The sequence below is a fragment of the Myotis daubentonii genome, chromosome 2 (assembly GCF_963259705.1).
Source record: "Myotis daubentonii chromosome 2, mMyoDau2.1, whole genome shotgun sequence".
Classification (NCBI taxonomy): Eukaryota; Metazoa; Chordata; class Mammalia; order Chiroptera; family Vespertilionidae; genus Myotis; species Myotis daubentonii.
Window position 1 is genome coordinate 22,202,797 of NC_081841.1, and position 60,965 is coordinate 22,263,761.

The following is a 60,965-nucleotide window of genomic DNA, read 5'->3' on the forward strand; positions in this document are numbered from 1 at the left end:
TTGCACCAGTCTCCGTTCCCATCAGCAGTGTACTAGGGTTCCCTTTTCTTCACATCCTCGCCAGCATTTGTCATTTGTTGATGTTAGCCATTCTGACAGATCTGAGATGATACCTCATTGTCACTTTAATTTGCATCTCTCGGATGATCAGTGACTATAACCACCATTTGGCTTTTATATGAGCCCATGTCCTCTATTTTGACCTTTATTGCTATTTAAAAGGATACTTTGAGCTCTATTTGCTGCTTTTGTATTATTTTTCAGTTTCTCTAGAACTTGGAGTGGGAAGAGGGATGCTGTTATTCAGCCCCCTGAATGACCCTAACATTGTGAATATGATAATCATGACTCTATAGAACACTAATGATTATTTTCTAAAGTGTCCAATCATACCATTGTAAATGTGTTAGTTACATTTAATTTTAACACATAAGGTTCTACTTTTTGCTTTGTATGTCAGCATTATCACATCAGCTGGGGTTCAGATGACCCTGAGGGTGACAACAAGCACCACTGTTTTTATGAATCCCCATAATACTGAGCAGATTATATAACATGGCCCCTGTTCTTTCAAGACTGTCATTTAAAGTTGGACTTAAAGTCGGCTAGATATTCCTCCAACAAAAAGGGTTCACTTGGGAAAAAGAGAACTGCAATTGGGAACAGGCAGCCATGGCAAGTCATGTGCATCTTCACTAAAACAAAGAAGAGTACATTTTTTTATAGAGGGGAAGAGCAGTTAGGAGGACTGTTATAAAGAGGTCTCCCTGTAGGGCGTGAGAGCTCCCCCTACAGGCCTTCCAACTTCCAATCTTGGTTGAGGTCTCAATGAATTCTTTTACACACACACTGTTAGAGGTTTTGGCTTGAATTCTTGGTGATCTGGGAAAGGAAGTGGGACTCAGAGATGCCATTACATCTGTGATTTGTTGTCTCCTTCAGCTTTAGAGAGAAAAATAAAATATTTTACTTGGATGGCAAAATGGAAGGAAAGGAGACAAAACACACATGAGGGTGAGAGAGTCAAACTTTTCTCACAGTGTTGAATTCAGAAGTAAAAGGAGGAGGAGTCCTGGACAATTTGCTAAGACGCTCTCTTCTTTTCTTGCTGTACACGGGAGCTCTTGAGTAGAGTGATGCTGCTATTGCTACTGTTGGTATTTGGAGATGAACTTGTTGTTTATTTATTTAGGGCTTACTGAGTACCAGCTATACATTCAATGCTTAGCATGCATCCTCTTACTTTTTTAAAATAATATTTATTTTTTTATTGCTTAAAATATTACAAAGAGTAGTACATTTGTCTCCCCCCCCCCCCCCCGCTTGAGCTTCCCCCAGCCTCCCCTATCCCCCAGTGTCTTGTGTCCATTGGTTATGCTTATATCATGCATCCTCTTACTTAATCATGGCTACAGTGGGCCCTGACAATGATAGCTGGGTCTGAGGGAGGTGATATTATTGCCATTTTACACACGATGAAGCTGGAGCTCAGAGGGGTTGAGTAACTTCATAGGCCACACAGCCAAAAACAGGTAGGAAGTGATCTGAACTCACCGAGGCTCATTGAATCAACTATTTCTCAGGTACTCAGCCTTGTTTTTAGTTGTAAGCAACCGAAACCAACTATGGTAGATTTCAGCAGACGAGGAATTTGTTAGAGGGGCCCTGGATTGCTCGCAGAAATGCCAAGGGCTGGAGCGCCCAGCGTGGAAGCTTCTCAGCAGGAACAACAGTCAGAACATGGCTGCTCGGCTGCCATTGCCTTTGCTGTGTTCTAGACGCTTCAGCTTGCGATGCTTATTCGCTGGGGCTGGATTCTGGCTGCTGCTAGCAAGCACAACCTCCTCCTCCGTCTTGCTGCAGCCGCCACAGTCCCCAGAGGTTCCAGAGTCCCTGCTTCTTGGCGTGACTTCTTCTGGATTCAAAGCCTCGGCAGATGTCTCCGATGACGGAGGCGTGAGTGCCCGGCTGCGCCAGGGCTGCGAGAGTGGTGAGGGACACACTTCCTCACTTACGTCTTCTCCCCTGGGTGGTGGGCTTTGGTCCCCAGACTCATGATGAGGAAGTCCCCAATGTGGTGAAGACAGTCAAATGCTAGGCAGCCACAGGAACGACAAATGATCACCTGTCCAGCACTCATTTGGCAGCAAAACCTGACTGAACTGATGTGAAGTACCTAGTTTACAATGATAAGTAATTGCTAAATATAACATATGATTATAACTAAACTATAATTTTAGTTATCCCACTTACTGTGAGGATCAATCTGTTTATCTGCAAAATATTAATGTTTGATAACGGTGTGTTTTCGCAGGCCCTCAAGGGGAGGGAGAGGAAGAGGTGTTACCTAATATTGGGTCCATGTACTGCACTCTTTTTCTAAAAATTGTAAAATTCTGAATTTCGAAACATGTCTGTTCTCAAGGGTACTGGATAAGGGACTCTGGATTGCGTCTGAACTGGGGCTTGATTGGTGAATAGAATTTAGATGTTTGGAGATGTGGAGGGGGTTTTAGGAAGAGGAAAAAGCATCATCCCACACCCGCTTGGGTCTAGGTATGTCATTATCCAACCATTAAATATGCTTTAAAGGCAGAGAAGACCTGCATTACGGATAACTGTTTCCCCTTAATTCATGATTCATACACAACTGGAGGGTTGGGCTTTCTGGGTTTGGCTCCCTGCCCGCCCCCCCCCCCCCCCCCCAAGTATTAATCCCCTCCTTCTCCCACAAATCACCTGACTTCCCAGAAAACTCTGTAACACACCCTTTGGCTGAAAAAGAGCATTAGGCAATCGGTGAAATCCCCCATTCCTCCTTGCTCCCTCTGCAGCCCTGGATAGAGGAATCGTAGGCCTGAGAGAAGTATGCAGTTCTTGTTTCAAAAGCAGAGGGAGCTCTAAGATCAAGGCTGAGTTACCCTTTCCCTATGTCATGGTCTCCCAGCCCCCTCTTGTTTAGGTCAGGGAATTTCAGACATGCACTCTGGGGTAGAGAATCATATCACCAGAACCAGGACAGGGAGGCCGGCAGAGGTTCCTGCGGAGGGAGCGTCCAGGCCCCGTACTTCTCTCCTTGGGAGCCGGCAGGGCCGCCCAGCATGCCCACTGGCAAGAGAGGGGACTGACCCACTTGCTTCCCTCAGCTTCTAAAGGTAAAAACCTTAAAAACGAAGAGCAGAGCTTTGATGGAGGCAAAAAGAAAGCAGAAAACTTTACATACAAAGGTTTTGGGAAAAGATGGAGGGTTGGAAAGAGCAGAATCAAAAGAAGGCAAAAATATAGATACTGTAACCTATTTCTCTTAGGTACCTCATCCACCCTCACGTCACCCCACCTCATGTGCCTAGTACTGTTTTCAGGATTTACACCTGGCCTGCCCCCACCCCTTTGGCAAAACTTTTCTAGAAACGGTGGAAAGATGATAGCTTGTCTTTTTTAGTGAAGGGGGAAACCTTGCCTCCTGGAAAATTAATGTAGAAAATTGAGGAAATACCTTTCTTTTCCTTTTATGTTTATTGTCATCCAGCTACCCCTTTTCTCCTTCCCCACCCAACCCTGTCTCAGGCCAGTTCTCCCAAGGTCATTGCCTACTCTAGTGAAAGAAGCTCTTGCTCCATCAATGTTCATTGGGAGTATCAATAGAAATGCATGCAATAATAAATATAGCAAAGACAGCTGATTTGAAGTGATAGGGGGATCACTGTCAAGAGAGAACACGCCTTAGATGAATGGGCACAATGAGGAAAGACTCCTGAAAACCTGAGTGGAAATAGTGATCTTGTTCTGTGAGGGCAGGAGAGAGACTGATGAAGTTGGGGCTGGGATGGGGGGTGGGCTGGGGTGAGGGTGAGGAGGAGAACAGAGGAGGGAGAAAACTGGGATCAAGTACTCATTCTTTTGTGTGTTTTTAAAAATATATATTTTTATTGATTTCAGAAAGGAAGAGAGAGAGAGAGAGAGAGAGAGAGAGAGAGAGAGAGAGAGAGACATCAATGATGAGAGAGAATCATTGATCAGCTATCTCCTGCATGCCCAACATTGGGGACTTAGTTCGCAACCTGGGCATGTGCCCTTGACTGGAATCGAACCTGGGACCCTTTGGTTCGCAAGCCGATGCCCTACCCACTGAGCCAAACCATCTAGGGCTATACTCATTCTTTTGGAGAAAAACTTGGATAAGGTCCAGAGAGCAATGGGAGAAGGATATGATTTAGTTTTAGTTTAGAAAGTTAATTGAAGTAGAACCAGGGAGGGTGTGAGGAGATAGGGGTCACATGGTGATGATATAACTGTTTAACTGTGTTATTCTTATGAAGGTGACACTGACCACAGGTGACTCTCCAAAGCAGTTGCCTGTGTTTGTTAGACAAATACAGCTAGACCTGCCCCCATCCCCTTTAGCTCCAAAGTCCAGAGGTGCTGAGAGCCAGGTCCAAGACACGTGCTGCTCACCAGGATGGACAAATTGCCAACAATGTGGTAAGTGACCATGAGTCTGCAGAGATCTGCATAGACTCCATTCTCTTCATCTTCTTAAGAAAACAGCTCAGTTCTGAAGTCTGGGTTTTGGTTTGATCTATGCCTTTTTACTTTATTCCAACCTAAGATTCTCCTCCCCATATTGTGGTTCTTGTCTCTGTGACAAATGCTGGAGCTCTGCACTAGTCTTCTGTACCGGTGTCACCCCCTGCTTCATATGCCTTTTTTTTTTTTCCAGGTGCATTGTTCTGTTTTCTGTTTTGCCATGGGTTTATGCTGAGCCTACTATGTATGGGGAGATACTGTCCCCTAACTATCCTCAGGCATACCCCAATGAGGTAGAGAAAACTTGGGATATAGAAGTTCCTGAAGGGTACGGGATCCATCTCTACTTCACCCATGTGGACATAGAGCTGTCAGAGAACTGCGACTATGACTTTGTGCAGGTATATTATAATAAGCACCTACTGGATAGGACTGGGGGATCAAATGAGATGGAGGAGGGAGTGCCACAGGCATATGGTGAACTACAGCTAAATAGTCGTAAGGTGGTATGTGTTCTACTCTCCCTGTCCCCTTTTCTCTCACCTCTGTATCAAAATATTACCCTTTTCTAGCTTCTTTTTGACTCTTCTCTTAGATAATATCAGGAGGCATTGAAGAAGGGAAAATCTGCGGACAGAAGACCAGCAAGAATCCCAACTCCCCAATCGTGGAAGAGTTCCAAGTCCCATCTAATCAACTCCAAGTGATCTTTAGGTCAGACTTCTCCAATGAAGAGCGTTTCACTGGGTTTGCTGCATACTATGTTGCAGTAGGTAAGGCTCACCCTTCTCTATTGACTCATTGATCCAGTTAAAGGATTAGAAGCAGGATAGACATTGAGCAATGCAGTGAATAAAGAGTGTTTATAACTCTTACAAAGTGTTGACTTGCCTTGGATCCCTTTATGAGTTGCCTTTCTGAAATTCAAACACATGATCATAAGTTAGGAGTGATGATGATAATGTTAACAATAAATAATACACATCAATTTATTGAGAGCCATTATGAAGTGGGCACTGTATAAGGAAAGTTACTTATATTAATTTAATCTTCACTTCAACTTTCCAGGTAGGTATTATTATCTCCATTTAAAGATAAGGAAAGTGAGGACAAGAAAAGTTAAATAACTTGCCAAGACTCACACAAGGAATGTGTGATATTCAAACCCATTCAATATATGGCAAACAAACCTTCAAATTCTGTGTGCTGCTACACCTAAAATAAAGTTAGAACATCTCATAAAGCCAAACTATTAGATTAGACAGAAGTGCCATCATCATACAAAGTAATAAATGTACTAATTGTTTATCCCTGCAGAAGACATATCATCATGTTTAGCTTGTGGAGTATTTTCTTTGGAGCTGAAATGCTTGTTTGTGAGAAGGGCCAAGGGTCTCTGGCAGTGAGAGGTCCCTTATAGCTGTACAATCTTTAGGCACAACTTTGGAGTCACCTTTCAGGAGAGCAATATAGAATAATCCCCTGATGAAATGTGATTTACTGAAGGTCTTTAAACAACAGTTCTTTTTTTTTAACTTTTCTTGCCCTTGCAGTTTTGGGTTTAACCTCACTCTTCTTTCTAGGTCTATTGCCCTTGACCTCAATCTTTCTCTACTTTTGTAGATATTAATGAATGCACAGACTTTGCAGATGCCCCTTGTAGCCACTTCTGCAACAACTTCATTGGTGGTTACTTCTGCTCCTGCCCCCCAGAATACTTCCTCCATGATGATATGAAAAATTGTGGAGGTCAGTTTGGCATTGAACGGGTGCATAGTCCCTGAGATTTGGGTTGGCTTGAGGCTTCAGTTAAGGGCTTTAGCTATCCTTCAGCCTTGATTTGGCATCTATTCTTAGTTAGCTTAGAGTGAGGGCTGGGGGGCACAAGAGTGGAAGATGACAAGGTTACAGAGTCAAGTTAGTTAATTGGAGAAGAGAGATAGATGCCTTTGAAGAGTCTATCTGTGACTGTTCATAACTATGAAAGGCTCTATCACAAGCAATGTGATGGAAACCCAATAGGCACTGGGCATCTTTACTAATATTTATTGGGTGTATAATTGCTGCATATGGGCTCCAGTCAGGGACTGTCAGTTTATAAGAGGAATCATAGAAAGGGCAGGAACTTCTTTGCTTAACCTATATTTGATTTCCCCTTTTTCTTTTTCTCTCTTAGTCAATTGCAGTGGGGATGTGTTCACTGAACTGATTGGGCAGATCACAAGTCCCAATTATCCTAATCCATACCCAGAGAATTCAAGGTGTGAATATAAGATCCTGTTGGAGCAGGGTTTCCAAGTGGTGGTGACTGTGCGGAGAGAAGATTTTGATGTGGAACCAGCTGATTCAGAGGGCAACTGCGTTGACAGTTTAGTTGTGCGTGATAGATAATTAATTTTCCTCTCAACTCACACAGAGAGATTTCTTCTTGAAGATAAATTGTTTTTCCTCCTTTCCTTTCTCCCCCCCCCACCCTTTGTTTTATTTTATACTATTTTTATTTATCTCCCTTATTTTACCTCTTTCTTTTAGTTCGCTCTTTCTTCTGATTTCATTATGTTGTGTCCTTTCAGTTTGTAGCAAAAGACCAGCAGTTTGGTCCTTACTGTGGAAATGGATTCCCTGGGCCACTAAATATTGAAACCCATAGTAATGTTCTTGATATCATCTTTCAAACTGACCAAACAGGGCAGCAAAAGGGCTGGAAACTTCGTTATCATGGAGATCGTGAGTAATCTAAAAGTTGTGCTTTGGTTGGTTGTAAAAAGTCCCTGGACAATGTAAAATCAAAACAGGTAGATTGTTGTAGAGAGGAGTATCCTGATTACTCCCCATTACTCGGCAAGATCTAGACCTGTCAGTGGTTGCTAGAAATGCCTCAACGTCTAGGAATACTTCAACTGGACCCGTGAATGCAGGCAACTTGGGAGCGGCTAGTTAGTAATGCCTTATTATTTTAGATATCTCCATATTGGAATATTAGCAATCAGGATTGAGGATGACTGGATGATTTTACAAAGTGTGAGGGTGATGTAAATTGAACAGAGATTATCCACCTATTTGGTGAATTATTTTTCCTGTCCTTTCCAAGCAATCCCCTGTGCTAAAGAATTCACTGCCAATTCTGTTTGGGAGCCTCAGAAGGAAAAATATGTGTACAAAGATGTGGTGACGATAACCTGTCTGGAGGGGTTCGAAGTTGTACAGGTAAAGTACTGTTAGGGGTTTTTCCCTGGTCCCTAGGTGAGGGTGAGCATACTGGAATTGCCTTATTGTTACTGAATATTCTTGTTTGAGCAAGGTATAACACCTTTTCCCTACGCAGGACAGCTCAGGGTCTTCAGTTCTTCCTTGTGAGTCATAGAGCTCCTTGGCCAGCCTGGCATTCCTTCTGTGCCCACAGTCCTCCTGGGGCAGGGGAGCTGATATGCTGGGGCAAACTTGTCGTTTAGCCCCGACTCCTGGGTGCTTTGGGCTATTCTGCTAAGATGTCCCCGAGGTTTTTGTGGTGAGGATTCCTCTTTGATTTGAGGCCAGAGATTGATTCAATTTTTTTCATTTTAATTCCCCAAATCCCTCCTTATAAATTAATGGTGATGTCTATCTTTCTCTAGGGAAGTGGTAGCTTGACACATTTCTATTCTACTTGTCAAAACAATGGAAAGTGGAGTAATTCCAAACTGAAGTGTGAACGTATGTATCTCTTTAAAATGGGACTTTTTTTTTCCCCCCTCCCAAAAGGCATTGAAAGATCAGCACATCAAAATTCACATGTATGGTTTCCTTTCAGGCTTGTGAGAGTGGGTTGGGTTTTTAAAGGGAAGCCATCATAAAGTCCCAACTCTGATGTGGTCCCAGGACAAACTGGCAGGTTTCTTTAAAAAAAGAAAAAAAGAAAAAAAGAGGCTTGGTAGAGTTAATAGCACCCGATGGGTCCATTCCTGGTTCTGCGGGGGCTTCTACCAACCACTGAGAACCAGGTTCTTCCTTGTAGCTTTCAAGGGTCTAGAATGAATTGGAAGGAGTGAGTGATACCAGTTGGACAGCATGGCTACAGAGAAGCTGGCGTGGAGAATCATTCCAGGTGTACTTATGGATGTAGGAGTGGGGCAGAATGAGGACATGGCTGTGAGGATGGAACTGGTCTAATGACCAACGACTTCCTGGGAAGGGTGTCTATCCTGACCATCACTCTCCTGCCTTCCTCTTGTAGCTGTGGACTGTGGCTCTCCTGATCCCATTCCGAATGGTAAAGTCGAAGAACCAGAAGATACTTTATTTGGTTCTGTTGCTCGCTACACTTGTGAGGAGCCATATTACTACATGCAGAATGAAGAAAGTGGTAGGTTTTTTTTTGACTAGAGAAAAGAGAGAGAAAGGGTGAGAGTGTTGGACGGTGAATAGCACAATCTTGCTGTGCTGGAGAGAGTTTGGAAAGAAATGAAGGCGATGAGATGGATCTGTCCATACTCTTGGCTTATTCTAAAGATATAGTTGTGATACAGGGCAGGGTAGGTTCCATAGGATTATTCATAGTGAATCATAGAGATCACTTGGCTCAGCTTGTCAACTAGGCAGGAGTTCCCCTACAATACCCATCTTTATGTGAGGATCCAGTGTTTGACCAGTTATTTAATGTAGAACCACAGGAGTAATGCCTCCAGCTTCAAGTCACCATGGTATGATGACTGGCTTTCTTGATGGAGAGGCCATGGTAGTGATAGAGGAAGGACTGGATGAGACATTGTATGTTCCACTTCATTGCTTTAAATTAAATTAATTGATTAAAATTTTGTTCCCTCTTGAAGCACCTTCCCAATCACTGCCATAACCCTCTTCCTTCCACTTTGGAGACTATTCTTTTCCCTCCCTAGGCAGGATAGAGGTCAGAGAAATTGTTTGGAAGATGTTATCAAGATTTTTTTCTAATTTATATGACCCAATCTCCTCCTCAAATCCCAGAGAAGTTGAGGTTCTGAATGAAAGGGGGGAATCGAAGATAGAAGATACGGTGGTGAGAGTGTCCTGTGTCTCTTGTGCTATTCCAGGCGAGTATCACTGTGCCGGAAACGGGAGCTGGGTGAATGATGTGCTGGGCACAGAGCTGCCACAATGTGTTCCAGGTAATCAGGGCTCAGGCTTGGGTAGAAACCATAGCCACTGGTACAGGTGAGTGGGGTCAACCTCTGAAAGTAGCTGTAATCCTTCTGTGTTAACAATCTGGGCCTACCAGAGTGTAGCTCAGTGAGGTAAAGACAATAAAAAAAATGAGGGGTTGCAGACAGATCGGAGTGGAGTAGGAGAAGGCTCTCAGGCAAAGCCAAGATAATAATGATTCTGGTAGTAACAACAGTGTTACTATGGCCTGAGCTAGTTAATTGAATTTATTACCTCATTCAAGTCCTTGCAACAGCCCTATGAGGTAGGTATTATTAGTCCCATTTTACAGATGAATGAATTAAGTGCAAGCTCACAAAGTTAGTAAGGGGTAGGGGTAGGCTTCGAACCCAGGTCTGAGGCCTAAGCCTGTTATGCTCAACTCAGAGTCCATCAGGCTGACTAGTGAGGGATTTAGGTAAGACAACTTTACCTGAAATAAATTAATTTTTAGTAATACTGGGCAATGGCAAGTGATCAAACCTAGAACCAATCAATGGGGAATGAAATGAAAGAAGAGAACCCTCCCTTTGCCCTATTTCCATGGATCTCTAGGAGGGACGCAGCTATAATTAGGACTTCAGTAAAGAAGGTGATAGCTTTTGATTTGAGCATAAGACGAAGGTAGAATGTTTGCCTCTCCTACTGTCTGTATGAGGAAAGAGTTTCCCAGCCTGGCTCCCAGGGATGAGGCCTACGGGGCCATGAGTCAAGTTGTCCACAGCGTGAAGCAGTAGTAGTTCACACACTGCCTCAGTTTACCCAGTCTTTCCCATAGCCTGTTTGTAGAATTGGCAACATGGGATGTTTAGTGCTTAGGTATGTTCAGAATGAGTCAAGTACGAAGATGGTTGACCAAACACAGGGTTGGCTATATTGTGCTAGAGAACTCTGAAACCTGGCAGGTTTTTAAATGGTTGGAGGACTTGTAGGAGGCTAGCAATCTATTTCCTGCTCCCTCCTAACCTTGTTCTTGTTCCTTCCTAGTCTGTGGAATTCCCAGTAAGCCCTTTGAAGGAACACAGAGGATATTTGGAGGGTCTTTTGCAGATATTGAAAATTTCCCCTGGCAAGTCTTCTTTGCACACCCACGGGCTGGTGGGGCTCTCATTGATGAGTACTGGGTGCTGACAGCTGCGCATGTTGTGGAGAAAAACCGGAACCCAGAAATGTATGTTGGGTCTACCTTAGTGAATCGTGAAAGACTGACAAATTCCCAGATGCTCATTCCTGAACGTGTGATTATTCATCCGGGTTGGACCTTCCTAGACGACCCGGACACACGGAAGAATTTTGACAATGACATTGCCCTGATACGGCTTAAAGACCCAGTGAAAATGGGACCCACTGTGTCCCTTATCTGCCTGCCAGGCAACTCCTCAGAGTACCACCCCTCAGAGGGAGCCATGGGACTGATTTCAGGCTGGGGCAGAACAGAAAATAAAAATATTGTTTTAAAGCTCAGAGGGGCAAGGCTACCCATTGCTCCTTTACAAAAGTGCAAGGAGGTGAAGGCAAAAAAATCGGGAGTGGATGTAAAAACCTACGTTTTTACTGATAACATGATCTGTGCTGGAGATCAGAAAGGTGTTGATAGCTGTGAAGGGGACAGTGGTGGGGCCCTTGTTCTACAGGACCCCGATAAAAGTAATCCCAAATTCTATGTAGCTGGCTTGGTGTCCTGGGGCCCCCAATGTGGGACCTATGGGATCTACACAAAAGTGAAGAACTACATTGACTGGATAAAGAAGACTATGCAGGAAAATAGTACCCCCAGTACAGACTAATCCACACATATTCCACCAGCCTTTCCAAGGGCTAGGACCAATCTGTTGCTTTCTGTCCTTCACACCTATGATTTAAATAAAACTTGGGTGTAGGTATACATGGCTGGAGGTAGTGTTTGATCATGACATAGTATTGATCGTTCAGTGTGATCTAAATCTGTGGATAACAACATGAGAAGGGCACTGCTATCTTGCACTATTCCATAGGGAGTCCCCTTTCTTGATAATTACCTGGTGTTACAGTTCTGACTCTGAAATTTATTGTTGGGCATACCCTTGATTTATTTGTTTCCCTTTCATCTGTCCAAAGTTCTACTTACTCTATCATTCTCAATGTCTACTATCTACTTGTAATAAAGCAGGTTTATAACCCAGTTCTGGCTGACTTGTCTTATTCCACATCAGGACCTCAGCACCATAGAAGGAGAGTGTGATGAGAAGGCTGTTGTGTCATGGAAATCCAGACATCTAGCAGCATATATATATATATATATATATATATATATATATATATATATATACTGGAGGCCCAGTGCACGAATTTGTGCAATGGTGGTGCCTGTTTGGAGGAGGAGACAGCTGGAGGTTGGCTGGCCTGCCACCCCGATCAGGGCTATCAGGGCTATCAGGGCTGGGCTGGCTGTGAGGAGGAGCCGTGGGAGGTTGGCCGGCTGGCCCCACCCCCTGATCTGACGGTTTGCTGGCCACAGTGGGCATGATAGCAACTGGTCATTCTGGTCTTTATAGTATTCTGGTCGCTTGCTTTATATATATATATAAATATACATATCTACATATATTTCTAGCAGCTAATATTGAATTGCCATGAAAATGGGGAATTCAGTTTTTCTCCTCTCATTTAATTAAAATATACTGAATATTATGGACTAGCATGAACATCGTCAACACTAGATATCATATTTGAACTCATTAAGCATACTTGAACCTCATTGAGAAGTCCACATAGCAACAGTTAGAATTGGCTGTTTAAGTATAAAAATTTGAGGTATAAATTGTTTCAATATGTCTCCGGATTAATTTTCCTTTAGTACTCATTTGTATAATACAATATTATGACCGAATGAAAAAGAAAAAAAATTCAGCATGCTCTTATTTGCTTTCCTGTGGTTTTGGTCAATTGGTCAGTCAAGCAACAATGTCATCACTGGATGGAACTCTGTACCAAGAAGTTATAGCAAAGCCCCCATGAGGATAAACCTAAAGACTCTCTCTTCTGCCGAAACCGGTTTGGCTCAGTGGATAGAGCGTCCGCCTGCGTACTGAAAGGTCCCAGGTTCGATTCCTGTCAAGGGCATGTACCTGGGTTGCGGGCATATCCCCAGTAGGAGATGTGCAGGAGGCAGCTGATCGATGTTTCTCTCTCATCGATGTTTCTAACTATCTCTCTCCCTTCCTCTCTGTAAAAAATCAATAAAATATATTTTAAAAAAAAGACTCTCTTCTATTTCTTTTCCAAGGGAATGGAAAAAAAACAACCCCATAAAACTCCTCCTGCCCCCTAAATGATTACTGATGAAAAATAACCACACAATAGAGACTAGTAGTTTTTAAACAGAGGTCGGAGAGCTATCTTAGGTGGCAGTTGCTCTAACAGGGTGTCTTATGAAAGCTGTAGACTAAGAGTAAGAATTTTGGAGGACTCTGGTCTGTTTAATGTGACGCATAGCTTTCAGGAGAACAGTTTTTTTGTGTTTTGTTTTTGTCAGAAGCTAAAAGGGGTGTATTTAGAGCCCATTAAAAAAAAAAAAAGGGACTTTGATCTCCCATAGACCAAAAGGGCTAAATTCCACAACTGACCTTAGATTGGAGGTTAACACATGATGAAGTAATCAGAACTCGATCGAAGGGTCTGAAGAATCAAAGGGGAATTATAATAGGGAACCTCTGGAAAGAGTGTGTCAAGCCATTTACATTATTTCTTAACTGTAGAAGTTGAACCCCCACATGTCTGTCATTACATGTGCAATGGAATTGACATTGTACCCTGGACTACAGTGTTTGGGGTGGGAAGAGGGGGATTCCTCTAGAGAAAAAAAGAATTGGAAAAATATTAAGGTTAAGAAACATGCTCATGATGTAGAAATTTTCCTTCTTTTTTATAATTGGCTACTAGAATCTGACAAGTATCAGAAAAAAGAAGTCTTCCCCCACCAGAGAGAACCTTCAGTCTAGTTGGGTTCTGGTGAAAGAATTTCCTCTTCACAGCTGCGCTGTACAGTGGAATGGCTGTGGTTTTTGCAATTCCCTGGGTGAATGGCAGGGAGGGTTTCTAAATGAATCATCATCAGAGACTTCAGAGCTGGGAAGGGCTCATCACCAAGGCCTCGAAAATCATTCATTGTGGCTTGAAGGGTATCAATGATACTGCTTGGCAAGTCACTTGGGAATAATATGTGTCTGTTTCACCTGAAATTCAGGAAAGGACTTATTTTCTAAAGCAGGTGATTTGTCACATTTCTTTGGTCAGAAGAAAATTGACTGGTGGGTCAGCCCCTCATGCCAGGGAGAAAAGAAGATGCCCAGAGGCCAAGAGGACTTGATAGGAAGGAACCCAGTTAACACTGGACTAGTCCAGCATTTTGTGACTCTAAAGTTGCTTTTATTGTGATTTCCTAAAATCAGAAATATATTCTGTGGTAATGTGACTTTATGCTTTCTGCATATCTATTCTTTTGTTTAAATTAAAAATATGAGAAAGCCATATTTTCAGCTTTATTGAGATGTGATTGAAATAAAATTGTTAAGATATTTAAAATTTACAATGTGATGATTCGATATGCATACATATTGTGAAAGAATTCCTTTCATCAAGTTAGTTTACACATCTGTAACCTCACATATTAACCCTTAAAAATTCTTTTTTGTGGTGAGAACATTTAAGTTCTACTTTCTTAGCAAATTTCAATTATATAATACTAGTGGCCAGGTGCATGAAATTCGTGCATGGGGAGGGTGTCCCTCAGTCTGGCCTGCACCCTCTCTAATCTGGGACCCCTCGGGGATGTCTGACTGCCAGTTTAGGCCTGATCCCACAGGGATCACCTGCCTGCCAGCCTGATTGCCCCCTAACCATGAACCTGCCGGCCTAATTGATGCCTAACTGCTCCCCTGTCAGCCCGATCACCCCCAACTGCCCTCCTCTGCCGGCCTGATCTCCCTCAACTGCCCTCCCCTCCTGGCCTGAATACCCACAACTATCCTCCCCTGTTGCAACCCACCTCCTCTGCCAGGACCGGCCTCCTCCGCATGCTGCGCAGACTCCCAGGCCTCACTATGCAGAACAGATGCCAGACCCCACCTCCGCTGTGCACATGGCCACCTTGTGGCAGCCATCTTTGTGGCACCATCTTGTAGTGGCCATCTTGTTGCGGCCATCTTGTGATGACGTCCCATGTGAGGGCCACCTAGGCTTTTATTAGTATAGATAGTATTACCACATATAGTCATCATGCTGTACATTATATCCTCAGATCTTATTCAGCTTATAGAAAAAATTTATGACCCTTTTACCGACTTCTCCTTGTTTCCCTATCTACCCACCCGCAGCAGCAACTTTTCTATTCTCTATTTCTATGAGTTTGACATTTTTTCTTTAAAAAGGATTCAACATGTAAGTGATATCATGCAATATTTGCCTTTCTCTGACTGGCTTATTTTACTTAACACAATGCCCTCCAGATTTACCCATGTTGTCACAAATGACAGAATTTTCTTAGTTTTTAAAGGTTAAGTAATATTCTATCCTATCTAACAAAAGGGTAATATACAAATCAACCCAATGGTGGAACAACCGGTTGCTATAACATGCACTGACCACAAGGGGGCAGTCGCTCAATGAAGGAGCTGCCCACTGGTGGTCAGTGTGCTCCCACAGGGAGAGCGCTGCTCAGCCAGAAGCCGGCCTCATGGCTGGTGAGCGCAGTGATGGTGGCGGGAACCTCTTCTGCCTCCAGAGCAGCATTAAGGATGTCCAAAGGCTTAGGCCCACTCCCTGCTGGCAGTCAGACATCCCCTGAGGGATCCCGGACTGCAAGAGGGCACAGGCCAGCCTGAGGGACACCCCCCCATGAGTACACAATTATCATGCACTGGGCCTCTAGTATATATATAAAATTAAATGTATATACTTATATAATGTATTTTACTGATCCACTCACCTGTTGACAGACACTTAGGTTGTTTCCATATCTTGGCTGTTGTGACTAATGCTGCAATGAACATGAGAGTATAGGTATCTCTTTGAGATAATGCTTTCATTTCTTTTGGATATATACCCAAAGTGGGATTGCTGGATCATATGACAGGTTCTATTTTTAACTTACTGAAAAATCTCCATACTGTTCTCCATAGTGGCTATACCAGTGCACATTCCCTACAGCAGTGTACCAGGGTTCCCTTTTTTCACAATCCTTACCAGCATTTATATCTTGTCTTTTGATAATAGCCATCCTAACAGAGGTGAACTAATATTTCATTGGAGTTGAATTGGCATCTTCTGGATTATTAATGATGCTGAGCATCTTTTCATGTACCTATTGGCCATTTGTATGTCTTCTTTGGAAAAATGACTTTTCAGGTTCTTTGCCCATTTTTATTTTATTTTATTTAAAAATTTTTTTTTATTTATTTCAGAGAGAGAAAGGGAGAAGGGGAGAGATGGACACATAAATGATGAAAGAAAATCATTGATCAGCTGCCTCCTGCACACTCCCTTCTGGGGATGAAGCCTGCAACTCGGGCATGTGCCCTTGATCGGAATCAAACCCAGGACCTTTCAGTCCATAGGCCAATGCTCTACCCACTGAGGCAAACCAGCTAAGGCATGCCCATTTTTAAACTGGGCTGTTTCCTTTTCTGCTATTGAGTTGTATGAGTTCCTTGTATATTTTGGATATTAGCCCCTTATTGGATATGTGGTTTGAAAATATTTTTTCTCATCTGGTAGGCTGCCTTTTCATTTTGTTGATGGTTTTCTTTGCTGAATAGAAACTTTTAATATTTTTTATTTAAAATTTTTTTCTTTATTGTTTGAGGTATTACAAATGTGTAGAGCAGAAGCTTTTTAGTGCAATGTAGTCCCACATGCTTATTTTTGCTTTTGGTGTCAAGTAAAAAAAGTTATTTATTAATTTTTAAAATATATTTTATTGATTTCAGAGAGGAATAGAGAGGGAGAGAGAAATAGAAACATTAATGATGAGAGAGAATTATTGATTCTCTGCATGCCCCACACTGGGGATTGAACCCACAACCCAGGCATGTGCTCTGACCGGGAATTGAACCCTGACCTCCTGGTTCATAGGTTGGCGCTCAACCACTGAGCAACATTGGCCAGGCAAAAAAAAAAGTTATTGCCAAGACCAATGTCAAGGAGCTTAGCCCCTATGTTTTCTTTTAGGAGTTTTATGGTTTCAGGTCTTACACTCAAATTATTAAGATTAAATAACTTTTTTGTTGTTGATTTTTGTGTATGGTCCAAAATAGGGCCTAGTTTAATTCTTTTGCATGTGGCAATCCAGTTTTTTCAAAACCATGTACTGAAGAGATTACCCTTTCCCCATTGTATATTTTTGACTCTTTTCTCAAAAATTAGTTAACCCTATATATGTGGGTTTATTTCTGGGCTCTCTATTACGTTTCATTGATCAGTGAGTCTGATCAATACCATACTGTTTTGATTACTATAGCTTTGTAATATAGTTTGAAATCAGGAGGTGTTATGCTTTCTCTTTGTTCTTCTTTTTTAAAAAATATTTTTATTGATTTCAGAGAGGAAGGGAGAGGGAGAGAGAAATAGAAACATCAATGATGAGAGAGAATCATGGATCAGCTGCCTCCTGTCTGCCCCCGACTGGGGACTGAGTCCACAACCCAGGCATGTGTCCTGACCAAGAATCAAACCATGACCTCCTGGTTCATAGGTTGAAGCTCAATCACTGAGCCATGCCAGCCTGGCTGGGGTTGTTTTCTTCACTTTTTTATTTTATTTTATTAAAAAAATCTTTATTGTTGAGAGTATTACAGATATTCCCTCTTGGTTCCCCCATTGCCCTTCTCCACCCAGTTCCTGCCCCATCCCAGGCCTTCACCACCCTATTGTCTGTGTTCATAGATAATGCATATATGCATATAAGTTCTTTGGTTAATTTTTTCCTGCCCCTCCTCACCCCTTCCCTCTGAGATTTGTCAATCTGTTTCATGCTTTCATGCCTCTGATTCTATTTTATTCAGGTTATTTTGTTCATTTTATTTCTTGTTTATTTATTTTGATTTTTTAGATATAATTGTTGATAGATATATATTTGCTGCCTTTTTATTGTTCATATTTTTTATTTCTTTTCTTCTTCTTCTTCTTCTTCTTCTTCTTCTTCTTCTTCTTCTTCTTCTTCTTCTTCTTCTCCTCCTCCTCCTCCTCCTCCTCCTCCTCCTCCTCCTCCTCCTCCCTTTTCTTAAATTATACCCTTCAACATTTCATGTAATACTGGTTTGGTGGTGATGAACTCCTTTAGCCTTTTCTTATTTGTGAAGTTTTTATCTGTCCCTCAATTCCAAATGAGAGCTTTGCTGGGTAGAGTAATCTTGGTTGTAGGTTCTTGCTATTCATCACTTTGAATATTTCTTGCCACTCCCTTCTGGCCTGCAAAGTTTCTGTTGAGAAATCAGCTGACAGTCATATGGGTGCTCCCTTGTAGGTAACTAACTGCTTTTCTCTTGATGTTTTTAAGATTCTCTCTTTGTCTTTAGCCCTTGGCATTTTAATTATGATGTGTCTTGGTGTAGATCTCTTTGGGTTCCTCTTGTTTGGGACTCTCTGTGCTTCCTGGACTTGTAAGTCCATTTCTTTCGTCAGGTAGGGGATTTCTTCTTCAAACAGAAGAAATGTGAACGTTGGTATGCTTGAAGTTGCCCCAGAGGCTCCTTACACTGTCTTCATATTTTTGGATTCTTTTTTTTCTCTCTTCTGATTAGGTGTTTTTTTGCTTCCTCATATTCCAAATTGCTGATTTGATTCTTGGAATCCTCTACTGTTGAATCCCTGTACAGTATTATTTATTAGAGGCCCGGTGCATGAAATTCATGTGTGTGTGTGGGGGGGTTCCTCAGCCTGGCCTGCACCCTCTCCAATCAGGGACCCCTCAGGGGATGTAATATTCTAATCCAGAACTGCTGGCTCCTAACAACTCACCTGCCTGCTGACTTGATCCCCCTAACTGCTCTCTCCTGCCAGCCTGATTGCCCTAACTGCTCTCTCTTGCTGGCCTGATCCCCCTAACTCAGGGGTCCTCAAACTTTTTAAATAGGGGGCCAGTTCACTGTCCCTCAGACCGTTGGAGGGCTGGACTATAGTTAAAAAAAAACTATGAACAAATTCCTATGCACACTGCACGTATCTTATTTTGAAGTAAAAAAACAAAATGGGAACAAATACAATATTTGTATTTGCATGTGGCCCGCCGGCCATAGTTTGAGGACCCCTGCCCTAACTGCCCTCCCCTTCCGACCTGATCCCTGTAACTGCTCTCCCCTGCCGGCCTGATCCCCCTCACTGTTCTCCCCTGCTGGCCTGATCCCTAACTGCTCTCCCCTGCCAGCCTCATTGCCCCTAAGTGCCTCTGCCTTGGCCCAGCCACTATGGCTTTGTCCAGAAGGATGTCTGGGAGACGTCCGGTCTAATTAGCATATTACCCTTTTATTAGTATAGATTTCTGTTAGTGTATGCTTAATTTCTGACTGGTCCTTTTTCATGTCTGACATTCTCACTAAGATCCTTGAAAGTCTCATGAAGATCCTTGAGTTACCTTATAACCATGGTTTTGCTTGCTTCCATTCTTTCACTTGTGACATGTTTCTTTGCCTCCACATTTTGGCTGCTTCCCTGTGTTTGTTTCTATGCATTAGGTAGAGCTGCTGTGTCTCCTGGAATTGGTAGAGTGGCCCTGTGCAGTAGGCGCCCTGTAGAGCCCCTGAGCTGGACACTCTAGGTGTGCCCCTGTGTGGGTTGTGTGCTACTATCTTGTAGCTGAGCCTTGATTGCTGTTGGTGTCACTGGGAGGAGTTGACCTCCTGGCCAATTGGCTGTGAGGACCAGCTGTGACTACAGTGGGAGAGCTGCTGTGCAGGAAACACTGCTATGGAGCAGGCCTTGCTTTAGTGGGGCTTTGGTGCTCACTGAGTCTGCCCCTTGAGTGTGTCACTTGTGGGTGTGTAACGTTGTAATCTGCTGTGGTTGGAACATAAGTTATTTAGAAATATTGTTAATGATTCAAATTGGAAACAAAAAATTTCACACCACTCCTCTCTTAAGGAATATATAGAAATTGGAAGGTGAGCTGTTAAGAAAGCTGTTATATTTGCAACTATGTATGTGGGAAAATCAGAATTTTCTTCATATTGTACCATCAAAACAAAATACAGAAATAAATGAGATACAACTGTAGTTGTAAATGTGTGCATATGCTTAATTATTCTCATTGACTTTCTAAGTAAAATATTTTAAATATGACCTTGCTAAATATTTTTATATTTATTAAATATTATGTTTAACTTATTTTACACTTTGGAATTTCTCATAACATTTTATTTGGAAAGAGTTTTATACAAATATCAAACGATAAAAATGGAAGAGGACAATGACAACTAGAGATTGTGGAATATATCTTCTGCAATCCTTGGAGGAAAGAAAGGTGACCTTTGGGTTGTTTCAGATCAAGAATGTGGATGGGATTATAGAAAAGATAATTTATTTCACACAGTGTTTTTCTGCATCAATGATTTTAATATGGATTCTTAGTGGTTACCAACAACTAGTCAAATGATTTTCTTTTTACACACTCTGGATTCTGACCTAGTGAAATGAGGGCTCAGCCCTCTTCCTCCATCTCTTTCTTGATCCAGTCCACGTAATTGAGTAACTTGGTGTAGAAGCCATACCCCCTGCTACACCCGATGCCCCAGGATACTATGCCGGTGGCTACCCAGCGGTCAGTATTCGGATCCCTCACAGCAAAGACTCCTCCACTATCCCCCTGACAGGCATCCTGCTTTAGAGTTGGGTCCCCAGCACAGAACATGTTTTGTGAGAACACATCGTTCCTGTTTTTACCCTTAAGCCACGCCTCACATAAACCTCGGTTAGCTACGGGCAGACGGACAAATCTGAGATTGTTAGCAATCCTTTCCTCCATTATCCCAAAGCCACTGACATAGCCCATGAGGCCGCTATCATAGAAGGTCTCATTGTCAGGGAGGCAGATGGGGAGGAGGTTGGGGCCCAGGGTGACACTATTTTCCAGTTCTAGGAGGGCGATGTCCCCCTCAAAATTGTGGGACTCATCCTGGCGGTAGTCTGGGTGGATGCTGACCCTGCGTACAGGGTGATTTGCTAGTTTTGTGATTTCTTCCACATTTATGTGGCCCAGGAACACATCTATGCTGGCATTGGCTTGTGCGTTGTGTTCCTTGGGGTAGAGGGTGTGGGCAGCGGTGAGGATCCAGCGGTCACCCAGCAGGGCTCCACCCCCTCGCCCATGGATGTTGGTGAACGCCTGCCAGGGGAAGTTGCCCATCTTGGCTTTTTGCCCTCCAATGATGCGCTGCTTCTGTTCCACAGGGTGGACGGGTTTCCCACACACTGGAGAAGAGAGACAGGAAGTCAAGGACAAGGCAGTTCTAGGCCCGCCCCTCTTCCGGTGGTCAACCCATTCCCTTTTCATCCCTTCTTATTGGCTCTGGGCCCTTTCCTGTTTCTCTTCCATTCCAACAGCTCCATCTCTGGCCTATTGTCAGACTGTTCTCCTTGTTCTTGTTTATTTCTTCCTGTTTTATCTATTTATTTTTGTTGTTGTTGTTGTTGTTTTTATTTCTGATTTCCCATCTACTCAAAAAAATGCTGGAATGTCAGGACCCCATCCAGTTCATTATATTTCTCTCTCTCCCTTTCTCCTGGGACATCCTCTCTTTTTCTCTCTTACTCCTCATGTCTATTTTCAACGTCAAGCTGGAGTGTCTCTCCACTCACTTTGCCTCCATTCTTTGTGCATGCTTTTTCAGTTGCTAAGTCACCAAGGATATCTCCAGAGGGTTTCCACTCACCTGGCAAACACCGAGGAATCTTCTCTCCTTCCTGTTCATTTTTCCAAATGCCCTGGGCTGTGCAGGTATACATGCCTGAGGGGAGAAGGGACTATGATCAGGTTGGGAGGAGCTGGGCAGGGAGACCAGGTTACAGAGGTCAATGAGCACTGAGTGTTGGGAAGAGACACGGGAGAACCAGAACCAGCATGGACAAGGATCAAGGGAAAGATTCAAATGTATATAAGGGTGGAACATAAAAAGTGTGAAGAGGCTCCATACATATATTACTGTTTTAATGTTACATGAAAATATTAGAATACTTAAGTACAAGGTGATTTCTATTTGTGAAAATAGACACAAAAACTGGGAGAAGCATATCAAGATCTTACCAGAGTCTTGGTATCTTGGTATCTTTATAGTGGGATTGTAGATAATAATGGCAGCTACATTTCTGATTGCTGACAATGTGCCATGCTTGTTACTAAGCATTTTATTTGCATGATCTCATTTTAGTGCCTCAGTGACACTTTCAGATGTGCATTACTATTCTCCTCATTTTATAGATGAGGAAACTGAACTTAAATCATGTACATAAGGCCACATAAATTCCAGAACCAAGATGCAAAGTAAGGGTTGTCTGATTTCAAAGTCCAGCTCTTAAATAACATCATATATAACCCATATATAAGATTTTTTCTTTTTTTGCATGTTTTAAACCAGAAGTAAAGGGATTTCTGTTCTTTAAAGAAAATTTTAAAGATACCATAGATGAATTTGAGAGTCATTTAGCAAAACTAACTGCAGAATATCACAACATAGCGGCCTGAGATGTATGTGGGGAGAATGCTGGGGAGGTCCCACTGATATGACTGTAGTGGTGGAGATGGTTGTGGTGGTGTTGGCGGTGTTGGTGATAGTAATAATGGTGGTGCTTATGTGGTATTGTTGGTAGTGACGATGGTGTCTTGTTGTTGGTATTAGTAGTGGTATGGTGGTGGTGGTCATGATGGTTATGGTGGTGATGATAGTGGTGATGGTGAAGGTGGGTGTGGCGGTGGTGATGGTTGCGATAATGGGAATGGTTGTAGTGATGGTGATGGTGGTGGTGATGGAGGTGGTGGTGGTCGTGGTGGTGGTGATGGCGATGGAGGTGATGGTGGTGGTGGTGGTGAGAGGGAGCTGACTGTTTATGAGATTCAAGTCTTTCTTTGTCACTTAGGTTTTTCCTTCTTCAACATGACTAGGTGCCTCTTGGCACTGTACTTTAGGACCCTGAACCTAGTGTATTGGGCAGCCACTTTAATATATATTCCCCAGGGTTTCTATTGGAAGAAATCTCAGAAGATGTCTTGAGGAGGAACCAAGATGGCGGCATAAGGTATAAACCTGTGCATGCTGCCCCCCACAACAACATTAAAACTACAACTATAAGACAAAACAGCTATCATCCAGAACCATGTGAAAGCTGGCCGAGTGGAAGTTCTACAACTAGAAGGAAAGAAAGAAGCGCATTGAGACTGTGTAGGAGGTGCAGAGGTACCAAGAACAGAGGTACGGAGGCGCATGCGAGGCGGCTGCACCTGGATACGTGGTTTTTTTCAACTGGAAGGAGATACAAACTCTCGAATGCACTGAGCTCATTTAAGGTGAGATTCTGGGGTCCCAGACTTCTACGGGGAGAAACTGGACTGTCCTGCAGAAGGTCGGAAAGCGAGGGTGGCTTTCTCGCAGAGCTGCTTGCAGGGATCATTGTTGCTGTGGGGGTGCGGGACTCGGGACACAGATACTGGAGTCGTGGAGATGCTGATGACAGCCATTGCTGTTTGCTCTGCTCTGGTGATTCTCTGAGACTCCGCCCCACTCAATTTACATCCCCACCCAAACGGTGTGCAGCAGCGCAAAGAAATCATCTGCGCTTTTGCAGCCTAAATTTAACAAACTGCAGCTGGGTCAGAGAGCTCCAAAACTTCCAAACCCCAAACAAAGAGGAGAAATCTGCTGGTATAGCTGTAGCTCCTGCTGGGTGGACTCACACAGTGGTTGACTTGGAGATCCAGGAGCCAGGGTACCCCTGGTCAGATACCAGATTTCAACTCCTCACATCCATAAGGGACACACTCAAGAAGCAGACTCAGTGAGCACCAAAGCCCCACTGAAGCAAGTCCTGCCCAATAAGGGTGTCTCCAGCCTAGCAGTTCTTCCACTGTAGACACAGCGGGTCCTCTCAGTCAGCCAAAAATGCGAAGACAAAGAAACATGTCACAAATGGAAGAAATGGAGGAAAGCAAACGAATGGAAGACATAGAGTTCAGAACCACAGTTATAAGATTACTCAAGAATCTTCTATGAACCTCCGAGAAACTTAGTGAGACCTTCAAGGACCTTAATGAGAATGCCAAAAAAATGGAAAAGGACCAGTCAGAAACTAAACATACACTGACTGAAATAAAGAATAATATACAGAGATCCAACAGCAGACTAGAGGATCCCAAGAATCAAGTCAAAGATTTGAAATATGAAGAAGCAAAAAACACTCATCCGGAAAAGCAAAATGAAAAAAGAATCCAAAAATATAAAGATAGTGTAAGGAGCCTCTGGGACAACTTCAAACGTACCAATATCCAAATTATCGGGGTGCCAGAAGATGAGAGAGAGCAAGATACTGAAAGAAGAAATCATGACAGAAAACTTCCCCTACCTGGTGAAAGAAATAGACTTACAAGTCTAGGAAGTGCAGAGAACCCCAAACAAGAGGAATCCAAAGAGGACCACACCAAGACACATCATAATTAAAATGCCAAGGGCTAAAGACAAAGAGAGAATCTTAAAAGCAGCAAGAGAAAAACAGGTAGTTACCTACAAGGGAGTACCCATGTCAGCTGATTTCTCAACAGAAACCATGCAGGCCAGAAGGTAGTGGCAAGAAATATTCAAAGTGATGAATAGCAAGAACCTATAACCAAGATTACTCTACCCAGCAAAGCTATCATGTAGAATTGAAGGTCAGATAAAGAGCTTCACAGACAAGAAAAAGCTAAAGGAGTTCATCACCACCAAACCAGAATTATATAAAATGCTGAAGGATATTCTTTAAGAAAAGGAAGAAGAAAAAGGTAAAGATAAAATTTATGAACAACTAAGTGACAACAAATAAATACCTATCAACAAGTGAACCTAAAAATTAAGTCAGAATAAACTGGTGAATATAATAGAAGCAGGGGCATAGAAAGGGAGTGGACTGACAATTCTTGGGGGAAGGAGGTGTGGGGGGTGTGGGAAAAGATTGGACAAAAATCTTACACCTATGGATGAGGACAGTGGCAGGGGGTAAGGGCATGGGGTGGGGTGGGAACCATGTGGAGGGGAGCTATGGGGGAAAAAAGAGGAACATCTGTAATAATCTGAACAGTAAAGATTTATTAATTAAAAAAAAAGATGTCTTGAGAAGACAGAAGGGAAACACTGCCATTTGCATGGGTCCCTACCTTGCTCAGACTCGCTGCTACCATCTCTGGTCTTCATCTTGTAATATGGTTCATTGCAGTAGTACTGGATACGGGCCTGGTAGGTGTTTACCCCCTTTTTGGTGGTATACTTGAAGGCTCCATTACGCAGGCTTCGGGGCTGCCCACAGTCCTTGACTGGGAGAGAACACAGGGCCACATGAGAGCTGACAATGACGGCTGGAACTTCGGTGAGAGGAATGTGAGTTGTCTACCCACAGAATAGGCTGAGAACCTCAGAGAAATAAGTTTCTCTATTGGGGGCACCTGGGGTGGATGAGAACTAAATGGACTGAAGTTCAGTTCCAAGTAGAGTCCATCAATCCTATTGAGATGAGGGTTGCCTGGTTCCTGAGGTGGCCATAGGCTTCAAAGAAGAAATCAAGGGGAGGGTCTTTTGGGGAGAGGCTTACTTCCAGACCCCCCTCTTCCCTTCTCAGCCTGGGTGGTAGGAGACACATCCTGAATTGTGACTTACTCTTGCACCTGGGCATGGCGCGATGCCATGTGCCGTCATCCTGGCAGACAGCTGTGAAGGAGGGCAGCGCCTGGTTCCCCTGTTTGAGCAGAGGTAGAGGTGCCATTAGTACAGGAGGCACTGCAACTCCCATCCTGCCCTTCCCTACATGGCAGGTAGTGCAAATACAGCTCTCAAACTCTCAGACCTCAGCACCCCTGGGATGTGGCTCATTCATCCTTCTCCCTAGCCAGGATGCTCAGACCAGAGTTATACATGGGAGCACTGAGTCATACAGGAGAAAGTCAGAGAAAGGGCTAATTGTCAGACCCAATAATTCTCTCTCTAGACTCTTGTCTATTTCCACTGAAGTCTAATTGAACCCCACAATTTTAATTATTTATCCACTTTATTTAACAGTTTTTCCATTATAGTTGATATTCAATATTATTTTATATTTGTTTCAGGTGTGTAGCATAGTTGTTAGACAATTATATAATTTACAAAGTGATGACCCTGATAATTCAAGTACTCACCTGGCACCATATTTAGTTATTACAATACTAGAGGCCCAGTGCACAAAATTTGTGCATGGGTAGGGTCCCTAGCAGCTGCTGGCTGCTGGCCAGGACCTCCCTTCATTCCACCCTGCTCCCTGGTGGTCAGCGCACGTCATAGTGAGAGATTGAACTTCTGGTCAGTCAAACTCCCGAGGGGACATATTGCATATTAGGCCTTTATATATCTAGATTATTGACAATATTCCCTATGTCCATCTGAATTACTCCTGGGCCAGCTCTCTCCCTCAGCCCTGGGCTCTTACCTCGATGAGTTGGTAGCCTTGTTTGCAGGTCGCGATGAAGTAGTCACGGAATTGATACTGAGGCTGCAGATTCTGGATGATGGTGAACTCATCTAGGGTTTTGGGCTGGGGGCACTTGATGACTGTGGCAGAGACCAGAGGGTACGTTTATTTCAGAGCCACTTGCCTTCCTTCTCCCTGCCTGATCCTGCCCCATTGCTGGTCAGTGAAGGAGGCCCCCAGGCAACCTTACTTGAAGTGGTGTAGTGCAGCTTCCAGCCCCGGCTGTCCCCTGACTCGTCCGTGAAGAACAGCAGATCCACAGCATTGCTGCTGGTGTCAAGGTCAGCGGGTCTTTGCTTCCCACAGAACTCGCCGATGTTCCTCCCACTGGTGTAGATCTGGTGGGGTAGGAGGGAGGGTCATCTCTCCAATGCAGGCATTTTCCCACAGGTTCGGGGCGGTGGTGGTAATCTTGCTTTATACCATAAATTATATAATCGTTTGTTTTCAGCTGGAGGGGAAAAGGGACCCCCAGGACCTGCTTCCAGTTGTATAGGAGCTTGCCCAGCCCATGTGTGATGTTGGACATTCCTGTCCCGATTGGCCAGAGGATCCAGCAGGCAGTAGGGATGAAAAGGACCGAGTGGGGATGGGAAGGAGAGGGAGGGGTTTCTCTGAGGGTGGGATGGCCGTACCTGTAGCTGGTCATAGGGGCAGTGCACTTGCTGGTGGTCATCGATTTCAAAAGGCTCCAGGAACTTGAGGTGGATAGTGTAGCCCCGCTCCACCCGGATGCTGTAGTTGCAGCGCAGGTCAGGAGGGTAGGGCCGGGGGTACTCCAGGCTGGACACGTAGCCCGATGGCTCCGTGTACCGCTCGCTGCTGCACTCAACTGTGAGGGCACAGCCGGGAGGGGGTCACCAGGAGACTCTCTGGCTGGCCCAGCAAACCCTTGTCCAGCCTTTACCTCTCTCCCACACTACCCAACCTCACCCTGGCAGGAATGTCCGTCCTTCTGAAGCTCATAGCCTGGACGGCAGGAACAGAAGTAGCCACCAACGTAGTTGTGACAGAGGTGTTGGCACAGGGGCTGGGGATTCTTCTCAACTGTGTTTTGCTGGGAAGCACATTCATCAAGGTCTGGAAGAGATTCCGGAAGGATTAAATTCCTGCCAGGGGACTTCTGGAGTGCTGTTGGTCTCAGAGCGTCTCTCACCAGAGGCCACAAGACCAAGTTAGCTCCTGCCCACCTGGACCTCTAGGCCTCTGTAATGCTTTCTGGGAACTACCCAATGGGGACAGAGCCCAGGTTGGCATGCCTCTTCTGGAAAAAGCTCTCTCGAGGGGAAAAATAAGGAAGGCCAGGCTTCCTGCTTCTTTGTAGTCAAGATTCCCTCTTTCCAGTTCCCATTGAAAAGGACGGAGGCCTTAAGAAGGCTCCCGGGGACCACTCACCCACAGCTTGGTAGTAGGCCAGGAAGCCCTTGTAGAACATGACGGTGCCGTTCTCCTCGTTGGAGAAGTCTGTGTGGAAGGTCAGTAGCATCTTGTTTCCTTCGGATATAAATTCCTTTTCTCCTGGGGGGTTGCCCAGTGGAGAACCCAGTTGCCCACAGAACCTCCCCAGGGTTTTCTTATCAGCAGAAATCTGGTGGAGGAAGGACAAGGAGTAGAAAGAAGGGCTGTTGAGACATGTTCCATGTGGATAGTCAGTGACGGTCGGCCTTATCTTGTCCAAAGAGTGAATAAGCCCCGCTTCTGGAATGGCCTCCAACTCATCTCCTCCTGCTGGGCTCTGGCTGTCCCCAGGTGATTTTCATCTGGCACCCGAGTCTCCCATTGGCTAACTCTTTTCATGTTCTCCTGTGCCCCTCCCTGTTTATGTTCCCCAAGCATGTTTCAGACTTTTCTCCATTCCCACCCCTTCCCTTCCAGTCTTCCACTGGAATCCTGATTGCCTCTACCCAGCCTTTATTTTCCTTCATTCTTAGAATCTGGACTGATCTGCTTTAATTTCTATCCTGTCATTGGGCCTCACCTGATTCAAACCGTTCATGTCCAGTCATGTCTCCTGACACACGTAGCTGAATGTGAGCTGCAGGGGCCCAGCAGGGGCCCTCCAGCTTTAGCATCGGCAAGCATCGCCCAGCTTTCCTTATTTCTTTCTTCATGGTTCCTTAGCCCATCAAAAGCAGATGCCCTTCCCCCAACCCAGTTCCTCACTATCCCTGCCACCGAGACCCCTCCCCCAACACAGCAAACTCCCCCAGTCCTTTGAACTAGGAAGACACACCATTTTCATGTTATTCTCTCACCACCTCCTGAGAATGATATTTATTGGAGGTGTGTAGGTTCTATTTGAATCCTGAATCTAGAACCTCATTTTTATTGATATTTATTGGAGGTGTGTAGGTTCTATTTGTATCCTGAATCTAGAACCTCATTTTTATTGGATGCAGAAAGATGGGACCGGGAGGGTAGCCTTAGTTATTACAGAGGGGAGGGGCCTGAGTCCACTGTCCTTGAGCTATAACCACACACATTTTCTTCCCCATGTTCCTGTGCTCCTGATGAGGCAGGAAGTCATGGTGATATTCTCCATGGAAACAGGGAAACTGAGGCAGAGCAGTTTCTCAGAGACTCCCATCAAGGAAATGGATGGGGAAGGTTTTTCTGAATCCTGGAGATCAGTGGTTCTCAAGCTTCCTAATGCCGTGACCCTTTAATACAGTTCCTCATGTTGTGACCCAACCATAAAATTATTTCCGTTGCTACTTCATAACTGTAATGTTGCTACTGTTATGAATCGTAATGTAAATATCTGATATGCAGGATGTATTTTCATTGTTACAAATTGAACATAATTAAAGCATAGTGATTAATCACAAAAACAATACGTAATTATATATATGTTTTCCGATGGTCTTAGGCGACCCCTGTGAAAGGGTCGTTCGACCCCTAAAGGGGTCGCGACCCACAGGCTGAGAACCGCTGCTGTAGATGGTACATTTCTTGAGAGTGGGAACTGTAGCTTCCTTCCTCTGTGTTTCTCCCCTACAGTGCTCACTGAGGGCCTCTGAAACGGGTGGACACCATTCATGGTCTCACCCGACTCCCAGAACTCCACTTGGCCATCAGCTCTAACAGGGCTGGGGCTGTGTCCACGGGTGGGGACTATAACCGGGGTGGTTAGAACACAAGTCCTCATGTTCCAGAGCCACCCAGCTCTCCCTCTGCCCTCACAACCTGACCTCCTACCTTGACATAGTCATAGAAACAGTCTTCAGAAGGCTCCAGGTCAAACTGCCAGAAGACAAGCTTCACCCTGTATCCCGTGGGGACTGTGATCACAGTGGTGGTCTCAAAGTTGTTGGGGTAAGGCTTGGGGTACAGGGGGGAAGTCACCTCCCCATAGAGGTCCTGAGCGACGGGCATGGAGCCTCCCACCTTGCAGAACAGGACTGACACCAGGAGGTATAAAAGCCACCTGCCAGAAAGAAAGAGGGTGTCTGGAGGGCTGTTTGGGCAGTGACTGGGGTGGGGGTTGGGGTAGTCATATCGCTGGACATTTTCCTCTGCCCATTCTAGACCTCACGATGTTCCAGGTGAGTGTGGTTGGAGTGTGGAGGCTGGTCTCTGCATCGGCTGCATTGATTGTTTCTCCCCAGGGCAGAGTCCAGTCCAGAGGTCAACTGCCTTCACCTGTCTCCCCATCCTCCTCCCCTGCCCTGTACCATCACTCCCCCCTCCCTCCAACCCCCCCTTCCCATTCCTGGAATAGGGATGGCTTGGGACCAGCTAGTTGAGGGTGAGGGTTTCCAGTCATGGTTCTCTTAAAGGGCTCCCAAAGGCTCAGCAAAGGCCTCTGGGAGAAACCGCCTGTGGAGTATGGAGAAGTGTAGCACAGAAGACACCCTACTGAGCAGAGTGGGTTCCCCCATCTTGGCACTCCCCTGCTATGAGCTGGGGGGATGAAGGGGATGTGGCCATCACCTCGTATGTCTCAGGCCTCCGTTAGTCCTCAGGGGGAGGGATGGGGACTATGAGTTTGAGTGTGTGCATGCATGTGCACATTGGAATAGATAGGGGGTATGGGGAGGAGAAGGCTGTTCTTGTCTCTCTGAATATATTTGGGGGCAGCGCTGCCTCCCATGCCCAGGGTTCTCCCCTCTGGTATCTTCCTCCCTCCTCGGTCCCCGTCAGCCTTACTCACATTTCTCAAGTCCTGTTTTTGGATCCTGGACTCTCCTGACAGCGTCTTCATCCACTCTGTGTAGAGGGAGAGAGCAGCGGTCATGCAGAGGAGAGAAGGGGGAGGGAGGGACTGACTGAGTTGGGGGAAGGGGGACCTTTCCCGGAGGAATGCTGCAGGGAATGAACTATTTGCATAAACAAAACTGAAAAAAAAAAATCTGTTTCCAGTTTCATTCAGTTTTGGTTTTGAATTCCCTGATAGTGCTGCCACCTGCTGGCCTACATGAGGAAGAGTCAGTTTTTAGGGACAGAAAAGCCTTGGGTTGGAAGCCCAAACTTCTTGTTTTCTAAGTCTGATCTGAATACTCCCTATCTTCAGGGACCTTCCCAGGGACTGCTGCTGTGTTTACAAGATTCCCACCCAAAGTGCAGTGGAAATCACAGCTGAGGGGACTCTCTTTTCTGGACTGCCCTTTTCCATTCACTGGGTTTGTCCTGCCCTTAGTCACAGCAGCCCTGGCCCAGCCCTGGCCCAACCCTGGCCAGAGTTTTGACACCCGGGATGATGTGACAGGGGTAGAGGAGGGCAGCAAGGGTGTGGACAGAGGAGAACGGAGTCTGGCTGCATTGGAACCCTGGCTTACTTTGCTCATGGATGACACCTAGACATAGGACAGGAATTGCTGCATAGGGCCTGTTTTAAGACTCCTCCTCCCACCTCAGTGAAATCGGCTTTTAGAGAAGCAAGGGCAGCTGGGGAGTGGGTGGAGACATCCTCTTTGCCTCAGCATCTTGTTAAGAATCTGAGCCCCTGAGCATCACAGTTGCTTAGGGCCAGGCGAAGGGAGTGGCTGTGGACCAAGAGTGACTTGAGGGGAAGCGAGACCCCTGGGAGGGAGGAGAGCTCTTGTCCCTCCTGTCCACCAGGACATAGTGTCCTGTTTTAAGGGTTTGCTGCTTGTGGGAGCCTTTCTTCATCAACTCTCCATGGTTCAAATGCCTTATGGCAATGAATCCCATTGGGAGGCTCAGGCTGCAGAGCAGGGCCCTGAGTTCTGAGGCCTTTGTTGTGTATCCTGCTTGTTTCCCTTATTAGATTAATTCCTCTATCCCTGCACCCACCCACCCACTCATTCCTCCCTAATGGGCCACCTACTTAATGTGCCAGGCACTTTCCTAGGCAATGGATTGTAAGGACTCATGAAGATGGAGCAGTTCGCCGTTAGGCAGCAACAAGTCATCACTGAATGCAGTGAGAGCAGACACGTGGAGGGTTTCTTCAGCAGGCTTACATGTCGAGCTGAGGAATACATCTTATGGCAGGGCTGATCCATGGCATGACCCATGACATGACCCATGGCCTTGTAAGGTCAGGAAAGACAAAAGATAGGGAGGATAAGGACTAGATCAGGAGATAAGAAAGCGGGGACTCTTGTCCAGCAAATTGCACATTAGCATCCTGACAGCAGTGTGTGTGTGTGTGTGTGTGTGTGTGTGTGTGTGTGTGTGTGTGTGTTCATGGTGGGGGCAGGATGGCAGAGGTAACAGGGAAGGAGGAGGTGATCTGAGAAGGTAAGTCTTCGCTGAAGCTCTCCTAGCCCATCTACAGATTCTGAGGTCTGTCCCAGTGTTTTGCAACATAACTGGAAAGTGACAAACTTGGCCCTCATTAGCTTAGTCCCACCCTAACCTCCACTCTGCCCAACTACTCAGAATAACCTTTTCTTACACATTTGACTTATGCCCTTGACTCATAACAAGAATAGAAAGAAGGAACAGCCATATAAAGAGTGTCAGGCACTTGACTTAAAGACAGTATTCAAAGACATTGTATATTACATTGTTCATTCCTCTTAGGATTTGATTTTGGGGGAAAATTTTTTTCCTTTAAAGTAATGGTACTTTCTTTGTGGCTATATCCATAATTATACCTATATCTAGTTATATAAATATAGATGTATACATATGAGTATATATTTTTTGCCTTGGTTGGGAGAAACTCATATCATTTTTTTTCAATAATAAAAAACACTAAAACTAAATACATGTTCATTAAATAAAATTTAGCAAATAGAGAAAAACATGGAAAACAAAACATCCAGAATTATACCATTAAAACAATCTCTGAAGAACATTTTAGAGTATTTTAAAAATGTCTTTATTAGTTGAATGATTTTAGAGAGAGTGGAAGGGAGAGGGATAGAGAGATAGAGACATTGATGAGAGAGAAACTTTGATCGGCTGCCTCCTGCATGCCTCCTGCATGCCCCCTGCAGGGATCAAGCCTGCAACCCCCACATGTGCCATGACCAGGAATTGAACCAGTGACATCTTGGTTCATGGGTTAACACTCAACCAGTGAGCCACACCTGCTGGGCTTAGAGTATTTTTCATGGTCTTTGTATTATGTACTATTCAACTTTGTAAAATAGAAGTAACCACATGTACGTTCACATTTTAATCCTACTTTTCCAAAGGTAAATTTAACCTTTAACTATATAGCTAACTTGATTTTCAATAGTAGCAAATTTGCTCTCTTCTCTGTTTCATTCATTTTCTAGTTCTGTTTGAACAAGTGTATTTTATTTGCAACTTTTACTCTAAATTGCCATCATGTCCTCATTAAAAATTAAATAGTTGGTCCTCTCAGGTGGAGCATGGCCCCGGGGTGTCCAGCAGCACTGGAGGGCTCTGTGGGACCATCCAGCCCAGGGCTGGGCTCAGGAGATGGGGTGTCTGCAGGAGATGGGGCCCCAGGAAAGTGCGAGCCAGATGTCATCCTCCTTACTGAAGCAGGAATTCCCAGGGAGAGAGAATCTGTAGGGATGTGGGATTGGGAGGGGAAGTGGGCGATACGGCAGGTCTGGAGGACCCCTGAGAAGCGTAAAGGTGCACAGGGAAGCACACGGCCTTGGCTGTCCCAGACCAGCTGTGGCATTTGGGCAAGTCACTTTACCCCTCTGAACTTCAGATTCCTCATTTAAAATGTGAGTCAGCAGAGTGGAAAAAGCTTTGCATTGAGTCTTGAAAAAGTACTCCCACAGTAATAGTGTCCAATTGTTCATAGATGAAAGGTGATCCATACATTTACTAACAAAGCTTAAAAGTAAGCCTGAAAAGATCAAGTAAATTCCAATAAAACCTGCATCCACATCCTCTTTACCCAATCATGTCTTGAGGGACACTTCCGTAGCCTGTGTCCATATATACAATGGAATGCTACTCAGTCACAAGAAAAGATGAAACAACTGCCGTTTGGGACAACCTGGATGGATCTGGAGAATATCATGCTAAGTGAAATAAGTCAGAGATAAAAAGTCAAGAACCATGTGATTTCACTCATGTGGAATATAAAACTGAAAGTGATAAATGAACAAACGAACAAACAAAAACTCATAGACACAGACAACAGTACAGTGGTTACCAGAGGGGTTGGGGTGAGGTAGTAAAGGTTATAGGGGCTCAAATATATGGTGATGAAAGGAGACTTGACGTTGGGTGGTGAATACACAATGCAATATGCAGATGATGTATTATAGAATTGTACACTTGAAAATATAATTTTATTAACCAATGTCACCCCAATAAATGTAATAAAAAACTGTCTAAAAACAAGCTCCAACAAAATGTAAAGGAGTAAAAATAAACTTAAAATCTATAAATCTAAAAAAGGAAAATAAAATGTGATCATAACACATCCTTTGCAAACTTGGTGTGAGGAGTCAATGAAGTAGCATGTGTGAAGTGCCTGGTATAGAGAATATGTAACAAAAACCGAACTGTCACTGTAATTGCATCTGGGAGTTGTGGTAGGCGGTGCAGCTGACAGTTTGGATATTTGAAGGTCAATTAAAGAGATTTGGGAATGTTTCAAAGATGCAATGAAATTAAGACCACTTCCCTCATACATCACTGAACAGGGGGATGAGAGGGTGGCTGTGTCAGCAGAAAGTGAAGTTCAAAGTGAAACTCACTGAGATGTACAGGGCTTCCCTGGGCTTCACGCAAACTCACAGGAAGGTGGAGGGTGAGGAGGGGTTGGGGGACACCCTTCTTATCTGGCATGAGATCAGCCTTGAGCAGAGGAGGAGTTCTCTCTCAGGGTCTTGGATAGGGATTCCCTGCCCACCCCCTCCCCACCCACAGGACTCAGTCTTCACTTTCAACCCTCTTCTTCTGGGGCCTCCACAGTGCTGGTGTCATTGCTCAGCGCTCCCAGGGTCAGCCCTTCCCACCCATCACGTCCTTGATCCAGTCCACATAATTGAGCACTTTGGTGTAGAAGCCGTACCCTTTGCCACACCCAATGCCCCAGGATACGATGCCCGTGGCCACCCAGTGACGGGCATGGTCATCCCATACTACATAGACGCTACCACTGTCCCCCTGGCAGACACTCTGCTGCCGTGTCTTATCCCCGACACAGAACATGTTATCAGAGAACACCTCAGTCCTCTGTTTCTCTTGAAGCCAGGCCTCGCAGGCCTCCCTCGGGGCAACAGGCAGCCTTGAGTATTTCAACTCGGTAGTTAGCCAGCCCATCTGCACACCAAACCCACTGACATAGCCCATCAGGCCACTGCGGTAGAAGGTCTCGTTGTCGGGCAGACAGACTGGGAGGAGGTGGGGCCCCAAGGGGACACTGTGCTGGAGTTCCAGGAGGGCAATGTCCCCGTTGAAGTTGTAGGACTCGTTCTGACGGTAGTCTGGGTGCACAACCACACGGCGCACAGGGTGGTTCCCCAGTTTTATCATCTCATCTATGCCTGTGTGGCCCAGGAAGACGTCCACATTCCTCTTCTTCCCGAGAAAGATGCTGTCCTTGGGATAGATGGTGTGGGCGGCCGTGAGGATCCATCTGTCGCCCAGCAGGGCCCCGCCCCCACGGCCATAGATACTGGTGAAGGCTTGCCAGGGGAAGTTGCCCAGCTTAGCTTTGGAAGAACCCTGGGCCTCCTGGTTCTGGGTGATGGGGGTGACTGGCTGTCCACAGACTGGGAGAGAGGAGAGGTAAGGGTGAGAAACCAGCATGCATCAAGCCACAATGATTAAAGACCTACTCCTGTGAAGTGCTCTTCCTCCTGCCTCCTGAGCCATTTTAAGCTACTTTTTTACACTCTTGGTGGGACCATCCTGAGCAAATTCATGTAGCAAGCAGAGTTTGCCTTCAGTGCCTCTTGCCTCTGTTTTTTGTGTAATTTCTTCATTAAAAAATGTTTTTATTGATTTTGGAGGGAGAGGAAGAGATGAAGGGACAGAAGAAGAGAGAGAAACATTAATGTGAGAGAGAAACATTGATTGGCTGCCTTCTGCATGCCCCCCACTGGGGATGTGGGGGGATGGAGCCTACAAGAGCCCGAATCCAACTGGTGACCCTTTGGTGCATGGGATGATGCTCAACTAACTGAGCCACACTGCCCATGGCCATTTCCTCAGGCTGCCCCTAGAGCTTTCTGTGGATCAGGAGTAAAATCTGAAAAATTTATTCAAGTGGGTTAGAAAGGCAATGGTTTGACTAAAAACATGGGTTTCAAATCCTCATATACTGCTGATGGAAATTTACAATGGTGCATCCATTGTGGAAAACAGTTCGGCAATTCCTCAAGAAGTTAAATATAGAGTTATGATAGGACCCAGCAATTCCACTCGTAGGTATATACTCAAGAGAACTGAAAACCTATGTTCAAACAGAAACTGGTACATGAATGCTCATGGCAGCATTGTCTATAAAGGGCAAAAGTGGAAACAATCCCAATGTCCATCAACTAATGAATGGATAAACAAGATGTGGTATATCCACACAGAGGAATTCTATTCACTCATGAAAGGAAGGAAGTACGAATACAAGCTACAATGTGGATGAATCTTGAAGACATTGTGCTAAATGAAAGAAGCCACACACAAAAGGTCACATATTGTATGATTCCATTGCTATGAAATGTTCAGAGTAGGCAAGTCCATAGAGACAGAACACAGATTAATGGTTGCCAGAGGATGGGGAAGGGGAGAGTTGGAAGGGTACTGGGTTTCTTTTTGGGATGATGGGAATGTTTTGGAATTGGTGGTAATGGTTGCACAGCATTGTAAATAGACTAAAAATTACTAAGTTGTACACTTTAAAATGGTGAATTTTATATTATGTGAATTTTATTTCAGGAAAAAACCAACCAAACAAAAAAGGTGGACTTTCTGGCTCTGTGGGATCTAAGAAGGGAGATGTTTTGGGGACAGAGAGCCTGTTTGTGTATTCCTAAAGCATACCATACCAAGAGAGGGTTTCCTCTTATTACAACCCTGCCCCTCTTTCCCCTTCACTTTTCCATCTGATTAACTTCCTTCATGCTTTTGCTTTCTTAGTTATCTTTTTTTAAAAAATATATTTTTATTGATTTCAGAAAGGAAGGGAGAGGGAGAGAGAAACATAAATGATGAGGGAGAATCATTTATTGGCTGCCTCCTGCACACCCCAACACTGGGGATCGAGCCTGAAACCTGGGCATAACCTGGGCATGTGCCCTGACAGGAATCGAACCGTGACCTCCTGGTTCATAGGTTGATGCTCAAACACTGGGCTTGGTTATCTCTCGATCTTTGAAGAATACGGGACAAGCTCCTTGCCTCTTCTTTTCTGGACCTTTTTGGTTTCCCTCTTCTTCCTCCCTTTCTGCCTTTATTTCTTCTTTCTATTTGAAGGCTTTCCTCTAACCCCCTGTATCCTGATCCACAGGCCCCTGCTTGGAAAGTGGCCATAATCACAGCACTCGCAGGTCACTACTCACCAGGCACACAGCGAGGAGCCTCCTCCTTGTCCAGTGTCTCTTTCCCAGGGCTCTGGGCTCTGCAGGTGAGTGTCTCTGAGGAGTGAAATGAGGTGAGGCTCAGAATTGGGAGTTGGGGCTAAAAAGGTAGGTGCCACAGGCCCCTTGGTTGGAGTAAGGCAGATAGAAGCTGGTTTCCCAGCAGGTGGGGACTCACCTGCTGGCACTGTCTGATAATAGGGCTCCTGGCAGTGGTTCTGGATCTCGGAGGAGTTGTCTCCAGGTGTGTGTGTGGCCTCAGAACCTGCACTAACCTGGCTGATGGGCTGACTATGGTTCATACCTATAGGGAAAAAGTGGTCATTAGGACCTAGAACAGAATTGCAAACGGGCACCCCAGAGAGTGATCTGGCCCATGGCCATATTTAGTTTGACCTGTACAGTGTTTTTTGTTTTCTTTTTAAACATTTGAACTATTTTTCACTGATCAGATGGTCAATGCTAAAAAACAAGTAACTAGGATATGGGGAAGCGGGCATTTTCAGACATAATTAGTGAGAGTGTAAAGTACCAAAACCTCTTAGGAGGGAAATTTAGCAATACCAAAATTAAAAATGCATTTTTTTCACCTAGCATTTCCATTTTTAAGAATTTACCCTCATATGTGTGCTCCAAGATGTATATGTAAGATATCCATAACAGTACTGTCTGTGGCAGCAAAATATTTACCAATGGAAGACTGATTAAACACATTATGACACATCAATCAAAGGAATATTATATGGCCATTAAAAATAATTAGGCAACGCTAGCCACATGTATATGGAATGATCTTTAAGATATATCACTGGGAAAAAGCAGGGCGCGACAGAACCAAGATGGCGGCATAGGTTAACGCCAGAGTTTGCTGCTTTGAACAACTACTTCAAAAGTGAAACTAAAACACAGAACGGACACCGCCCAGAACCACAGGAACGCTGGCTGAGTGGAAGTCCTACAACTAGGAGGGAAGAGAAACGCATACGGACACTCAGAGGAGGCGCAGTGCTGAAGTCAAATTCTGAGGTGCGGAGTGCGCGGAGCGGGCTGGCGGCGGAGGGCGCGGTTGTTGTTTTCAATCAGGAGGGAGTCGCAGACTCTGAGCTCCAGATACAGGCGAGTCTTTAGGGACCCAGGCTCAAACGGGAGAAGCGGACTGTCTGGCTTCGGTCAGAGCGAGTGCAGCTTTCTCTCCGAGCCTTGCAGCGGGTGCTGGGACTCAGAGAGGCAGAGCCCCTGGGGACAGGACTGAGAGCCGCCATAACTGCTCTCTCCGGCCCACCCTGTTGATCCTGTGCGACCCGCCCTGCCCAAGCCCTGCACAGAGGCATTTACCGGATAGCCTCAGGCAAAGGCTAGATTAGCACCTCCCTAGAGGACAGAAGTTCTCTCACTGCTGACACAGCTGATTCTCATAGCCACTTGGCCTGGAGGTCAAACCCTCCCTGGAATTAGCTACAACAATCAAGATTTATCTATAAGACTGCGAACAAAGACCACTAGGGGGTGCACCAAAGAAGCATAACAAAATGCGGAGACAAAGAAACAGGACAAAATTGTCAATGGAAGAAATAGAGTTCAGAACCACACTTTTAAGGTCTCTCAAGAACTGTTTAGAAGCTGCCGATAGACTTAATGAGATCTACACGAAAACTAATAAGACCCTCGATCTTATATTGGGGAACCAACTAGAAATTAAGCACACACGGTCTGAAATAACGAATATTAAACAGACGCCCGACAGCAGACCAGAGGAGCGCAAGAATCAAGTCAATGATTTGAATTGCGAGGAAGCAAAAAACATCCAACGGGAAAAGCAAAATGAAAAAAGAATCCAAAAATGCAAGGATAGTGTAAGGAGCCTCTGGGACAGCTTCAAGCGTACCAACATCAGAATTATAGGGGTGCCAGAAGATGAGAGAGAGCAAGATATTGAAAACCTATTTGAAGAAATAATGACAGAAAACTTCCCCCACCTGGTGAAAGAAATGGACTTACAGGTCCAAGAAGCGCGGAGAACCCCAAACAAAAGGAATCCAAAGAGGACCACACCAAGACGCATCATAATTAAAATGCCAAGAGCAAAAGATAAAGAGAGAATCTTAAAAACAGCAAGAGAAAGTAACTCAGTTACCTACAAGGGAATACCCATACGACTGTCAGCTGATTTCTCAACAGAAACTTTGCAGGCCAGAAGGGAGTGGCAAGAAATATTCAAAGTGATGAATACCAAGAAACTACAACCAAGATTACTTTATCCAGCAAAGCTATCATTCAGAATTGAAGGTCAGATAAAGAGCTTCACAGATAAGGAAAAGCTAAAGGAGTTCATCACCACCAAACCAGGATTATATGAAATGCTGAAAGGTATCCTTTAAGAAGAGGAAGAGGAAGAAAAAGGTAAAGATACAAATTATGAACAACAAATATGCATCTATCAACAAGTGAATCTAAGAATCAAGTGAATAAATAATCTGATGAACAGAATGAACTGTTGATTATAATAGAATCAGGGACATAGAAAGGGAATGGACTGACTATTCTTGGGGGGGAAAGGGGTGTGGGAGATGTGGGAAGAGACTGGACAAAAATCGTGCACCTATGGATGAGGACAGTGGGTGGGGAGTGAGGGCGGAGGGTGGGGTGGGAACTGGGAGGAGGGGAGTTATGGGGGGGGAAAAAAAAAAGGAACAAATGTAATAATCTGAACAATAAAGATTTAATTAAAAAAAAAAGAAAAAAAAAGATATATCACTGAAAAAAAAAAGATATATCACTCAGTGAAAAATGTCAAATTTAAAACATTGTGAATAGTATGCATGCAGCACACACACACACACACACACACCTACTCACACAATTATATTTGAATGGCATAGCATGTCTTTGGAAGAATACCCAGGAAATGGAGAATAGAGTTGTTTCTGGACAAGATAGCCAGGGACTAAGGGCCAGAGATCAGAGACTTACTCTTTACCACATTTTTGGGATATTTTTATAGTGAGCATATATTATCTTTAAAAAAAATTCTGAGTTACCAATTGAAAAACAATTGGTAACCTTTGGCTTGAAAAAACAAGATGATCTGCAAGTTCTGGGCCAGTAAATAGTCATGGAAACAACTGTTGAGCAATGGCTGCCCTTTAACTGGCAGCTCATCAGCAGAAGCCTGGAGAGGGCAGGGAAGGTGTGGGCCTGGGTGTTCCTGAGCCCCCAGTGTCAACAGTCACTCAAGTTTCTGCTTGTAGCTTCAAGGCACCAGGGCCATGGCTATGGGCAGAGAGTGCACCCCCGAGGGACACTCACTCACGGCTTGGTAGAGGACCAGGAAGCCCTTGTGGAGGCCCGCTGTCCTGTCCGCAGAGGAGGCTGGTGCAGGGAAGGTCAGCCGCAAACTGTTCCCCGAGGACACAAACTCCCTCTGACCTGGGGGGCTGCCCAGCGGAGAGCCCACTTGGCCGTAGAACCGGCTTGGATCCATCGCACTGGCTGTGATCTGAAAGGAGAGGGGGGCAGGCAGGTGTGGGGTGAATTTGTAGCACAAGGGGTCACCGGGTCACATCATGGGCCCAGGCTTCATCCCCATCTAGGAGGTCTGCACTCCTCTGGGGCTGAGAAGCTGTTCTCTGTGGAACCTTGCTCAAGTAGCTTCCTGTTCCATTATTGACCCCCCAGTTTCTTCCAGACATGACTAGATACCTTGCATATTTCTTTAGCCTGCTATAATTGTCTCATAAAGTCTACCATACTTACCTTCTTCCAAGAAGCTCCTTGGGAACAGAGTCAATAACATCATAACAACGATGTTTGGAGACAGATGGTTACTAGACTTATTGTGGTGGTCATTTTGTGAGGTATATTGATATTGAGTCAATATATTGAACTCCTGAAACTAACATAATACCATATGTCAATTATAATTAAAAATGAATCAATAAAAAAGAAGTTCCTTGGAAACCCTAGGGTTCTCCCAATAGTCCACTGGACTGTAAGTTCCAAGAAGGCAGGGAGTACATCGAATCTGCTGGCCACTGAATCCCTGCTGCTCAACATGGTGCCTACAGCACCATGGCTTTGAATCAACGACGATGCAGACATAAGTCCCTTCCATCCAACCCCATCACCTTCCTCTTCTCTGAGTAACTTCCTGTGGGCCAACAGCTGTGACGCAATAAGACCCTCTGCAAACACTTAGCTGGGGTTCCTGGTCTTTCCTGTTCTCCTTCTTTTGGAGTGTCCCTCCTCTTACCCCATGCACTGTAAATAAAGCCCCACCAGGCGTGGGAATCTAAGGGCACAAGTGTGCACAGTGTGGATACTCTGGCGATTGCTGTTTAACTTACATGTTCTTTGAGCAGGGTGTCTCTGTGTCAAACCCTTTTGACTGCCTCGCCCCTGCTCAAATTCCTTTCTGTGGGTTCCCCATCCCAACGCAGGATACCTGGGAAGGAGTTCCCTTGACTGATGCTTCATGCTTAGTCTCTATTCTGGGCACATGGCTCACTGCTCAGCTCATTTTATTTTTAAAATTTTATTCCTGATTTCATATTGACCCACATCCTGCATTCTTGCTAGTTTTTCATTCGCTGATTCTTCCAAAGTCTCAAATTCCTTTAAGAGGCCGTCCAGACTATCTCACTGCGATCACATTAACCAAGTAAACGTTGGCATGAAGAAAATTTCTCAGTCACCCCAAATGCCTTGCTTGGGCACATTCCAATACTGTTCTTTTCCTCAGAACAACAACAAACTTAAGCCCCATATTTAAGAGACTCATTATCTCTTGGGGGAAGAAGCCTTTTTGCTCTCTGAAACTGTCCTTTACTGATCTACTTGGTTGTCAAACTCCTCAGCTTTCTTTTTAGCTTCCTCACAGGTTGTTGGCTAAATAGAATCACGTAGGAGTCTAACTAGCAAAGCAGAATGAACACATGGCCGTGAGTCCTAAGACTTTGCTCTTAGGACTGTGTGACATGGGCAGTTGCTCAACCACCTCAGGTCTTAGTTTCCTGTCCTGTAAAATGGTCTGTGTGGCCTCTTGCTGTCAGGGCAGCATGTCCTATGGCAGCTTTCCAGTATGTCCCTAAAGAGCAGTGGTGAAGATGATACGAAATACCTGCTCATTCAAAATTCATTGTGCTGTGTGTCCTACACGTACGACAAGCTTGGATTTCATTTATTCTTTCATTTATTTCTTTGAGAGTTATTATGCTCTATGTGCAAGACACTATGCTAAGTGCAGGGATACAGACATGAATAAGACATGGTTCTGCTACCAAGGAGCCCATAGTCTGGTTGAGAATATTGCATTTAAGGTGTGTGTGTGTGTGTGTGTGTGTGTGTGTGTGTGTGTGTGTTGCCCTGGCAGCAAAGAGGAGAAAATAATTCTATTCCTGAGCTTGGATTTCCTCAATGACAAGGGAAGAGTCAGTCTGGGCTTAAAATTGTCCATGACTAAGAAGAACAGGGCTCATGGTAGGTGCTCAATAGAATCGGTTGAATTGAATATAGTCGGCTTCTGGTGAAATCTGAAGCTTTAAACATGCATTTATCTCAAACCCCATTAATATGACAGCAAAGGGATAAAATGGTGTACATGGTCAAGGACAAACAGTGAGAGATGGCAGCAGATGAGTGATGCCAGTAACATCTTGAAAGGTGGAATGGAGATGCAAAAGGGACAGCCTGACTCTGCAGAGGTGGAAGCCAACATAAAGCAAGCAGGTTCTTATCGCAGAAATTAGGATAACCAGGCACCCGTGAGGATGGGGATGAGAGAGAGGCTTAGAGGATCCTCTGTAGGGAGACCTCAGGATTCTGGATCCCTTTGCTCACCCTATGCATCCAGATAACTTTCGGGCTCACCCTGGCAGGAGACCTGAGTGTGAGTCAGAGATCCTGGACTTGGGGTCCCCTGGGACACTTGATAGAGGGAGTGAGGCCAGAATTGAAAACAGAAGGATGAGGTGAAAGTCTACATAGCAAACAGTGAGATGCTACTGCTTGTTTACTAGAAGGCTGGCAGCTCTGATCGGGAGACCAGAGAATTCCTCTCTGAGGCTGGCTATCCTCAAAGAGAGTACTTCTGTATACTGACACTGGGAACCCCCCCCCCGCTCCCCCCCCCAAAGACATCTAAGTCACCTTGTTGATAACCCTGTTTCCAAGCTTGTTTCACAAATTTCAGCTATCACACAGAGCATCCAATATCATTCTAGTACTTCATTATTAAGTATGAATGGACAGCCAAGGATTATCAAACATTGTAGGAGAGACGAAAAGCAGAGACTAAAACAGATGAAGAGTAAAAAAGAACTTGGATAATACAGGGACTAGAAGAAACATTTAAAAATAATTCTATCATAGGGAAAAGAATATTGTCTAGTAAACAGGAATAGTATTCTATAAAAAGGCACATTTAGAAAATAAGAACGAGGCTTTAGACATAAAAATATGTCAACAGAAAATAAACCATTACAGTTGGTATTTAAAAGGGGGAAATCACCCAGAAAATGGAACAAAAAGACAAGGAATTGGAAAACACAACAGAATGAATAGCAAAACTAGAGAATCAGTCCAGAACATACAGCAGCTAAATCACAGGAGTTCCAGAAATCAAAAATAAAGCGAGTAGATATGTGTAAATAATTTAAGAAACAATACAAGAACATTCCTAGAATTGAAGGACTAGATTAAAAGAGTCTCTAGATTCAGATAACTCTGTACAACCAGTAAAAAGCACATAATGAAAGTTCAGAATACTGGTAATAAAGAAAATATTCCCAAAGCTCTAGAGAGAAAAAAACTAAGGATCAGGACTCAATGCTATCAGACTTAACACGAGAGCTAGAAGACAATACCATCACATTTCTGAGAGAAAATGACTTCCAACCTAGAATGCAACCCGGTTAAACAATCCATCACTGTGAGGGCAGAACAAAGACATTTAGGGTTATGTAAGAGCCTCTGAAATGTACTCCCACATACCTTTTCTGGAGGAGAAAGTGCTCCTACAAAAAGAGGGAGTAAACCAGGAAAGAAATGGTGATGGGATTCAGTTCCAACACAGGACAGGCAAAGGGAATCTCCAGCATGAGGGAGAAGGGACTCCCAGAAAGTGTGAAGGCTTAGAGAACAAAGAATTCAGACTGAGGGAAGAAACCATCAAGAGATCTGTAGGTGAGTGTCACCAATAAAAAAAGAGGACTCAGAGATTGACATTTGTACTTGAATGTGCTGAGAAGAGATTTACTCTCCTGGCTAAGAGTTTGGGGAGGTCAGTTACAGAGAACTAAGCAAACCAAAGATTAGAACAAAAACCAACAAAAAATTCCAAAGAACTCCATGTAATTATTGACTCCTGGAAACCAAAGTTGGAGAAAACAAACAAACCTATAATTACTGTACTTCACTGGCTCAGATCTGAATATTTTAAAGTTATAATAATATAAATAAGAACTCTAGATTTAATAAAAAAATGAGAGTATTGGTAAACTGGGCGGATGGAGGAGGGGAAATGTAGACGGTGAAGTTCTGAGCTAGAGCTAGTCCTATCATCTATAGTTGAAAGTTCATGGGTAATATTGCTAGACAGACATGAGCAGAGCAAGGCCGGGCACAGAAGCGCACAGGGCAGAAAGCCCCGGATGCCCAGCAAGGGGAAAGCTGGGAGAACAAGGACCTCACCCCCAGGTAACCTATCCTCCCCAGCATGTCACCGCTCATGCGGTTTGGACGCCTGGCCTTTAAGATCGATGGTCAGGTGGGTTAGACCCCCTGGCCTTTTCCTCCTTAAAGATAACATCGAGGCCTCAGTTGTATTTCAGCTCCAGGTCCAGAAAAGCAGCAAAACCTGACAAGTGGCGCTGTAGCTGCCTCAGGACAAGCCTTGTTGACTAGTGACCCCCTGCCCTGGCACTGACCAGTCAGTAGAGCATACCCAGAAAACTGATGAATATTCTATAAAGACTCTTCCCTGAGACCTCCCCTAAGATTGCCACCTGCAAGAGAGAGATACATATGCTTAGGACAAAGGACCCCGGTGCGCACACTCTCCCAGGGGAGCACGCCGGCACCGTTCCCTTCCCCCTTCTTTTTAAAGGGACCCCAGGAGACTTGTAAACAGAGGAGCAATGGGCAGCAGCAGCTCGCCCCAGGCCAACCCCCGATCCTGTCTCCAGGACCCCCTTTTCTCTGACTTCTCAGTGAGCCAAAGCAGCCCAGCCAGGCTTTCCTGTGGCTTCTTCTATGGCCTTCCTTGCTTCACTGTCCTAAGGATATTTTTGCTGCCATCATGGATACAATACCCTTTGGCTCAGTGTTGTGTAGCCCTTCCTTTTGGATATCTCCAACTCCTATCCCCTTTTCCTTAAATAAATTAAAATTTCCTTATTCACTGCCTGAGATTGCTATTTAGCCTGCCCGTGCATCACCAACTTTACCCTTTCAAATGTGTTTTACAAAACGCAAACAAAACCAGAATGAGCATGTTAGTGATACAGATGAAAATAACTACCAGATGAAACAGCTACATGACTTGTAACTAATTGCCCCAGGAGAGGACAATGGAGGGGGGGAGTAGGCTGGAGACAGCTGTTTCTCATTATATGCCTTGTAGTACTCTGATTAAAAAACAACAACAGCCCTAACTGGTTTGGCTCAGTGGATAGAGCGTCAGCCTGCGGACTGAAGGGTCCCAGGTTCGATTCTGGTCAAGGGCATGTACCTTGGTTGCGGGCACATCCCCAGTGGGGAGTGTGCAGGAGGCAGGTGATCGATGTTTCTCTCTCATCGATGTTTCTAACTCTCTATCTCTCTCCCTCCTCTCTGTAAAAAAATCAATAAGATATATTAAAAACAACAACTATGTGCATGTATTATTTTGATATAAATAAAACTTAAACCGAAAGATAACATGAGGTACTGTTTTTGAAGTGTCCTTATTCGGATAATGCCCTTACCCTAAGAACTTTTGCCATAGCTCCTCTAAGGTAAACCCAGTCACCAAATCTTTTGTTATTATTCATGCCCAGCTGCCTGCCCTGACAGAGCAAGTATTCAGGTGTGTTTAATGACTGACGTGTGAGTCCTTGCTCTTTATTCTAGGGATTGGCAGCATTTGTGTGTTCCTTTGGGGCCAAGATGGTAGCAGAGCCAGGGACAGGGCTGCTGGCGGAGGCTGTACACCTGGGCAGACCCCGGCCTCCCAGGTAAGCCCGCCTGTGCCCCTGACTTGGACTCTTCATCCATCCTCTGAGGTTCAGGGCACTGACACCTCCCACTGCCCCCTGGGCTCCAGGCCGGAGGATCCCTCCCCAGAGTCCCTCCAGGACCCCAGCTCACGGTGACAGAGTCCGGCTCACAGTCCTGGGACAGCTCCAGGTCCAAGTCCTGCAAGATAAGCTTCACAGCAAAGCCCTCCGGGGCCTGGATGACAGTGGTGCTCTCTTGGCCTTTGAGGTATGGCTCTGGGTACCCTGGAGAGGTCAGCTGCTGGGGTCGCTGCTGGGCCAAGAGCACAGAGCCCTGCGTGGGGCAAGCCTGGAGGACTCCCCAGAGAAGCAGCCACCACCTGCGAGGGGGTGAGGGCAAGATGAGGCCTGTGGAGTCATGAGGAGTGAGGGCAGGCTATGCCAAGGGACTGAGGGACTGGTCATTAGCAGCTGTGGCCTCAGCCCTTGAGGCCTGGCACCTCTGCCTGCTCCCTTATCACCCCTCTCTGCCCCAGTGCCTCCAGCCTCCTACTCAGCCTGAGTAGGAGTTTTCCACCATTGCTATCTCCGTGGAGAGTCTCGTACAGAGTTGGGGGCTACTTTCTGCTTCAGCAGATCCCAAGCCCACCCTGGGAACTGAGGGAGACATGGTGGTACAAGTGAGGGACAGTTAGATGTTAGTTTCCTGGCTCAGAGCATCGGGCTTGATCACCCCCAGGAAAGGCTGCTAGAAGCTACGGGCAATTTCTAAGTCCCCTCTGCATTAAGTGGCTCTGTGTGTGTGTGTGTGTGAGTGTGTGTACATACACCCCTGGGTCCCACCCCATCCTTTTCCTCTCCTCCAGGCCTCTCCAAGGGCACACTCACATCATGCGTGCGCAGCTTATGGAGTTGGGGCTTCCCCAGAGATAATTCTCCACCTCTGAGACCAGGCATCTGGAATGGGCCATCTGGGACCTTAGAGAGGACTTGGCCCAGGTTAGGGAACAAGAGGTGGGGCTGGAGAGGGCCCTGAGGGGGAGGAGGGAGCATTTACTGGAAATGGGTTGAGTAATTCTCTGGTTCCTTTTTCTAATTCTCTGGGTTGAGCGCCACCTACTGTCTAACTTGGGGATAGCTCCCCCACCACAACTTAAGGCAGTGGTTCTCAACCTTCCTAATGCCGCGACCTCTTAATACAGTTCCTCATGTCGTGGTGACCCCCAATTTCGTTGTTACAAATTGAACATAATTAATGCATAGTGATTAATCCCAGAAACAATATGTAATTATATATGTGTTTTCCGATGGTCTTAGGCGACCCCTGTGAAAGGGTCGTTCGACCCCCCAAGGGGTCGCGACCCACAGGTTGAGACTAAACCGATGTGGGCTTCAGAGATCAGGGGTGGGAGGGCACTGACTCTGGGCTCTCTTGGACTATTTGTACAAAATAGTAAATGGTAGGGTGGTCCCTTGTGAGTTATGGCTGTTGCCTTTAATCGGCCATACCTTTCCCTCCCTGACTTTCCACTCATTTATGTTACCAGCCTACCCATTGTTGAACTTGAAGTTTGTGATCTGTGAACTTGAGCTTCTCCCCCAAGCAAGTCTGGGGCCCTCGCTTAGGTAATCTTTTGCTCACAACCCCTGGAAGCTGCTCATCCACCAGGGTCAAGTTGGCACAGGGCTGGGATTAGGCCCCGACTTCAGCTTCTTTAGGCAGATATCAGGGGCCATGATTGGCACAGAGGCCACACTCCCTAGGAGACACTCACCCACGGCTTGATAGGGGGCCAGGAAGTCCTTGTGGAGGCCAGTGTTCCTGTCCTCAAAGGAGGCAGGTGTGTGGAAGGTCAGCAGCAGCCCCTACAACGGGGCTGTGATCTGAAAGGGAAGGGATGGGGGGCGGGCAGGCAGGTGTGGAGGATTCTGCACCACTGGTGGTCACGGGGTCACATCCTGGGTGGACTCCATCCTCGTCTAGAAGTTCTGCACACCTCTGGGGCTCAGAGCCATGCCTCGCGGTGGCTTTGTCAAATAGTTTTACTCTCCCTTTGTCCCCCCGTTCTTTGGGCCACAAAGGCTGCCATATGCCAAGAATGGCTCCTCACCTCCTCTAGTGCCGTCAGTCCACAATTCTTCCAGGAGACTCTCTGGGAACCCTTGGGGTATTCCCAAGCAATCTGCTAGGCCCGGGCTCACATCACCAATGTCTACGAGGGCTCCTGGCCCATATACAGGGTCAGGAAATGTGTGTGGTTGAATCTTGCAAGTATGGCTAGAAAGTCTCTTAGCTGGCTTCTTCCCTTCTTCCTCCCTACACTAACCCTCTAATCCTCCTTTATTCAGCCCCACTGTTGCTTTAAGATTTTTTCTGCTGCCACTCTGTGGACCTGACTTTTCCTTTTTCTCCATCCCCTCAGAATTCCCCCCCTTGCCCCCAACAAACACATATGGTTGTAATTTAACTATCTAATAACAGTGAAAAAAAAAATAAAGATACAAAATATACTGGAAAACAGTATACTTCTGTATATATATTTTTAAATTTTTTTCTTTATTGATTAAGGTATTATATATGACCTCTGTATGTTCTTAATCCTGTAATAGTAATAAGTAGCTCCTTCCGGGCTCTCTCTGGGTCATTCCAAATGACCAGGCTCCTTCCCAAGCACCATTCCTCTGGGGTCCTCCCCTTCCTGGAGCCTTGTCCTTTCAGCCTAAGTCCAAGGGGCAGCTTGGGGGGCAATCCCTGTCACCCCCATTCCATGAAGTAATCTCTACTCCGGTGCATGCATGCTGCTCAGGTCCCTGGTGGTGTGTATGTTCTCTTCCTTCTCGTTACTCTGCTTTTATTTGTCCCTCACCCTCCTTTCCTCCCTTTCTCCAGGCCTTTGTATTCTCTTTCATCCTCCTCCTTGCTCTAACTTCAGCTCTGACAACTTCCTCGCCTCTGAGCATCTTATTGCTCCATCTTCTTGGGGAGCCTCTGACTCAAGAAGGAAGTTTCCTGTTGGGCTTACGAATTTTTATTGTTGGCTTGACCGGCCGGCGTGGCTCAGTGGTTCAGCATCGAGCCATGGGCCAGGAGGTCATGGTTCAATTCCTGGTTGGCCCATATGCCTGGGTTGTGGGCTTGTGTGGACCTGACTTTTCCTTCTTTCTCCATCCCCATGGAATACTCCCCTTTGCCCCCAACAAACACATAAGGTTGTAACTCAACTATCTAATAACAGTGAAAAAAAGGCCACAGACCAATTCCAAATCCTGAGGTAACTGAACTCAGGGTTTTACTGCTTCTCTCTTTTTTCTTTTCCTTTTAAATTTACTTTTCAATTACAGCTGGCATATAACATTATATTAGTTTCATGTATACAACATAGTGATTAGACATTTAGATATTTGTATATCTTATAAAGTGATCCCCCAATAAGTTTAGTACCCACCTGACACCATAGTGATTACAATATTATTGACTATACAAGAGGCCCAGTGCACAAAATTTATGCATGGGTAGGGTCCCTAGGCATGGCTGGTGAGCAGGGATGATCGGCAGGGCAATCAGGAGGGGGGGGCCTGCTGGCACCCGGCTTGGCTGGCCTGGCACCACCCACTCGCCAGCCCCGCCCCCCCGCTGATGCTGCGGGGTCAGGGCCTGTGGGCTGGGGGGAGCTCCTGCATTGAGCATCTGCCCCCTGGTGGTTAGTGCGCATCATAGCCACTGGTTGTTCCTGCGGTCATTCTGCCATTCGGTCGATTTGCATATTAGGGTTTATTAATAGGATTCCCTGTGCTGTATTTTACATCCCTTTGACCATTTTTAGAATTGGCAATTTATACTTCTTAATCCCTTTCGCCTTTTGTCCACCCCTCCACCCCCTCTCCCATCTGGCAACCATCAGTTTGTTCTGTGCTCCTCTCTTTCCTTTTCCAGCTCTTCCCATAGGCTGGTTCCTATCTTCCCTGGTCGATCACCGAGCATGGATTCCTCCAGTTAATTCAAATAATTGCAGAATCTTAAATCTCTGATAAGAAATCAAACAGAGTAATGGGATTTTATCTTTATGCTTGAAAGGAGGAAAAGAGAATCCCAAAGGTATTCTTCTGGTTTAACAGATAAGCAATAATCTCACGAGTATTTATGCTTTCTGGAAAGTAAAAGGTTAATTAAACTTTTTATGAGTAATACGTTACCAATGATCAATCAGAATTGCAGACTTTTAACAGGTATAGACTACATGGTCATAAAGCAATCATCTTCGAAGTCTGAATGTCTCTAAAGATTGCTTTGTGTAAATCACACTCCAAAGATGACATAAATATAACATGGAACAGGATTATGTAGTTTCATACCAGTGAGATTAAGTGTTTTTGGTTCTCCGCTTTATCAGAATCAACGGTATGAGCAGAATCCTGTCTGATTTTCTGCAAGGCTAGGCTAACAGGGAGTACGCTCTGTCCTCATCTTGCTCAGATTTATTTTGTTGGCATTTGTGAGGCTTGCTGTTTAAAACCAAGCACCAGAATTTCATTTCAGAGGATTTAGAGGGAACAAAGGGCAGGTCTGAGGAGCTTAAAATGTACAAAAGAAAAGGAAAAGTTAACAAGTGTAAGTATTAGACACATTAGGTCTCTCATCTACAAGTGTGAGTCAGGCCCCCTCACTCCAGGCCAAGGGAGAGGGCTTGGCCTGGACAAGGCAACGGGGCTGTAGGTAGGGAAGGCTCTGGGGAGCAGGAGGAGCAGAAAGTTACGGGAAATACAGTGCTTATCAACACGATTTAAATCTCCAGAGTAGACTCCACTGAGGTCTGGCTTGGGGATGACCGAAATATTGGAGCTGATTTTTTATCCCAATTGAGGCTTGACATTTCTGAGACCAGGAAAACCTCGTACCCACCAACAATCAGACTTAACTGAAGGAAAAGCTAAAGAAAGTGCTCTGGGGACCAGGCCAGCTGCCTATTTTTTGTTTTTAAATTCTTTCTCAAAGCCTCTATTTCCATTTCTTTATGCTCCTGGTTCTCTGCCTCTGCCTTCCTTCTCTAGGCCGGGTGCCCTGGGGAGGAGGGCGAAGACCATGTGGCAGCACCAGGACCCGACCTTGTTCAGATGAGGTGGGGGAGAAGGGAAGCCTTTGGTGCAGGCAGTAGGATTCACCTCCGTGGACTCCTCCTCAGTTTCTGGTCTGCACTGCTCCTCCTTGCCCTGAGTTGGAAACCTGGAGGTTCAGCTGGTGTTTGAGGTCCTGCCTTCTCATTGGATGTCAGAGCAGGTCAGGTGGCCGGCTGTGGACTGCTTGGCCCATGGTGCTTAGAAGTCCAGGTTGGGCCACTTCTTGTCAGTTGAGGGAGGAGTCAAATGAAACCCCAGAAGAGGAAACTTTCTATTGACACCTGCAAGTAAAAAGCCAGGACCTGCTGGAACAGCCAGCCCATGACCCAGAGGGGCCATAGCATGAGTCCACAGGGATCTGTCCTGGAAGGAGGGGTGCTGAGCCAACCACTAGATCATACGGGGTAGGGACCCCATAGTATGATAGTCCTTTGTTTCTCTGATTATGTTTCACTATAGCTACTCCTTCATCATCCAGCCATCTAAACACCTAGTAGCCCTAACAATACTGGTGACTTCTGCATTGATTGCCACCCACCCTGCCTCACTTTATTTGAATCACTCATCACTGATTCACTTTATTGCTGTTGACTCTGATAGGTCTAGCAAGATCATTAGTACCATACCCACCAGGGTATTGGTTGGCTGCCTCCTGCATACCCCCCATTGGGGATCGAGCCTGCAAACCAGGCATGGGTCCCGAACCACAACCTCATGGTTCATAGGTTGGGGATCAACCACTGAACCACACTGATTTGGTGAGCAATAGAAACTTTAAGAAAGAACCAAATGTAAATTCTAGAACTGAATGATGCAGTATGTGAAATTTAAAAAATTACTGGAAGAATGGAGATGGCAGAAGAAAGAGTCAGTGACCTTGAAGATAAATAGAAATTATTCAATCTGAAGAACAGAGGAAGGCATTTTTTTAGATGAGTAGAAACTCAGGAATAGTGGAACAATATATATATAAAAAAAACCCTCTAATATGCATGTTCTTGGAGTGCTAGAAGGAGAGAAGAGAATGAGGCAGGAAAAATATTTGAAGAAATAATGGCTGGAAATTTCCCAGCTGTTGAAAAAGGCATCTATCTTCAGGTTTAAGAAGTTCAATAAATTCAAAGCAGAACTAAAAATAAACAAAAGAGCACACATGGGCCCATCAAAGTCACATTGCTGGAAACTAAAGATAAAAAGAAAATCTTGAAGGCATCCAGAGAAAAAGAACACATCGCAATCACAGAACCACATTTTCAATGTCACTGCTTTCTCATCAAAACCAGCACAGACCAGAAAGAAGTGGAATAACTTCTTCAAAACATTGGAGGGAAAAAGCGTCAACTCAGTGTTGCTTTTCCAGCAAAAATATTCTTCAAGAAAGAAGATGAAATAAAAGCATCTTCAGATAAAAAGAAAACTTAGAAAACTTGTCATCAGCAGACCTGCATTAAGAAAGACGCTAAACTTCTTCAGGCTGAAGGGAAAGAAATCCAGATGGAAGAACAGAGTTGCTAGATGGATAAAGAGAAATGGTAAATTTGTGGGTAAGTATAAAATATATATTTTTCTTAATATCTTTAAAATACATATGCCTGTTTAAAGCAAAAATTATAACATTGCATTGTGAACTTTAAAACATGTGTAGATTTAATATGCATGGAAACCATAGCATAAAGGATGAGGGGAGACTTACTAGTATGTGGTAACGAAGTTCCGTCATTCAATAGTAAGTCTAAAAAGACTAAAAAAGTGAAGGTTGCAGTTCTCTTTAGAGCAGTGGTTTTCTTTCTTTTTTTTTTTAATTCTTTATTAGTTAAGGTATTACAAATGTGTCCTCATCCACCCCATTAAACCCCCATCCTTCCCCCCCCTCCCCACTCATGCTCTCATCCCCCTGTTGTCCATGTCCATTGGTTTGGCTTATATACATGCATACAAGTCCTTTGGTTGATCAGAGCAGTGGTTTTCTATTTGTGGTCTGGGGAACGCTGGGGATCCCTGAGATCCTTTGAAGGGGATTATGGGGCCAAAATTATTTTCATAACAATACTAAGATGTTATTTGCTGTTCTCTCTCTCTTTCTCTCATGAATGTACCAGGGCGTGACCAGAGGCTACGCGAGGTATGTCAGCATCGTCCCTTCACAACTAATGGAACATGTGCTTATTTATCCTTACATTTTAAATTTTTCTCAGTTTTAATGTTTTATGCAGTGAATACGAATAGATACAACCCACACAGACAATGGCTTTTTGGGGTTCTCAATAATTTTTAAGGGTATAAAGCTTGAGTCCAACTGCCCTAGAGTGATCACTAAAAAAGAAAAATTAAAAAAAGAAAGGCAAAAACATATAGCTAAAGGCCAATAGATAAATTGAAATGGAATTCTGGACCCTAAATGGGATTAATTTGGGGGACTTGTTGCTAAAAGGGTGACCTATTAGAAGTTGTCCTGGTTTATCTGAGACTGAGGGGTTTCCTGGGACACAGGGCTTTCAATCCTAAAACTGGTTCGGTTCCAGGCAAACCCAGACAGTGGTTATTTATAGTCCTTCAATCAACTATTTTGTTCCCCTTTCCCTTAGCTAATGTGAGCCCATGATGAGCCAAGGCTACATCTGCTCTGCATGGGTCCCCAAATATAGGTTAAGAGGATTGAATAAAATAAATAAAGGGAGCAATCTACAAAATTGTGAGTACACAATGCTCGCAAAAATAGAAACATGAGAACAATCTAAAACAACTGTGACCGGCCCCGAGGCATGGATCAGTAGTTGAGCATCAACCGATGAACCAGGAAGTCAAGGTTTGATTTCCGAACAGGGCATATGCCCGGGTTGTGAGCTCATTCCCCAGTGTGGGTGTGCAGGAAGCAGCAGATCAATGATTCACTCTCATCATTGATGTTTCTATCTCTCTCTCCCTCTCGCTTCTTCTCTGAAATCAATAAAAATATATTTTAAAAAGTAAAGAAATAAAACAACTGTGACCATATTAGAGTATAAGGCTATGGGTGACTTAAAAAATGTTTCTCTGTTTAGTGAAATTTATGTGATGTTATTAAATCACTTTAATAATTATAAAATAAATGTATTTAAAATGATAGTTGTGACCAGATGGCCCCTTCTAAGACCAACAAGATTAAAAGGATGAGGTCCTGGATCCTGAAGATGATGCTAAGACCCTGGCTCCAGTGGCATCTTTAGGCCGTGTGATCAATGAAGAACTTTTTGCTCTTGGATATAAGCTTAGGCCAGGCATGATTCTCTCAACCTTGGGGAGCTCATGTCTGAAGACACCTCATGTCCCACTGTCTCAACTCTTCCCCTCCATTGGCATTTGTTTCTCATTGACTGAGAAGGGGCAAAGGGCAGAAGCAGGGAGAAGGGACAGTCTTCAAAGTTGTGATGTGGGGGTTGGGGAGGATGGAGAGAAAGCCGAAGAAGTCCATGGGTGTGAGTGTAAGAAGTGCATAAACATGTTTTCAGAATTTGGATTGTTATTTTTGAAATTCCTGCTGGTGCTGCCACCTGCTGTCCTGAGTAGGCAAGGACTTCCTGTGGCAAATGTCTGACTTTTACCGGCTGCTCTATACTATTGTCTTTTAATATCTATTAACTACAATATGAACTGTTCTGATCATTTCACCCTCCCGTACGGTCATGGACATACTAAGCTGCCGGCTGGGTGGTTTTTGATATGTGGGGTAACTATTTATTCATATATCCCTGCCAGCAGGACTGGGAGGCCTTGTTCCTTAGGACAACTGACTGTCTTTATGCCCCAGAAACATTACAGGGTTCGAACCAAAAGGGATCTTCTCACAGCCGTGGCACTGGACTGCAACGGCGATCTCCACCTGGGAGTCCTGCGGAATATATTGCTTTAACATTTTTGTTATGCTGGTAATGGTAGGCTCCCTTAAGGTAGAAGTGGCCCAGCTGACTGGTAGCAAAGTAAAAGCCCCGAATGCCACTTCTAATAACTACAATACCTGGGATAAATCAAGAGCTGAGCCAGGTCAGGGAGGCAATTCTAGAGACTCAGGCTTCATTTTTCTCCTGTTTATTTTTGTAGCCTGATTGCTTGCTGCTGTATTCAATGTCTTCCTCATTTTAGATCCTGCATTCCCTATATTCCATCCCTGCCAACTGCTTTCAAGGCAGAAGCCAATGCAGTCCATCAGGATGAGACTTTTCACTTAAAACTAATCTCATAGATATGAGATGAGAGAAATAGCAGTGAGGAATGTTAGGGGCAGAAATGGAATAGTGGGGATGCTATAATTATAAGAAATATTAATCATGCTCATGTGATTGTTCTAGTGTGATTAGAGAAAACCTAGTTGAGAGTTGTACGCCCCAGGACATGGGAGCCAACATCGGAATGCAGTCCAACCTCCTTTCCTGAGAACTGCCTATCATTATGAAAAGATTAACAACCTTGTTGCTGAAACAATCTAGTCCCGGAGGCGCCAGCTCTTTGCCCGCCCTTTTCGACCCCCAGCCCCTATTGCTTGTAACCTGGTCCCAGAGGCACCTGGAGGCACCTGCTCTCCATGACCTCCTCCACCACCCCTCCCCACCCCCAGCCCGCATTGTCTGCAACCTGTAACCATTATACCTTGCCTACTTTCCCATGCCTGTAATTCTTACTTTCCCATGTAATCTTTGTCCTTCTACCCAAAATAAGCAGCTGGCTTATGGGGAAGGGGAAAACAGATTTTTGTGGATGACCTACTGCTCTTCCATACCGCCAGCATTATTGGAATAAATACTCATACATGATTCAACCCCGTCTCTGCTTAATTGGCTCAAATAGTGACAGGCAATTCCAACCCATTGGTTGTCCGGTTTCAGTTTGATTGGGGCTGGAGGGGCTGCTTCCAAGATGGCTGGCTCACAGGGCTGTGGGCAGGGGCCTCAGTTCCTGGACACACAGCCCTCTTCATTGGACACTTGCGTGTCCTGATGACACGACAGCTGACTTTCCCCAGAGTAATCTAAGATAGAACAAGACTGAGGCCAAAATTCTTTTTTAAAATATTTTTATTTAATTCTGGGAAGAATGCTTAACATGAGATATATCTTTTTTAAAAAATATATTTTTATTGATTTCAGAGAGAAGGGAGAGGGAGAGAGAGATTGAAACATCAATGATGAGAGATAATCATTGATTGGCTGCCTCCTGCACGCCCTCTACTGGGGATCAAGCCTGCAATCCTGGCATGTGCCCTTGACCGGAATCGAACCCGGGACCCTTCAGTCTGCAGGCCGACCCTCTATCCATTGAGCCAAACTGGATAGGGCGAGATCTATCTTCTTAACAAATTTTAAGCTATAGACACAACATTGAACAGAAAATCTGAAATGTCTTTTATAACCTAGCCTTGGACGTGACATAGTATCACTTCATAGTATCATATCATATTCAGTTGGTCACACATACCAACCCTGATACAGTATGGGAGGGGACGACACACAGATGAAAATGTCATGGAGCAGGGATCCCTGGGGCCATCTCAGAGGCTGGCTATCACTGAAGTAGATATGTCATTTTAGTACAATACATGCAGAAGGTCAGTGGGCAGGATGTTATTTTTGCCAGGTAGGATTGTAGTTCAGATGGATTAACCTGAAGCCACAGTGCCCTTGGGGACACTGGCCCTCTCTCTCCTCTTCCACCCTAAGATCTGAAGGGCCTCTTCTTCACCCATCACCATCAAGGAATAGGACTGCACGGATAAAACAATGACTTACAGCAGACAAAACACAAGAGGAGGTGGGGCTTTGCGGGGGTGTGTGTGTGTGTGTGGGGGGGGATAGCAAAGGTTACAAACTACCACGAAGGAGATGGGCAGGAAGGAGAAGCCCTCCCAGCCTAGGGGAGGGTAACCTTAGTGAGTCCAGAGAATCTAGGACCGTGGTCTCACACCAGCAGATTGTCCAAAGGGCAGGTTCAGAGGCTGGAGGTTCCACTTCCAAATCTCCCATCCCTGGGGCTTTGGGTGGACTTTGAAACCTGAAGTCAAGTCCATCAGTAAAGGATTCCTTAACCATACTGCATATGTGCCTTGCTTGCTACTAGCAAGGCTGTTCTGCTGTATCCTGCACCGTCCCTCCCTTTCACATGGGTTTATAGGTGAAGCTGCATTTGTACCCTGTATAATAAAAGCCTAAAATGCTAAGTGTCTGGTCATCTTCGTTCAACCAATCAAAGAGGCTGCTCAACCGCTCGCTATGACGTGCCCTGACCACCAGGGGACAGACAGTTGACCTGTTGACTAGTTGCTATGATGTGCACTGACCACCAGGTGGCAGATGCTCCGACCAATAGGTTAACTTGCTGCTGGGGTCTGGCCAATCGGAACTGAGCGAGACAGGCCGGATATGCCCTGGAGCCCTCCTGCTGTCCCTCCTCAGCTGGCCAGCCTCCATGTCCCTCCCCCGCCCCGATTGTGTACCCTTGGGGTTCCTCAGCCTGGTCTGTGCCCTCTCATAATCGAGGCCCCCTCGGGGGATGAGGGACTCCACTGGTGCACGCATTTGTGCACTGGGCCTCTATTTTCAGATAATCAACTTGGTATATTATTCTCTGCTTTAGTTTCCTTTGTTTCTGCCAAGACTTTAATAAATCCTTATTCAAATGGTGCCCCCTTGTTCCATCTATGCTACTCAGAAAGAAAGTAGTAGGAACGAGGGGTGCACCCTTATCCCATCTGTGCTATTCAGAAAAAAAGTGGGAAAGGGAAGGGAGAGGTGAGCAGCAGCGTTGGTGAAGGGAGCCACCTGGCGGAGGAGGAGTGCTTTGCAATCCAGCTGCCCTTTTCTGTGTTGAGACTGTATCTCCATCAGGGAGCTGGAAGGATAAGCTTTATTAAGCAAGACAATAGTTTCCTTACAGCTGGGTCAAGGACAGGCAGCCAGGGTTTTCTGAAAATAGCCGGGAAGGAGAGGAGATGGGAGTGAAAGACGAGAGAGTAGATCATTCACAGACATCAAAGCAGAGCAGACCAGTCCTGTGAGGAACCAAAGTCACACAGAGTGAAAGATTTTGCCCAAGATCACGGTGACTCCTCAAGCAGTGCTTTTAGCTCTGCCCAGCCCCTCTGCCTGAGTCAATGAATACCCTCAGCTGTTGTCACATGCATGAAGCAAAGAGAAAAGAAGGTGCTGGTTCTCAGCAGTCTTCTAGAACAGTGGATGGAAAGCCACGCTGACAATACACACACCTGTCCCCACACACCTTACGTAGAAGAGACGTGTGCAAGACAGATGCATGATGGTCACACACACTGGTATAAAAGGAAAACTGTGCAGTTGATACTCAAGTCAATCCTCTGCATACTGGGTCATGCCCAGGGTAGGGAGCGAGGGCTGGTCAGGTCCAAACGGAGGTACGATTGGAAGGATTGCTGGGGCTTCATTAGGGTAGAAAGATGACAGGAAATATGCTGCAGGGGATCAGGGGTAGGAGGCTGAAGGACTCTCAGGCAAGAGGAAAGCATGAGGAAAACACCCACCAGGGCAGGCCCGAGGGTGCTGGCATCCGTGGGGAAGAAGGGTGAGGAGCCAGAACAGGTCGAGGGAAAGTGGCTGCACCTGCAGCTGGTAACGAGAGAAGTCTGGGGCCTGGACACAGCCCCTGCCATGGCGGGGTCCAGCCCCTTGAATGGTGTAGCTTCAGTGTGTACTGTGGGGGAGGAGTCCAAGAGGAACTCAGGTGGGGGTGGAGCCTAATGGCTCTGCACAGCTGACTCCACAGGGGCTCTGTAGGGCGGTGCAGTCTGGGACAGCACACTTGTCCTCCTGGGGGTGAGGGGACTATGGATACAGTGAGAGATTCTGGTTCTGAAGCTTTAGAGGGAGGCAACGACTCCCTTCCATCCCTATCACCTCCAGTTATGGTGGGTGCTGTACTATCTCTCAATCCTTGGTATCAGTCAGTTACACTTGGGTATGAATATAACCCACTGTGTGACCTCAGAGGCATGAGCCTCTTTAACATTAACTGTAGAATACAAGGCTTTGCTTCCAGTTAAGGGGATTTCAATCATCGAGTTAAGAGGAAGGAGATAGTAAAAGTAATAACAGCCAACTTCATCAATGCTTACTCGATTCCAGGTCGCATGCTGAGCAATTTTACATGGAATATTCCTGGGAGGAAGGAGGAACCCTTGGAATTGCCTTGCATGACCAGCAAATGTGGTTTTACCATAGGTTAGTGGCTTGTATATTCTCACACCACTAGTAAGAGGTGGTAGTTTGACACTAGAGCCTGGTCACCTGATCACTGTGTAAAACTCCCTCCCAATTAATGGGCTCCTGCACAGAGCCCATTAATTTGCCCATTTGGCCTCCTCATCCTTTCCCCTCCTGTTGTACCTGCAAGGTCTCCCCCATCCTCAACTGTCCATACATGACACAGCCTTGGGGTGGCTCCAGGTCAGTGCTCAGGGACCCTGACGGCATGGGTGTTATCTTGATTGAGAGCGGAAAGTTGGGAGAGATGTCCCAGAGAGCTGGGTGTGGCTACTGGAGGTCGTCCCGAGGCTGGGCAGGAGCAGTGAACTCCAGAGGGAAGAGCAGCCTGTGGAAGGGCAGGAAGGAGGGGAGGGGAGGACCAGGCCATAGCCAGGGGCAGCCTCCACCCTCATCTTTATCCTCAGCCACATCAGGGACTGCTGGCCTCTTACTGACCTTTGGTTATTTAAGCCTAAACCAGGTAGGGTTCTTGCCTCTTAGGGGATAGCATTTGGGTTGGGAAACGGGGTCAATGTGGACAGGCCTGTGCTCTTTGTTGGGATCCTAGGATTTGCAGTGGCCTCAAAGGGTTTCCAGGGTCAGGCTCCTGGCTGGGATGGCCTTTGTGATTTAGGGTTGAGGGATTTCCTGCTTCTGCCTGAGCTCCCTGGGCATGTGGGCTGAGGGGAGAGGGGGTCAGCTAGGGAGGGGTACACGGCTAGACTTTGCTGCTCCTGCCTCCTCTTGGGCCTCCTCCCAGAACATGGAGCCTGAGTCCTTGGGCAGCATGTGGTCCTCTGCTTCAGAGGACACACACCTGCTCCTGTCCTCCTGCCCATGTTGGCCAGTTCCTTCTGAGCAGAAGTGTCTGGATTGACCTAAAGCAGTGGTTCTCAACCTGTGGGTCACGACCCCTTTGGCGGTCGAACGACCCTTTCACAGCAGTCGCCTAAGACCATCTTGCATATCAGGTATTTACATTATGATTCATAACAGTAGCAACATTACAGCTATGAAGTAGCAACGAAAATAATTTTATGGTTGGGTCACAACATGAGGAACTGTATTTAAAGGGCCAGAAGGTTGAGAACCAC

The 60,965-nt window shown here is 45.3% G+C and overlaps 3 protein-coding genes across 5 annotated transcripts; 1 reads left to right on the plus strand and 2 right to left on the minus strand.

Moving 5' to 3' along the window:
* Positions 1-2,989: 2,989 nt before the first annotated feature.
* Positions 2,990-11,845, plus strand: C1S (complement C1s). 2 transcript variants are annotated; one of them, XM_059682105.1, is made up of 12 exons: positions 2,990-3,155; positions 4,320-4,482; positions 4,721-4,928; positions 5,123-5,300; positions 6,151-6,276; positions 6,704-6,903; positions 7,101-7,254; positions 7,619-7,734; positions 8,142-8,220; positions 8,741-8,869; positions 9,576-9,650; positions 10,672-11,845. In XM_059682105.1, the coding sequence occupies exons 2-12, from the start codon at positions 4,460-4,462 to the stop codon at positions 11,469-11,471; spliced, it is 2,088 nt and encodes a 695-aa protein (XP_059538088.1). In that variant the 5' UTR covers positions 2,990-3,155; positions 4,320-4,459; the 3' UTR covers positions 11,472-11,845. The 2 variants fall into 2 exon arrangements, with proteins under 2 accessions (XP_059538088.1, XP_059538087.1); XM_059682104.1 differs by having other exon boundaries at positions 4,405-4,482.
* Positions 11,846-20,247: 8,402 nt separating this feature from the next.
* Positions 20,248-30,700, minus strand: C1R (complement C1r). Of its 2 annotated transcripts, none has more exons than XM_059682107.1 (11): positions 30,545-30,700; positions 29,590-29,818; positions 27,787-27,979; positions 27,325-27,471; positions 27,027-27,223; positions 26,582-26,729; positions 26,350-26,471; positions 25,548-25,626; positions 25,052-25,207; positions 21,585-21,659; positions 20,248-21,123 (listed from the first exon to the last, which is right to left on the minus strand). In XM_059682107.1, coding segments are annotated over exons 1-11 (2,118 nt in total). In that variant the 5' UTR covers positions 30,547-30,700; the 3' UTR covers positions 20,248-20,353. The 2 variants fall into 2 exon arrangements, with proteins under 2 accessions (XP_059538090.1, XP_059538089.1); XM_059682106.1 differs by lacking the exon at positions 30,545-30,700 and adding an exon at positions 29,927-30,042.
* Positions 30,701-34,066: 3,366 nt separating this feature from the next.
* C1RL (complement C1r subcomponent like) lies at positions 34,067-47,526 on the minus strand. The gene is made up of 6 exons (XM_059682110.1): positions 47,402-47,526; positions 46,665-46,893; positions 40,629-40,818; positions 37,501-37,626; positions 37,305-37,379; positions 34,067-35,519 (listed from the first exon to the last, which is right to left on the minus strand). The coding sequence occupies exons 1-6, from the start codon at positions 47,482-47,484 to the stop codon at positions 34,747-34,749; spliced, it is 1,476 nt and encodes a 491-aa protein (XP_059538093.1). The 5' UTR covers positions 47,485-47,526; the 3' UTR covers positions 34,067-34,746.
* Between the last annotated feature and the right edge of the window lie 13,439 nt (positions 47,527-60,965).

Bases quoted from the DNA above. Each gene is read 5' to 3' on its own strand.
- C1S (XM_059682105.1), top strand. From the start codon at position 4,460: ATGGACAAATTGCCAACAATGTG. The intron at 8,221-8,740 runs GTATGTATCTCT...TTCCTCTTGTAG, and splicing joins TTCCAAACTGAAGTGTGAAC to CTGTGGACTGTGGCTCTCCT. The intron at 9,651-10,671 runs GTAATCAGGGCT...GTTCCTTCCTAG, and splicing joins GCTGCCACAATGTGTTCCAG to TCTGTGGAATTCCCAGTAAG.
- C1R (XM_059682106.1), bottom strand. From the start codon at position 29,982: ATGCAGCCGATGCAGAGACCAGCCTCCACACTCCAACCACACTCACCT. The intron at 27,224-27,324 runs GTGAGGTTGGGT...GTGCCCTCACAG, and splicing joins GGACGGACATTCCTGCCAGG to TTGAGTGCAGCAGCGAGCGG. The intron at 25,627-26,349 runs GTAAGAGCCCAG...CTGCTCAAACAG, and splicing joins AAGGCTACCAACTCATCGAG to GGGAACCAGGCGCTGCCCTC.
- C1RL (XM_059682110.1), bottom strand. From the start codon at position 47,484: ATGGCCCATTCCAGATGCCTGGTCTCAGAGGTGGAGAATTATCTCTGG. The intron at 40,819-46,664 runs GTGAGCTGGGGT...CTCTCCTTTCAG, and splicing joins GTGAGCCGGACTCTGTCACC to ATCACAGCCAGTGCGATGGA. The intron at 37,380-37,500 runs GTGAGTCCCCAC...TTCACTCCTCAG, and splicing joins TTATCAGACAGTGCCAGCAG to AGACACTCACCTGCAGAGCC.